This window comes from Triticum urartu, chromosome 1A, assembly GCF_056163025.1.
Source record: "Triticum urartu cultivar PI428250 chromosome 1A, HENAU_Tu73, whole genome shotgun sequence".
In the NCBI taxonomy this organism is placed as follows: domain Eukaryota; kingdom Viridiplantae; phylum Streptophyta; class Magnoliopsida; order Poales; family Poaceae; genus Triticum; species Triticum urartu.
This window is the reverse complement of record NC_141873.1, coordinates 245490289-245562377: the sequence shown is the minus strand read 5'-3', so window position 1 is coordinate 245562377 and position 72089 is coordinate 245490289. Positions and strand designations below refer to the sequence as shown.

The window sequence follows — 72089 nt, the reverse complement described above, 5'->3', positions numbered from 1 at the left end:
CCCGGATTTTGCGCTCCTTACGCGGTTGGGTTATAATGGGAACCCCTTGATAGTTCGTGAAAGTGCAACTATCCCTAGGTGGTTTTGGTAATTCATAACAACATATAGCTCATTGAGCTAATGCTATTCCAAGATGATTATTTCAGGAAAGCTCAATGATTGGCATGGCATGGATGTGAAAGTGGAACCCTCAAAATGCTAAGGACAAAGGATTGGCTCAAGCTCAAAAGCTCAAGACTCTTCATTTTATATTTTAGTGATCCAAGATCACATTGAGTCTTTAGGAAAAGCCAATACTATTAAGGAGGGATGAGGTGTTGCTTAATGAGCCTCTTGCTTCATGTGCTTAGTGATATGCTCCAAAACCCTCAACTACTTTCCCATATCCACATATGACCTAAACCCTAAGCCAAACTCGGTCCTACCGATTCTTCCTATCTGGCGCCACCGAGTTTCACTTGTCATTAGCCACTGCCAAACCCTAGCAATTCGGTCCTACCGATAGGGATCTCGGTCTCACGGAGATGGGGTTGCAAACTCTCTGTTTCCCTTTCGTAACTTTTCGGTCTTACCGAAAGAGCGAATCGGTCCCACCGAGATTGCAATGTAAACTCAGTGTTTCCCCTTTGTAAATTTTTGGTCTCACCGAGCTCCACTCGGTCTCACCGAAAGAGCAAATCGGTCCCACCGAGTTTGCCTGACCAACTCTCTGGTTAGCTAATTACCAAATTCGGTCTCACCGAGTTTGTGTAATCGGTCTCACCGAGATTACGTTATGCCCAAACCCTAACCATGTCGGTCCTACCAAGTTGCATGTCAGTCCCACCGAAAATCACTAACGGTCACTAGGTTTACATTTTCGGTCCGACCGAGCTTATTGATTCGGTCCCACCGAGATTGGAAAACTGTGTAACGGTTGGATTTTATGTGGAGGCTATATATACCCCTCCACCTCCTCCTCATTTGATGAGAGAGCCATCAGAACACACACACCATTCCAACTCATATGTTCTGAGAGAGAACCACCTACTCATGTGTTGAGACCAAGACATTCCATTCCTACCATATGAATCTTGATCTCTAGCCTTCCCAAGTTGCTTTCCACTCAAATCTTCTTTCCACCAAATCCAAATCCTATGAGAGAGAGTTGAGTGTTGGGGAGACTATCATTTGAAGCACAAGAGCAAGGAGTTCATTACCTACACACCATTTGTTACTTCTTGGAGAGTGGTGTCTCCTAGATTGGCTAGGTGTCACTTGGGAGCCTCCGACAAGATTGTGGAGTTGAACCAAGGAGTTTGTAAGGGCAAGGAGATCGCCTACTTCATGAAGATCTACCGCTAGTGAGGCAAGTCCTTCGTGGGCGATGGCCATGGTGGGATAGACAAGGTTGCTTCTTCGTGGACCCTTTGTGGGTGGTTGCTTCTTGAATTATGTGATGATTGCTTGACTTGTCCCAAAATAGCTAAAATCTGCCAAGAACTAAAATTGGGAAAAGGTTAAGTTTTTATTTGGTCAAGTAGTCTAATCACCCCCCTCTAGACATACTTTCGATCCTACAGTTCGCCTTGATTAAAGCTTTTCCAGCAATGCCCAACCTTGGTTTTACCATTTGCCACCTAGCCTATTTTACCCTGGGTTTCCGGAGCCCGAGGGTCATCTTATTTAAACCCCCCCCCCCCCGGGCCAGTGCTCCTCTGAGTGTTGGTCCAAACTAGAGTCCTGTGCAGTGCCCCCTCGGGGAAACTCGAGGTTTGGTTTTAGTTGTATGGAGCGCTCATCTGAGTGTGCCCTGAGAAAGAGATATGTGCAGCTCCTATCGGGATTTGTCGGCACATTCGGGCGGTGTTGCTGGTCTTGTTTTAACCTGTCGAAGTGTCTTGAATAACCGAGATACCGAGTCTGATCGGAACGTCTTGGGAGGAGGTCTATTCCTTCGTTGACCGTGAGAGCTTGTCATGGGCTAAGTTGGGACTCCCCTGCAGGGATTTGAACTTTCGAAAGCCGTGCCCGCGGTTATGGGTAGATGGGAATTTGTTAATGTCCGGTTGTAGATAACTTGAACCTTAAATTAATTAAAATGAATCAAATGAGTGTGTTACCGTGATGGCCTCTTCTCGGCGGAGTCCGGGAAGTGGACACAGTGTTGGAGTAATGTTTGCGCAGGTTGCTCTCTAGTTTCTCGCTCGCGCTTTGCCTCCTCTTCTCGCTCTCTTTTGTGAATAAGTTAGCCACCATATTCTGCTAGTCGCTTGCTGCAGCTCCTCCTATATTTACCCAGCCTTACCTATAAGCTTAAATAGTCTTGATCGCGAGGGTGCGAGATTGCTGAGTCCCTGTGGCTCACAGTTTACTATTACACCAGATGCAGGGCCTGATGATTCCGCTCCAGGAGACGCGTTTGAGCTCAAGTGGGAGTTCGACGAAGACTCTCAACGTTACTATGTTTCCTTCCCTGATGATCAGTAGTGGTGCCCAGTTGGGGTTGATTGGGACCGTGTCGCATGTTGGGTTCTCTTTTATTTTGGCGCCGTAGTCGGGCCATGAGTGTTTGGATGATGTAATGTTATTTATGTACTTGATTGACGTGGCGAGTGTAAGCCAACTATGTTATCTCCCCTTTTATTACATATATATTACATGGGATGTTGTGAAGATTGCCTAACTTGCAACATATGCCTTCAATGCGATTATGCCTCTAAGTCGTGCCTCGACACGTGGGAGATATAGTCGCATCGAGGGTGTTACACGGAGGTCCTCCAAGACGTCCCTAGGTGGCACCGGAGGGCTCCTGGGCACACGGTCGACGGCGGCACGACGGTGGCCGAGCTTGGTCATGGCGGATGCAGCTCGGGTGTGGCTGCGGAGTGGGGAACGAGAGAGAGAGGGGGGGGGATCTGGGTTTCTAGGGTTCGGGGAGGGCTTCGGGGCAGGACTTGTAGGCGAGGGGGAGCCGCGGGGATGGCTGCACGTGGCCGGGTGCGAGCATGGACGGGGCGCGTGCGGCCACGGTGCTCCTGGTGAGCAGTAGGAAGGAGGAGGTGGCAAGGTGGGCTGGGCTTCCACTGTTGACCTAGAGCCCAGTCCACCGGTAGTTTAGGTCCTTTCTTATTTTTTTTCTTTTATTTCTTTCCTACTTTGCATTTTAACGGAACTACTAAATGAGTTTTGTTTAATACAAAACTTGGCACAAAAATACACCGCAATATTCTCGGTTGCCACAAAAAGTTCCAAGGCATTTGGGAGTGTCCAACTTTTTTAGAAATAGAAAAGGCCAAATAAATGCCGCTGGACCACTAAATAAATTTCCAGGGGCACTTTGGAAATTCAAAAGAGGTTGGTTCTAACATGTCAAATATCCAGGGGTTATATGCCACACTTTGAATATTTTAGTTTTTATGTTTGAAAACTTTTAATTTTTGACTTTAATTTAAGGGATAATTAGATTTATGCCCCTAGTTGTGTCCCACTCGTCTGTTTTACCCCTAATTCCCAAAAGTCACTGGTTCTGTCCAAGTCACTTTGCTCCTATTATGCTTTTGCCCTTTGACCGTTTGACCATCAGTTTGAAAACTTCATAACTAATTCATACTAAATCAGAAAATTGCAAACAACATACCAAAATGTTCAGAAAAACATCACCTATATGTCAGTGTCATTTGAATTCATGAAAAAAGTGTTGGAAAGTGCCCATCCGAGTTTTAGCTCTTATGCTAACACCATGAATAGTAAAATCTAAAAAAATTCAAAAAAAATAAAAAAAAATTGGTGGCAAAGATGACAAATGTTTTAAGTGCCTGCCAAGTTTCATCAAGGAATAACATTCGTGGGTGCCGCGGCAAAAAAAACAATCAGCACTCCAAAATAGATTATTTTTTTGCCACAACTTCCATGAATGTCGTTCCCTAATGAAACTTGGCAAGCACTTAGAACATTTCTTGTTCTTCGCCACCATATTTTTTTGAATTTTTTTAGAGTTCACCATTCATGATGGTATCAAAAGAGCTAAAACTCGGATGTGCACTTTCCAACACTTTTTTCATGAATGCAAATGACACTGACATATAGGTGATGTTTTTCTGAACATTTTGGTATCTTATTTGCATTTTTCTAATTCAGTATGAATTAGTTATGAAGTTTTCAAACTGAAGGTCAAACGGTCAAAGGGCAAAAGCATAAGAGGAGCAAAGTGACTTGGACAGAACCGGTGACTTTTGGGAATTAGGGGTAAAACAGACGAGTGGGACACAACTAGGGGCACAAATCTAATTACCCCTTAATTTAAATTTGAATTTGGAGCGGATTAGAACCAACACGAGTTTAACAACAGTAATCATGATGACATGGCATCATTAGCAGAGAATTACTCTAGCTTAATTATCCGAACGTCACAAACTTGCTATGCTTATTGATCGTGGAGACTTGGACATATTACTTGTGATGCATGCTTGTTTGATTGAGCCTATTGTATTTGGTTGTTCTCGCATCATATGCCTCCATACCATGAACTACACCCTTGTACTTTCTTATGATTAGAATGATGAAAACACTTGTTGGGTACTTTACCACACAAATGATAGGTATTGCATTTGCACTAACCTCATTTGTTTTTCCGAGTGTTTATCATGTTCTTTCGTTTTGAAGGATTCACAAGATGGTACCATCACGAGACATATTGGTTATGTGAAGGCCTACAAGATGCGCAACTGCAACATCCTTGAGACATTTCTAAAGGTGAACTCCTTCCATTTGAGCCATCCTCAAATATGCATATCGGATGAGTCATTCTTTCATTGTTGTTTCCTTCTTGTTGTCTACATGATACATCTCGCGAACGGAGGACCGACATTGGAGATTGCCTCTATGGACCTTCACATTGAGGAGCGCTCGGACTTATTGGATGCACCTTCTAACCTCCACTCATGCCACGACATCGAGCATTGGTATACCAACACCTCCATATGTGTTGATTGTGCTCACACATGTCATGCTCGATGGACATATCATACACATGACAAATTTGCATCTTATGCATGGATTGACTCACATTATGATTGCCTTATTGCATCTTGTATTCCCATATCATCCATGATATATGAGCTTGTGCATTTCCTTAGCAAATTTGTTGTGATCTTCCTTGATGGCATATTCATACATCATGATCATATTGCCCACCATCAATTGCATGACAACATAATCACTTTGCACACCAATTACCATGTTCATGCTTTTGATAAACCGTCCCATTATGACATCATTTTGCACAATGGTTGCATTAGTCACATTCCTAATTCCTTTGTGCATACTACAAATGTTTTTGCTCCCATGAATGTTTTGCATATCATTTTACATCTTTTGGATAAGCATCATGTGTCTTGCCACACACAATCTTGTCAAACGGACTCATACTTACTTGATGGAAACTTTGTGTGCTTTAACCATTGTATTTCCGAGTGTCGCTTGTGTTTGCTCTTTTTGCATGTCTATCACTCCGGAGACACCTTGGAGTACTTGGATTGCGCCATGTCTTCAACTTTGTCCAACTACAAGTCCGTCGATGACAATCGTTTCCATGGTGATGAGGATCACGATCTGAGGTCGGATCTTTCCCAAGGGGGGATATGATGTGGAGCATCCTATGATCATCCCCATGCCCACTTCGACCACTCCCCATGACCCAAGGATACATAAGATGAGACCTCGATTATTCGCCATTGGACGCAAGGTGAACTCACTCCTCTTCGAACCACCACTTTCTATACATGAGACATGGCTACTACCTCAAACATATGTGTTGTGCATGACTAGGAACCAAGAGGGAGACCATGGACAAGACGGCGAGTACACCAAGTGTGCAGAGCAAGAGAGGGAGCTACTCGGAAGCTTCAGCCACCGGACGACCGGACGACGCCGGACGTCCGACGCCTGGACACTCAGCCGGCTAGAACAACTTCAGCCGAGGCAACCTACAGCGCTCGGACGACCAACCAAGACCGGACGTCCGATGACCATCAGTTGCCGGACTACCGACAGTCTCCAGAAATCTGACGATGGTTATCCCGAGCCAAAACACCGGACGTCTGACAAATACCGGACGACCGGACCCTCGCGAGCCACCGGACATCCGATACCCGTCGGACGGTCAACGCTTGTCTACGCACAGTGTATCAGGCCGAGCCCATGTACCCCTTCGCCCTCACTTACCCCTTCGTGGCCTTAGACTATATATACTCCTCCACCTCCACCTAGTTAGGGTTAGGATTGGTTTAGCTCATTTGAGATAGAGATTTGCTCATCCATACGGATCTACTCCTTGAGAGAGACCGCGGCCCCTGTTCGGAGAAGATCCACATTGGATTCAAGACCTCCTCGGGGAGAAGACCATCAAGACCTCCTCACTGAGAAGAACCAATTACCCTTTGTATCGTCCCGTGTTGACTTTGGATCATGTGATCTCTATGTGTACTTGGATCTAGCATATGTGTGATCATTCTTGTTGGTTTGCGTGATTGTCTCGTGTTTTCCCTCGTGTTTCCTCTCATGTTTCCCCTTGTGTTCTTCGTGTTCTTCGCGAGATCCGCTCCTTTCGTGAAAGATCGGCCGTATAGGGTTCCACCCTACATCACACCTCCTATAGCCATTAAAACCAAGACATGTGGCGCCACGTGGATGGTTAACAGAACGCACACGATTTGAATTATACAAATGTTTGAGATATTAAAGTGGCAGCTATTTTTTCAAAATGCCTTTGTTGGATGTTATTCGAGTGCACCTTCTCTCAAAATGGACACAAAAAATACCACAGCATGTCGGGTGCCATTCCATGATAGCATGCCAAGTTTCATGAATTTCAGACAAGTTTTGGATTTACTAGAATTTAAAAATAAAGTATCTCAATGTTTTGCCGGCAATCAACAGTGCCCTCATGTTTGAAATTCATTCCCATTTCTTGCATGGGACCTAAGCATGCACCCAAGGACACATATTTGATTTTTCAACCAATTTATATGCACTGGAGCATGTGCATGTAGTTCAAATTTGAATTATGCACATAAAATGCCTAAAAACCCAGTTAATGTATAAAAATATCCAAAGAACCCTGAAAAATTCCAAAATATAACACAACACTCATGTTGTTCTATGTTGACACTAGAAAACTTTTGAAAGCAATAAGAGACAACGGATATCGTTTCATCCCCAAAGGTGGCATGTTCCCTACCGAAACCATCAGGCTTGTTGTGAGAAGATCTAGTTTGTGAGAAGCTTATGCCCAAACCTGCCCCAAATGGTACAAAAAAATTACCACGACATGTTGATGCCGCTCCATGATAGCATGCCAAGTTTCATGAATTTCAGACGAGTTTTGGATTTACAAGAATTTAAAAACAAAGTATGTGAATGTTTGCAGCCGAGTGACGGTGGCAGGGTGTTTGACATTCATTCCCATTTCTTGCATGGGACCTAAGCATGCAACCAAGGACACATATTTGAATTTTCAACCAATTTATATGCATTAGCATGTGCATGTAGTTAAAATTTGAATTATGCACATAAATGCATAGAAAACTCAGTTTATGTATAAAAATGTCCAAACAAGCCTCGAAAAATTCCTAAAATTAACACAACACTCGTGTTGTTCTATGTTGACACTAGAAAAAAAATGAAATCAAGAAGAGGCAACAGATATTGTTTCGTCTAGAAAGGTGAAACGTTCCCTACTATAACCATGAGGCTTGTTGTGACAAGCTCTAGTTTGTGAGAAGCTTATATACCCCAACTTGCCCCAAAGGGGACAATATTGTTACCACTCCATGTTGGTGTTGTTCCATGCTAGCATGTCAAGTTTCATAAATTTCAGACGCGTTTTCGATTTACTAGAATTTCAAAACCATGTATCTCAATGTTAGCGGCCGAGCGACAGTGGCATGGTGCTTGACATTCATTCTCATTTCTTGCATGGGACTTAAGCATGTAACCAAGGACACACATTCCAATTTTGAACAAATATATATGCATTGGAGCATGTGCATGTAGTTCAAATTTGAATTATGCACATGAACGCATAGAAAAGTCTGTTAATGTATAAAAATGTCCAAACGATCATTGAAATTCATCCCCATTTCTTGCAGGGGACATAAGCATAAACCCATGGACACATATATGATTTTACAACCCATATTGTTGCACCAAAGCATGTGCATGTAGTTTAATTTTGAATTGTACACCTGAGATGGCTAGAAAACCAATTTAATGTATAAAATGTCCAAACGAACCCTGAATAATTCCAATTCTTTTACGACACACATATAGTTGCATGTTCACTACAGATAAAAGTTCTAGCAATTTAAACACTGTCCATTGCTGCTGTGACCCCATTATGTAATTCAAATCAAGATGAAAAATCATGTAGATTCCACACAGTTTATTATCACCAACCGTGTGAGATGCACTAAAAAATATCTTGGAGCACCGTCTAATGACACTTTGCGCACCAGTTTTTTCGCTGAAGCGATTCAAAATTTTCGGCTTCCGCAGAAATATCTACCTCCCCACCCCCTCCCCCTTACCAAAGGCCACATTTCCCCTGTTTCTACCTTCCTTTCCAAGTTGAAACCTTCACTCCTTGCTTGCAGCGCCGCCTCCTCGCAGTCGACCCTCCTTCACGCTGCTCGGCCTCGCCTATCCAGGTAAGTAATCCACACCTGACCCTCATCCTCCTCCTCCTTCCACATCCCACATGCCCCGACCGTCGGCGCGACACCTTCCACCCAAATCACTAACCCCTCCACCAAATAAGCGCCGCCCTAAGCCATGGTGCACACAGTATAGCCAGGATCTCAAGGAGCATTTGGCAGCGGAGAAGCAAATCACAGCCGCACGTGCGGATGAGGTCGTGATGGCCGCCATTCGTGCCGACCCCCAGATCTTGGAGGAGCACCTCGCCTCGAGGCCACTATCGACACCTCATGTGCCGACGCCGCGACGCGGTTGGATGCTTTAAACGATAGTTCATGGCGTTTTCTCAAGGCCACCCCCGGTGCCCTCGACAAAGACTATGAGGTGTTTTCTCAGCATGCACGTGCTTACCTCATCTCGAGAGCCAGCAGGTTGGTGCCTGGAGCGGCTCGGGAAACTCACCACTATGACGAGGGCACCCACGATGCGGAGGCCTTGCCCTCTTCCATGTCCAAGGAGCCAATCGTCATCGATATCTCCGACAATGAGGAGTAGCTTGTGTTATTAGCTCACTATAAGGACCCATGTTCAGTTTGCTAGCTACTGCCTTCCCTTAACAAATTCTAGTGAATTGTGCTATCTACTTTTACCATGCAATCTGTTGCTCTAGTGTATATGGTCTATATGCCGTGCAATGTGGTGCTCACTTATTAACTGTTGGTTAATTAGTTGTCGTGTTCAGTTAAATGTTTGGTTCAATTCTGCAAATGTGATGTTCAATTCTTCAGGGTGCAATTTTGTATTGTCTTCCATGTGAGAAATAAATCGATTTTTTCTTTACAAAATACATGAGAAACAAAAACAATTGTTATATTTCCAAGTTGTCAAGCATGCTTGATCTGGTTAACTGACTGATCTTCTAGTATGTTATACATTGTGCAATGTGGTGCTCAATTAACGTTTGGTTCATTTGTTGTGGTGTTTAGTTAACTGTTTGGTTCAATTCTGCAATGCGATGTTCAATTGTTGTGGGTGCATTCTGTTATGGTATACCATGTGAGAAATAAATCGAATTTGCATGTACTAAATACATGAGAAACAAATACAATTGCTATATTTCCAAGTTGTTAAGCATGCTTGGTTTGGTTAACTGTCTGATCTTCTATTAGGAGTATGTTATATTGTGCAATGAGGTGCTCACTTAACGTTTGGTTCATTTGTGTGGTGTTTAGTTAACTGCTTGGTTCAATTCTGCAATGCGATGTTCAATTTTTGTGGGTGCATTCTGTTATTGTATACCATGTGAGAGATAAATCAAATTTGGCTGTACTAAATACATGAGAAACAAATACAATTGCTATATTTCGAGTTGTTAAGCATGCTTGGTTTGGTTAACTGTCTGATCTTCTATTAGGAGTATGTTATATTGTGCAATGTGGTGCTCAGTTAATGTTTGGTTCATTTGTTGTGGTGTTTAGTTAACTGCTTGGTTCAATTCTGCAATGCGATGTCCAATTGTCATGGGTAGAATTTTGTTTTGTTGTGCATGTGAGGAATAAATCGAATTTGGCTGCACTTAATACATGAGAAACATATACAAGTGCTATATTTCCTAGTTCTTAATCATGCTTGGTTTGGATAAATGGTTTTTCCATGTGGCTTGAATTAATCTGATGAATCTGCAATGTGCTTATTTTTCATCAACATATTTTACTGATAGCATGCGAACCCTTACTTAACCTGATGACTAACTACCTTATATGTGTTGCAGGGAAACAATGAGAAGCACTGAGGTTTACAATTGGTGTTAGCACGTGCATGGTTCGTTGTCTAATAGCACATTATTGTGCCATTGCAGGAACCATTCTAATATTTAGGTTTTTAACAATTTGGTCTTGCACATGTAGGTCCTGCTATCAGAGGTTTTGACCCACTGTTCGACCCTTTTAGCATATGGGGAAATGACTTGTCCATGAATATCAATCAAATCAAGAAACTCAGAAAGATTGTTAGGATAAAGAAATTAGCGACAAAAAACAACAAGATCTTTGTCTGCACAGTGAAGAAGACATCAATTAACTACAAGATGGTACTAAATATTATACCTTGCCTTTTTCTATTCCTTTGCCCCATTTCCAATATGGAGAAGATATTTATGCACATCCTTGTTTTCAGGCCTTTCCAAAGCAGTTCACTGATGATTACCTCTCAAACCTCCTCTATGGTCAGGAGGCGAGGAAGCTTTTCATACAACACCCATGGTTCAATATTGAAATGTTCCTGAAGAGGACAAAGGATGGACGGTCAATCATCCATAGGCATTGGCCTAAAGTTGCAAAGACCTTCAACATGAATGAAGGCTCAATATTCGCCTTCCGCTTTAGTAGTTTTCCAGATGAGATGCATCTTTCTATGTACCTTCTATGATGCTAATTTAGAAAGGTTCTAGATGTTGCATGTCAAACTTGGTGTTGGTGCAGTTGTGTAATGGGTAGCTGAGTGTTGAAGCTATATCATGTTCTACTTTGATGTATTTCAATTATGAAATCCTGCTTCCTTAATATGGAAATGAAATATATTATGTGCTTAATATGAATGCAATTAGATTAATAAACGTATTATTAATAATAGGGAAATTAGCCTGCTAATTGGGTTTTTCTATTGCAAACGGTTATTCAGAAAACACCGTGGGCGACGACCTCAGGCAACACACACAGTTTCTAGGAATAAACCGTGTTGGATCAATGAACAACATTCTCTTGAAAACTGTTTGCGTTAGGCCACCTTGCGCAAAGGTTTACCACATAAAAACTATGTGTGATGGACAGCCTTTGCCACACAGTTTCTTCTATGTACCGTGTGTGATGCATTCCATAACACACATGATAAAATTGTTAATATCGTGTGCAATGGCAACGCTATCACAAATGATTTAACGGGGAAAATTGTGTGTGATGTACATGCGAAGGGAAACGTTTTCCTTGGAGCGACTGTGTGGGATGTTCATACGAATGAAAACGTTTAGTGTGGACTGACTATGTGAGATGTACTTATGACCGAAAACAATTTCGCATGTATAATTGTATTTTTTTAGCATTACTGTACGTATAACCATATTTGAGTGCTTGTCGGTCGCACACGACCTCATTTTGCCGAGCGTGTGTGCCAGGAGGGCATATCCCCGACAGTTTCTGGGTCATGTGGGAAGGACCCCCCCTATCGCCCACACTCACTTGGCGACGGTTGCAAATGCCGTCGCGGAAAGGGGTTAAAACCCATTTTGTATAGCACCTCGCTGTACCAGTGCAAGATCCAAGAACAACATTCTTTCTTGAGGAAATGTTGCTCGCGAAAATTTGATAAATATGAATTTGTTACCTCTTTTGGAGCTTCAGGAGGTATCATCATAATTTGGTGCAGTAGCCAATTCTCGGCTCAGGTTATTGATAAGTTACAATATGCTCTCACTATTAAAATGACCTCGGTTCACACTAACCAATCATGTAATCTTACAAATGTATATGGGCCATGTGATGGGCCAGAAAGGATAGAATTCACACAGTGGTTTGACTCCATAGACATAGAAGTGGAGGATCTCTGGCTTTTCATGGGGGATTTTAATTTCATGAGATCCCTGGATAATAGAAACCGAGGAGGAGGCAATATTGATGATATTATAAAATTCAATGAGATCATAAGTGCTTTAGCCTTGTTGGAAATCTTGATCAAGGACAGAAGATACACGTGGATCAACATGGAACAGACTCCATTACTGGAACAACTCAACTAGTTTTTCTCATCAACGGTGTGGATCTCGGTTATCCCAAATACTATGGTAAAACCTTTGTCAAGACAAATATCATATCATATACCATGTGTACTCTCAGTGGAAACATCAATCCCTAAAAGCAAATTGTTTCGCTTTGGATGTTTTTGGCCATCTCACCCAGGTTTTCTACAAGTAGTTCAAGATTCTTGGACTAAACCAATCAAAGCTACCTCAAGTGTAACAAGATTATTTGCAAAGCTTAAGAGATTAAGATACGCACTAAAGAGATGGAGTAAAAGTTTCTCTAAGTTAAGTTTGCTCATTGATAATAGTAATAAGATCTTGCTACAACTTGACATTCTGAAGGAGCTTAGGCACTTAACCACACCAGAAAATAACTTCAGGCCAATTCTCAAAAAGCATTTGCTTCGACTGCTCAAATACCAAAGTGATTATTGGAAAAAGAGGTGCACTTTCATATGGGCAGTACAAGGGGAAGAGAACACAAAGTACTTTCAGGCACGAGCGATGGAAAGGTACAGAAGAAACTCCATATCACCTATCATTTTACCTGACGATAGCTCAATTGAAAATCATGATGAAAAAGCTATTCCATTCCTGGACTGTTTCAAACAGAGGATGGGAATGTCTAAAGAAACACAGTTTGACTTTGACATCTCAAAATTAATACAACAATATCCAGATCTAGCTGAGGTATCACAACCTTTTTTGAAAGACGAAATTGACCATGTAATCAAGATCATCTCGATTGGTCGAGCTCCGGACCAGATGGATTTAATGTCCAACTTTTAAAAGTTTGTTGGGATATAATCAAGGAAGATTTCTACAAACTTTGTGAGGATTTTTTGGAAGGTAATATAAACCTCAGTTGCTTGAATACTTCCCTGATTAAGCTCATCCTTAAAAAGCTACAACCAAAGACTGTGAATGATTATCGACCAATTTCACTTTAAAACTGTGTACTCAAGGTTTTAAAAAAAATCCTTGCGGAAAGGTTACAAAAATGGATTTTGAAATAGTGCACCGAAACCAATATGGGTTTATTAAAACATGCACAATCTAGGACTTGTTAGGATTGGCATTTGAATACATACACCAATGCAAGTAGTCCAGAAGAGAAATAGTCATTTTGAAGTTGGATTTTGAGAAGGCGTTTGGCACCATGGAACATGATTTCATCTTGAAAGTTATGGAATGGATTAAAATGGAACATGGCTTTGATGAACGTTGGTGCCAATGGATTAAAATGATCCTTCATTCTAGAACATCATTAGTCATCCTTAATGGGGTCCCGGGGGTGGAGTTCAAATGCAAACGAGGAGTGCGCCAAGGTGACCCGATGTTGCCACTACTTTTTGTTATTGCAGCTGACCTGTTGCAGTCTCTAGTTAATAAAGCTTGGTCAGAAGGACATTTAAAACTTCCAATTAAACAGCCAGCATCGGAACAATACCCAGTCATCCAATACACTGACGATACAATAATTGTTCTGCCGGCAGAAAGTGAACAACTTCAAACAATAAAGGCCATTCTTGATTCCTATGCAAAGGCAACTGGATTGGAAATCAACTATGGCAAATCCCAATTAATGCCCATCAATGTAAGTGAAGACAAAGCGCAACAGCTTGCGTTGGAAATTGGCTGCCAGGTGGGCAATATGCCCTTCACATACTTAGGACTGACACTTGGCAACACTAGACATACGGTCAGAGATTTGATGTCGTTGGTTGACAGAATTGGACAAAGATTGGTTGGCACTGCAATCTGGTTATCCCATGGAGAACTGATGCAGCTAATTAACTCGACCCTATCATCATTGCTTTCTTTTGCTATGTGTGTACTCAAACTTCCATTGAAACTAATTGACATATTTGATTAGGTAAGAAGACACTGCCTCTGGAGGAAAATAATGGGCAGATATGCAAAAACTCACTCCCTAGCAGCTTGCGATTTGGTTTGTCGACTGAAGCAAAAAGGTGGTCTGGGTGTCATTGACCTCAAAGCACAAAACAAGGCATTGCTTCTGAAATACATACACAAATTCATACATAAGGTAGTACTCCTTGGGTAATGCTAATTTGGAATGCATATTATGATCAAGACCCACCCTATGCCAAGCAAAGTTGTGGTTCATTTTGGTGGACAGATGTTTTCTCTTTAATCGACATCTACACAGGTATTACTATGTGTGTGCCAAGAGCAGGGGATATGTTGTAGGGTGGAACCCTAAGTGGAGATCCTTCACGAATTGGAGGGGAAATCCCCAAGAACAAGATGAACACAAATGGGAATCACAAGAGAAACACTCAAGAACGAGCCCAAATCACACAGCCACTAGACTCACATCCACACAAGATCCACAAAGGTACAGGAACAACAAAAGGAAATATACAAGGTAGAGTTCATCTCAAATCCAAAGGAGGTGAGGTCTTGATGATCTAATAGATCCTTCCCACAAGGAGATCTTGAATCCCTAGGGATCTTCTCCAAAGGAAGCCTTGAACTCCGTTGGAGTGTCTCTCTCTAAAGAGGAGGAATCCCACTAGGGGAGGTACATGAGCTAAGCTCTAATGTCTAGATCTATTCTTAGCTTAGTCTAAATGGAGGAGGAGTATATATATAGGTCCAAGACATGAAGGGGTAAGTAGGGACTAAATGGGGATACATGGGTCAAAGCCCGTAGCTACACATAGGGGGGGCGTGTGCACGGGGTAAGTGGAGCCTGTGTGCACGGGGCCTCCAGAGACCTGATGCATTAGCCCATGCGCACGGGGTCCCATAGGCACGGTACAGCTCGGTGATGTCCCTCGAACTCTTGATCAAGTTGAGGCTGAGGGAGAGTTACGTAAGCACGACGGCGTGGCGACGGTGATGATGAAGTTTACCGGCACAGGGATTCGCCTAAGAACTACGACAATATGACCGAGGTGTGTAACTGTGGAGGGGGCACCACACACGGCTAAGAGAAACTTTGGTGTGTCTTTTGGGTGCCCCCCTCCCACGTATATAAAGGAGGGGGGAAGAGGAGGCCGGCCAAGGTGTGGCACGCCAAGGGGGGAGTCCTACTTGGACTCCCGGTCTAAGTAGGATTCGCCCCTCCCCCCCCTTTCCTATTCCAAGAAGGAGAAGGGGGAAAGAGAGGGAGGAGAAGAAGGAAAGGGGGCCGCCCCCAACCCTAGTCCAATTCGGATTGGGCTTGGGGGCGCGCCTCCACCTGGCTGCCGCCTCCTCTCTTCCACTAGGGCCCATGAAGGCCCTTTAATCCCCCGGGGGGTCCAATAACCCCCCGGTACTCCAGAAAATGCCTGAACCTATCCGAAACCATTTCGGTGTCCAAACATAACCTTCCAATATATCAATCTTTATGTCTCGACCATTTCGAGACTCCTCGTCATGTCCGTGATCTCACCCAGGACTCCGAACAAACTTCGGTACATCAAATCACATAACTCATAATACAAATCATCATCAAACGTTAAGCGTGGGGTCCCTACGAGTTCGAGAACTATGTAGACATGACTGAGACACATCTCTGGTCAATAACCAATAGCGGAACCTGGATGCTCATATTGGTCCCCACATATTCTACGAAAATATTTATCAGTCAAACCGCACAACAACATACGTTGTTCCCTTTGTCATCGGTATGTTACTTGCCCGAGATTCGATCATCGGTATCATCATACCTAGTTCAATCTCGTTAACAGCAAGTCTCTTTACTCGTTCCTTAATGCATCATCCCATGGCTAACTCATTATACACATTGCTTGCAAGGCTCATAGTGATGTGCATTACCGAGAGGGCCCAGAGATACCTCTCCGATACACGGAGTGACAAATCCTAATCTCGATCTATGCCAACTCAACAAACACCATCGGAGACACCTGTAGAGCATCTTTATAATCACCTAGTTACGTTGTGACGTTTGATAGCACACAAGGTGTTCCTCCGGTATTTGGGAGTTGCATAATCTCATAGTTTGAGGAACATGTATAAGTCATGAACAAAGCAATAGCAGAAAAACTAAACGATCATTATGCTAAGCTAACGAATGGGTCTTGTCCATATCCCGTTCATCAAATGACAACACATGTCTATGGCTAGGAAACTTAACCATCTTTGATTAACGAGCTAGTCAAGTAAAGAGGCATACTAGGGACACTCTGTTTGTCTATGTATCCACACATGTACTAAGTTTCCAGTTAATACAATTCTAGCATGAATAATAAACATTTATCATGATATAAGGAAATATAAATAACAACTTTATTATTGCCTCTAGGGCATATTTCCTTCACTATCTCTAACATGTGTGCAATCAAATAGTCCAAGATGACTAATAAGTCTCATGGTGGAAGCAACACAAGTAGTGTGATCCACAATATCCATGCTCATGGTTTTGTGTTTCTCGAAAGAGAAGGATATCACCACGAAAGCATGTGTGTGTGCGTCCTTCACAATGTCGAAGTACAAGGAAGTGCAATGTAGACTCGTCGTGGTAGAAGGTGGTTCACTTTCAAGAGCTCGAATTGTCAACTCACATGAAGTGGAAGTCGACAAGAAGTCCAAGTATCCTACACATGCACACAACAAAACAAAGAGCATATGCGCATGGTAGATAAACACATCATCCATCATGATGGTTCTCTTCTCTTGCACATAACCATTAGAAGCAAAAGTGCATGAATAATATGATGCAATGGCTATACTCATGGCAATAGGCATATGGTGCAAAGAAGTAAGACAAGCATGCTTTACAAGAAATATGTCAAAATCTCCAAATATATGTGAGAATGCTATGGGGGCAATCTCATTACGAAGACTAGAATAATTGTTGCACTCAATACATGGGAAATTATCTAGCATGAGAGAGGCAACACATGGAGATATATGACAAGAAGCAATAGCAATCATGTGCAAAGAATGGCAATAGTGGCTATCAACCGCATGACATGAGAAAGTGTGAATCATGGGTGATGCACTACATGAAGCAAGCATATTAATCATGCCGTGCAAACTAGTGGGGCGAAGATGCAACACACTAGAGGATATCATGGCAATCATGTCAAGTGAGCAAATAATAGGCATAGGCAATGCACATGACATACGGCAAGCACTAACACAAAGTGAGATCAAAGTATCATCATAGGTATTTGATACGTCCATTTTGCATCATGCTTTTATATCGATATTTATTGCATTATGGGCTGTTATTTCACTTTATGTCACAATACTTATGGCTATTCTCTCTTATTTTACAAGGTTTACATAAGGAGGGAGAATGCCGGTAGCTGGAATTCTGGGCTAGAAAAGGAGCAAATATTAGAGACCTATTCTGCGCAACTCCAAAAGTCCTGAAACTCCACGGAACATCTTAAAATAAATAAAGAAAAATCCTCGCCAAAGATGAAGGCCAGGGGGACCACACCCTGCTCACGAGGGTGGGGGCGCGTCCCCCTCCTAGGGCGCGCCCCCCTACCTCGTGTGCCCCCTGGTGGGTCTCCGACGTCCATCTTCTCCTATATGAAGTCTTTCGATGAGAAAAATATAAGAAGCAACCTTTCGGGATGAAACTCTGCCGCCACGAGGCGGAACCTTGGCGGAACCAATCTAGAGCTCCTGCAGAGCTGTTCTGCCGGGGATACTTCCCTCCGGGAGGGGGAAATCATCACCATCGTCATCACCAATGCTCCTCTCATCGGGAGAGGGCAATCTCCATCAACATCTTCACCAGCACCATCTCATCTCCAAACCCTAGTTCATCTCTTGTATCCAATTCTTGTCTCAAAGCCCGGGATTGGTGCCAGTAGGTTGCTAGTAGTGTTGATTACTCCTTGTAGTTGATGCTAGTTGGTTTATTTGGTGGAAGATCATATGCTCAGATCCTATATGCACATTATTACCCCTCTGATTATGAACATGAATATGCTTTGTGAGTAATTACGTTTGTTCCTGAGGACAAGGGAGAAGTCTTGCTATTAGTAGTCATGTGAATTTGGTATTCGTTTGATATTTTGATAAGATGTATGTTGTCTAGCCTCTAGTGGTGTTATGTGAACGTCGACTACATAACACTTCACCATTATTTGGTCCTAGAGGAAGGCATTGGGAAGTAATAAGTAGATGATGGGTTGCTAGAGTGACAGAAGCTTAAACCCTAGTTTATGCGTTGCTTCGTAAGGGGCTGATTTGGATCCATATGTTTCATGCTATGGTTAGGTTTACCTTAATACTTTTGTTGTAGTTGCGGATGCTTGCAATAGAGGTTAATCATAAGTGGGATGCTTGTTCAAGTAAGAACAGCACCCAAGCACCGGTCCACCCACATATCAAATTATCAAAGTACCAAACGCGAATCATATGAACGTGATGAAAACTAGCTTGACGATATTCCCATGTGTCCTCGGGAGCACTTTCCCTATTATAGAGTTTGTTCCAGCTTGTCCTTTGCTACAAAAGGATTGGGCCATCTTTCTGCACTTTATTTACTTTTGTTACTTGTTGCTCGTTACCATTTATATTGTCACAAAACTATCTGTTACCACTTATTTCAGTACTTGCAGAGAATACCTTGCTAAAAACCTCTTATCATTTCCTTCTGCTCCTCGTTGGGTTCGAGACTCTTACTTATCGAAAGGACTACGATAGATCCCCTATACTGGTGGGTCATCAAGACTCTTTCTAGCACCGTTGCCGGGGAGTGTAGCGCCTTTGGTAGGTGGAATTTGGTAAGGAAAATTTTATATAGTGTGCTGAAATTTACTGTCACTTGTTACTATGGAAAGTAATTCTCTGAGGGGCTTGTTCGGGGTATCTTCACCCCGTCCAGTAGAGCAAAGAGTTGCTCCTCAACCTACTGAACCTATTGAAAATGAAACTCCTTTTGAATTCCCTTCGGGTATGATGGAAAAACTGCTAGCTAACCCTTTTACAGGAGATGGAACAAAGCATCCTGATGAGCACTTAATATATGTGGATGAAGTTTGTGGATTATTTAAGCTTGCAGGTATACCCGATGATGTTGCTAAGAAGAAGGTCTTCCCTTTATCTTTGAAGGGAGACGCATTGATATGGTATAGGCTATGTGATGATATGAGATCATGGAACTATAAAAGATTGAAGTTGGAATTTCATCAAAAGTATTACCCTATGCATCTTGTTCATCGTGATCACATTTATATATATAATTTCTGGCCTCGCGAAGGAGAAAGCATCGCTCAAGCTTGGGGGAGGCTTAAATCAATGTTATATTCATGCCCCAATCATGAGCTCTCGAGAGAAATAATTATGCAAAGTTTTTATGCTCGGCTTTCTAAAAACAATCGCACCATGCTCGATACTTCTTGTGCTGGCTCTTTTATGATGAAGACTATTGAATTTAAATGGAATTTATTGGATAGAATTAAACGCAACTCTAAAGATTGGGACCTCGACGAAGGTAAGGAGTCAGGTATGACACCTAAGTTTGATTGTGTTAAATCTTTTATGGACACCGATATTTTCCGTAAGTTTAGCACTAAATATGGACTTGACTCTGAGATAGTAGCTTCTTTCTGTGAATCTTTTGCTGCTTATGTTGATCTCCCTAAGGAGAAGTGGTTTAAATATCATCCTCCCATAGAAGTAAAATTAGCTGCACCTATTAAAGTTGAAGAAAAGACTGTCACTTATAATGATCCTATTGTTCCTACTTCTTATGTTGATAAACCACCTTTCCCTGTTAGAGTAAAGGATCATGCTAAAGCTTCAACTGTTGTTCGTAAAAGCAATATTAGAACTTATACACCTCCTGAGAAAGTTAAAGTAGAACCTAATATTGCTATTGTTAAAGATCTCTTGTCTGATAATATTGATGGGCACGTTATTCAGTTCGATGGTGAAACTGCTAGAATTGTTAAGCCATGTGATAAAGATAAACATAGACATGTGGTAGGCGTGCCTGTTATTTCTGTTAAAATAGAAGATCATTGTTATCATGGCTTATGTGATATGGGTGCTAGTGCTAGTGTTATACCTTATGACTTGTATAAAGAAATCAAGCATGAAATTGCACCTGCTGAGTTAGAAGATATTGATGTCACAATTAAACTTGCCAATAGAGATACTATTTCAGCGATGGGAATTGTTAGATATGTTGAAGTCTTGTGTGGGAAAACTAAATATCCTGCTGATTTTCTTGTTCTTACTTCTCCGCAAGATAACTTTTGTCCCATTATATTTGGTAGACCCTTCTTGAACACTGTTAATGCTCAGATAGATTGCGAAAAGAATGTTGTTACTATTGGCTTGGATGATATGGTTCATGAGTTTAATTTCTCTAAATTTAGTAAACAACATCGTGAGGAAGAATGACCTAGTAAGGATGAAATTATTGGTCTTGCTTCTATTGCCGTACCTCCTAGTGATCCTTTAGAACACTATTTGCTAGACCATGAAAATGATATGTTCATGAATGAAAGAAGGGAAATAGATGAAGTATTCTTTAAACAGGAACCTATTCTGCAACACAATGTGCCTGTTGAAATTTTAGGGGATCCTCCTCCACCCAAGGGTGATCCCGTGTTTGAGCTTAAACCGTTGCCTGATAATCTTAAATATGCTTATCTTGATGAAAAGAAGATATATCCTGTTATTATTAGTGCTAACCTTTCAGAGCATGAAGAAGAAAGATTGTAGAAAACTCTGAAGAAGCACCGTGCTGCTATTGGATATACTCTTGATGATCTTAAGGGCATTAGTCCCACTCTATGTCAACATAAAATAAATTTGGAGGCGGACGCCAAACCAGTTCGTGATCCTCAACAACGTCTGAATCCTAAAATGAAAGAAGTGGTAAGAAAAGAAATACTCAAGCTTCTGGAGGTAGGTATAATCTATCTCGTTGCTGATAGTCAGTGGGTAAGTCATGTCCATTGTGTCCCTAAGAAGGGAGGTATCACTGTTGTTCCTAATGATAGAGATGAATTGATTCCACAAAGAATTATCACAGGTTATAGGATGGTAATTGATTTCCGCAAATTAAATAAGGCTACTAAGAAGGATCATTACCCCTTACCTTTTATTGATCAAATGCTAGAAAGATTATGCAAACATACACATTATTGCTTTCTAGATGGTTATTCTAGTTTCTCTCAAATACTTGTGTCGGCTAGAGATCAATCAAAGACTACTTTTACATGCCCTTTTGGTACTTTTGCTTATAGACGTATGCCTTTTGGTTTATGTAATGCACCTGCTACCTTTCAAAGATGCATGATGGCTATATTCTCTGACTTTTCTGAAAAGATTTGTGAGGTTTTCATGGACGACTTTTCCGTCTATGGTTCCTCTTTTGATGATTGCTTGAGCAATCTTGATCGAGTTTTGCAGAGATGTGAAGAAACTAATCTTGTCTTGAATTGGGAAAAGTGCCACTTTATGGTTAATGAAGGTATTGTCTTGGGGCACAAAGTTTCTGAAAGAGGTATTGAAGTTGATAAAGTCAAGGTTGATGCTATTGAAAAGATGCCATGTCCCAAGGACATCAAAGGTATAAGAAGTTTCCTTGGTCACGCTGGATTTTATAGGAGGTTCATTAAGGACTTCTCAAAAATTTCTCGGCCTCTAACTAATTTATTACAAAAAGATATACCATTTGTCTTTGATGATGATTGTGTAGAAGCATTTGAAATACTTAAGAAAGCATTAGTCTCTGCACCTGTTGTTCAGCCACCTGATTGGAACCTACCCTTTGAAATTATGTGTGATGCTAGTGATTATGTTGTAGGTGTTGTCCTAGGGCAAAGAGTTGATAAGAAATTAAATGTTATTCACTATGCTAGTAAGACTCTAGACAATGCTCAAAGCAATTATGCTACTACTGAAAAAGAACTCTTAGCAGTTGTATTCGCTTGTGATAAGTTCAGACCTTATATTGTTGATTCTAAAGTAACTATTCACACTGATCATGCTGTTATTAAATATCTTATGGAAAAGAAAGATGCTAAACCTAGACTCATCAGATGGGTTCTCCTGCTACAAGAATTTGATTTGCATATTGTTGATAGAAAGGGAGCTGAGAACCCCGTTGCAGACAACTTGTCTAGGTTAGAGAATGTTCTTGATGACCCACTACCTATTAATGATAGCTTTCCTGATGAACAATTAAATGTTATAAGTACTTCTCGTAGTACTCCATGGTATGCTGATTATGCTAATTATATTGTTGCTAAGTTTATACCACCTAGCTTCACATACCAGCAAAAGAAAAAGTTTTTCTATGATTTAAGACATTACTTTTCGGATGACCCGCATCTTTATAAAGAAGGAGTAGATGGTGTTATTAGACGTTGTGTACCTGAGCATGAATAGGAACAGACCCTACGCAAGTGTCACTCCGAGGCTTATGGAGGACACCACGCTGGAGATAGAACTGCACATAAGGTATTGCAATCTGGTTTTTATTGGCCTACTCTCTTCAAGGATGCCCGTAAGTTTGTCTTGTCTTGTGTTGAATGTCAAAGAATTGGTAATATTAGTAGACGTCAAGAAATGCCTATGAATTATTCACTTGTTATTGAACCATTTGATGTTTGGGGCTTTGATTATATGGGACCTTTTCCTGCCTCTAATGGATATACTCATATTTTAGTTGCTGTTGATTACGTTACTAAGTGGGTAGAAGCTATTCCAACTAGTAGTGTTGATCATAACACTTCTATTAAAATGCTTAAGGAAGTTATTTTCCCGATGTTTGGAGTCCCTAGATATTTAATGACTGATGGTGGTTCACACTTTATTCATGGTGCTTTCCGTAAAATGCTTGCTAAATATGATGTTAATCATAGAATTGCATCTACTTATCACCCTCAGTCTAGTGGTCAAGTAGAGTTGAGCAATAGAGAGCTCAAATTAATTTTGCAAAAGACTGTTAATAGGTCTAGAAAGAATTGGTCCAAGAAACTTGATGATGCATTATGGGCCTATAGAACTGCATATAAAAATCCTATGGGTATGTCTCCGTATAAAATGGTTTATGGAAAAGCATGTCACTTACCTCTCGAACTAGAACATAAGGCGTATTGGGCTATTAAAGAGCTCAAGTATGATTTTAAACTTGCCGGTGAGAAGAGGTTATTTGATATTAGCTCACTTGATGAATGGAGAACCCAAGCTTATGAAAATGCCAAGTTGTTTAAAGAAAAAGTTAAAAGATGGCATGACAAAAGGATACAAAAGCATGAGTTTAATGTAGGTGATTATGTATTCTATACAACTCTCGTTTAAGATTTTTGCAGGAAAACTTCTCTCTAAATGGGAAGGCCCCTACGTTATCGAGGAGGTCTATCGTTCTGGTGCCATAAAAATCAACAACTTTGAAGGCACAAATCCGAAGGTGGTAAACGGTCAAAGAATCAAACATTATATCTCAGGTAATCCCATAAATGTTGAAACCAATATTATTGAAACCGTAACCCCGGAGGAATACATAAGGGACACTTTCCGGAACGTTTCAGACTCCGGAAAGGAATAGGTATGTGGTACGGTAAGTAAACCGACTCCAAAACAATTTTTAAGGCAATATTTCTCCGTTTTGGAATGTTTAGAAAAATAGAAAAATAAGTAGCAGTCCGGGAAGGACACGAGGGCCCCATGAGGGTGGTGGGCGCGCCCTACCCCTCTGGGCGCGCCCCCTACCTCGTGTGCCCTCCGGACTCTGTTTTCTTGCACGATACGTATTTTGGTCGGTAAAAATTCATTATATAACCTCCCGAAGGTTTTGACTCCTATATCACGCAAATATCCTCTGTTTTCGTTTCAAGCTGTTGCTGCTGCAGATTAGAGCAAGATGTCTTCTCAAGAGTCAATCGGGGAGAGCCGGGTATCTAATCCGGCACCGGAACCAAGGGCAAACAGCGACGCTGACCACTTTGGGCCAGCAACGAAGGAGGAGATGGAGGCCGACTTGATGAGGGTAGATGCCATGGAGGATCAAGAAGTCACCTCTCGCTTCCGAGCTGGATTCACGATGGGGGAACTACAGAGCTCAGCCATTCCAAACCCGGTTATCCCTTCCAATGATAGATTTCTTTCTTATGAAAATATGAAGAGGAGTGTCACTTGTTCTCCCGCAGCTATGCAACACCCTTGGGTGCAAGGAGCTTTAGCTGTCATAGTAAAGCTTCGTAAGGAAATAATGGACCTCAAGCAGCAAGTCAATAAGCTCGAGGAGGAGAACCGCATCCTGAGGGGAATAATCGCCAAGAATATTACACCAACAACAAAGAAGGAGACATAATCACTTGGGTATGGGCACTCCCCTTGGCAACTGCCAAGCTTGGGGGAGGTGCCCCGGTATCGTATCACAATCACAACCCCTACCTTTACCGTTTTTCTTAGTTCGATCCTATTAGTAGTATCTTGATCTAGTAGAATAAAGTTTATGGCATGATCTAGTTTTGAGTTTTGCTTTTTGATCTCTCTATGTAATCGAGTCCGTGAGTTATGTATAATAAAGATTAGTGTTGAGTCAAGGGCTTGATTATTTTGCCATGATCTTGGGTGAATAAAAGAAAAGAGAAAAAGAATAAAAAGAAACAAAGAGTTCATATTGATCTTATTGAGAGTAATGACTTCACATAGAAAGAGTATGATGATTAAAAGTTGTTGGGAGTTGGTAGACATAGCCTTGATCATCGTTGCAATTAATAGGAAGTAATAAGGAAAGAGAGGTTTCACATATAGATATATTATCATTGACATCTTTTATGATTGGGAGCACTCATTAAAATATGACATGCTAAAGAGTTGATGTTGGACAAGGAAGATAACGTAATGAGTTATGTCTTTCTTATATCTGAGATAAAGTATGTTGTCATGGATCCTCTAACTTGTTGAGCTTGCCTTTCCCCCTCATGCTAGCCAAATTCTTAGCACCAAGTAGAAATACTACTTGTGCTTTCAAATACCCTTAAACCAGTTTTGCCATAGGAGTCCACCATATCTACATATGGATTGAGTAAGATCCTTCAAGTAAGTTGTCATCGGTGCAAAGCAATAAAAATTGCTCTAAATATGTATGATTGATTGGTGTGGGAGAAATAAGCTTTATACGATCTTGTGATGTGGAAGTAATAAAAGCGACGGACTGCATAATAAAGGTTCATATCACAAGGGGCAATATAAAGTGACGTTCTTTCGCATTGAGATTTTGTGCACCCAACCATAAAAGCGCATGGCAACCTCTGCTTCCCTCTCCGAAGGGCCTATCTTTTATTATTATATTCTACCTTATGCAACAGTCATGGTGATCTTCACCTTTTCTTTTTCATTTTATCCTTTGGCAAGCTCGGCATGTTGGAAAGAACATGATATATATATATATATATATCTAATTGGATGTAGGGGAGCATGAACCATTATTGTTGACATTACCCTTGAGGTAAAAGGTTGTGGGGCAAAACTATAAGCCCCTATCTTTCTCTGTGTCCGATTAAAACTCCGTAACCACAAGTATTGCGTGAGTGTTAGCAATTATGAAGGACTAAATGATAGTTGAGTATGTGGACTTGCTTTTAAGCTCTGACATAGACTCTTTTCGATGTTATGATAAATTGCAATTGCTTCAATGACTGAGATTATAGATTGTTGGAGCCCAATAAGGTTTATGATTTATACTCTTGCATTGTGAATAGATCATCACTTGAACATAAGTAATCGTATGACAAAATCTATATATGTTGCTGTTATGAGAACAATCATGATGCCTTCATGTCCGTATTTTATTTTTATCGACGCCTCTACCTCTAAATATGAGGACATATTTATTGTTATCGGCTTTTCGCTTGAGGACAAGCGAGGTCTAAGCTTGGGGGAGTTGATACGTCCATTTTGCATCATGCTTTTATATCGATATTTATTGCATTATGGGTTGTTATTTCACTTTATGTCACAATACTTATGGCTATTCTCTCTTATTTTACAAGGTTTACATAAGGAGGGAGAATGCCGGCAGCTGGAATTCTAGGCTGGAAAAGGAGCAAATATTAGAGACCTATTCTGCGCAACTCCAAAAGTCCTGAAACTCCACGGAACATCTTAAAATAAATAATGAAAAATCCTCGCCAAAGATGAAGGCCAGGGGCCCACACCCTGCTCACGAGGGTGGGGGGCGCGCCCCCCCTCCTAGGGCGCGCCCCCCTACCTCGTGGCCCCCCTGGTGGGTCTCCGACGTCCATATTCTCCTATATGAAGTCTTTCGATGAGAAAAAAATAAGAAGCAACCTTTCGGGACGAAACTCCGCCGCCACGAGGCGGAACCTTGGCGGAACCAATCTAGAGCTCCGGCAGAGCTGTTCTGCCGGGGATACTTCCCTTCGGGAGGGGGAAATCATCACCATTGTCATCACCAACGCTCCTCTCATCGGGAGAGGGCAATCTCCATCAACATCTTCACCATCACCATCTCATCTCCAAACCCTAGTTCATCTCTTGTATCCAATTCTTGTCTCAAAGCCCGGGATTGGTGCCAGTAGGTTGCCAGTAGTGTTGATTACTCCTTGTAGTTGATGCTAGTTGGTTTATTTGGTGGAAGATCATATGTTCAGATCCTATATGCATATTATTACCCCTCTGATTATGAACATGAATATGCTTTGTGAGTAATTACGTTTTTTCCTGAGGACAAGGGAGAAGTCTTGCTATTAGTAGTCATGTGAATTTGGTATTCGTTTGATATTTTGATAAGATGTATGTTGTCTAGCCTCTAGTGGTGTTATGTGAACATCGACTACATAACACTTCACCATTATTTGGTCCTAGAGAAAGGCATTGGGAAGTAATAAGTAGATGATGGGTTGCTAGAGTGACAGAAGCTTAAACCCTAGTTTATGCGTTGCTTCGTAAGGGGCTGATTTGGATCCATATGTTTCATGCTATGGTTAGGTTTACCTTAATACTTTTGTTGTAGTTGCGGATGCTTGCAATAGAGGTTAATCATAAGTGGGATGCTTGTTCAAGTAAGAACAACACCCAAGCACCGGTCCACCCACATATCAAATTATCAAAGTACCGAACGTGAATCATATGAACGTGATGAAAACTAGCTTGACGATATTCCCATGTGTCCTCGGGAGCGCTTTTCCTATTATAAGAGTTTGTTTCGGCTTGTCCTTTGCTACAAAAGGATTGGGCCATCTTGCTGCACTTTATTTACTTTTGTTACTTGTTGCTCGTTACCATTTATCTTGTCACAAAACTATCTATTACCACTTATTTCAGTACTTGCAGAGAATACCTTGCTGAAAACCGCTTATCATTTCCTTCTGCTCCTCGTTGGGTTCGACACTCTTACTTATCGAAAGGACTACGATAGATCCCCTATACTTGTGGGTCATCAGTATTGGGCACAAAGCAAACATGGCAATAAGAAGTAATATCTCTACCAAGCTTGCAAATACACATACACATACTAGAATCAATCACCGTGTGTAATGCAAAGCATGGGTCACAAGTGCATGGAAAAGGCATAGGAATGAGCATAGCATGCAAAGTGAATACGGTAATATGGGCAAATGATACATAATGGACAATAAGCCATAACCATGTGAGGGCCATGTAGAAGAGATATGCGAAGTCTTTGCGCGAAGGGAGTGGTGATAAGGACAATCCGCGGGATCCCAAATCATCATTGCTCTCTAGAGCTCATTTCGTCAACTCATGGGATTGCGAGGTTGACAAGTATGCATGGGTACCTACACAAAAAAGGCACAAACCAAAGAAAGTGTGTGCATGGTAAATGTACACATCATCTATCATGATGTGTATGTGCATGTGAGAGTTAGCACAAGATAAACTTCGCTCAAAGAAATTTGAGGCATGGTAGAGAAATATGTCATCCATCATGCAATGATAGTTATTGTGTTCAACATGATCGGGACATAAATTATAGCAAGTCTGTGGCACAACAATAGCATTTTTATTCATGAGATGCATATGGTGCACACAATCATGGGAATCATGCAATTCATAATATGGGTCAAAATATCCTAACATGTATGGGGAAACTATGGGGGTCTCCTCATGAGCAATAGTGGAAACATCATATGGAGAAAATTGACAGCATGGCAAACAATGCCTGTCCGAAGCTAGGTGGTCATGGCATGGCATATGAGATAAATGATGCAGAGGGAGCATATCAATATCATCAGAAGAAAAACAAATGCCAATAACCATGGGCTTGTCATCTATGCCATATGTGCAAATTGGTTTATTTTAATGGCATATGCATAGTCACTACGATGAGATTGCAAATATGACATATGGGTGATCTCATGCATAGCATATCACAAGTCAAGCGGATTATCAAACATGATGTGACCAAGAGAATTATCACAAGAAATCCTATGTAACGCGGTATCACAATTAATAGACTCCACATGGCAATCATCAAACTCATCATAAATGGGTAAATCATCGCATGGGGAAATCATACTAGCATGAAGCATGGTAATATGTGGATCAACATCATGTAAGCAATCAATGTTAAGAATGTCCACTAGGGGGACTAGAGCATCACCTTCGCTTATGTTACCTTTCTCATTCCACTCATGTAGTGTAGGTGAGGTGGTAAGGACCAAATCGTGGTCAACGTCGTCGTGATGGAACCATGTGGGGGGTGTATCATAGTACACCAGGGCCATCGTCTTGTCCAAAGGAAGGACGAAGTCGTCGTGGATCGGTGCATCATCATATATGGGACCTAGCACCAAATGAGAAGACACAATAGAGGTAGAGGTTAAGTTGTTAGAAATCGAAATGGTCTCACATGCCCTATCAACTACCTCACTCCCTCTATGTGGTGGTGGCTCACTCACTCCCTCAAGGTAGGTGCACTCAAACGCACATATGGTGGAGTCGCTCAAATCACTCAAGTGGTGGTGGTGGTGGCTCTCCTCACATGGGAATTGGGCCAGCTCATCATATATGGGGCTAGTGGTGAAGTCACTCTCACTCTCAATATGGTGGCAAAAGTCACTCAAGTCATCATACGTCACCGTGGTCGAAGGGAAAATCCCATGCTCAACCATCTCGTAGTCGTCACCGTGGAGGAAGGCCGAAGATGGCACATCATCACTCTCGTCGTGGATGAAGGCCGAAGATGGCACATCATCACTCTCATCGTGGATGAAGGCCGAAGATGGCACACCATCACTCTCGCCGTGGATGAAGGCCGAAGATGGCACATCATCGCCTCCAAAGATGGAAGCATCATCCTTGCTCATCACCGTGTCGCTCGCCTCCAAATCATGGTCCTTGAGTTGCTCCGTAGTCGTACTTGCCGCCGCACCGTCTTGAAAAAGAGTCATAGTAGACTCGGCATCATCAATGCCGCAAAGAGGGATGGCGGTGAAATTGAACTTGGGAACGTCATCTTGGAGCTCATCGGGCTTGGACATCTTGGTGGTACTAGCCTCATGCTCGCCGTCTTGGAGTGTGGTCGTCGCGAAGTGTGCTTGGGGTTGAGTAGACTTGGCCTTCTTGAGTTCTTGCTCCGCCTTGAGAGCACCAAAGTAGTTGTCGTCGAGGGACTTGTAGTTCTCAAGGAAGATAGTCTTGGAGATGTCGTTGTTCAATCCCATCATGAAGTAGAACTTCATCCAAATGGGGTCGTCCACACCGGCTCGTCGCAAGGCTTTCTTCATGTTCTTGAAGTACTCATCGAGGGACTTGGATCCTTGTATGGTGTTCTCCAATTGGCGTTGAAGATGTTCCGTGTAGGTGGAAGGCACAAATTCTCGCCTCGTCGCTTTCTTCATCGTGGGCCACGTCATGGTGAGGCTTGTCGAAGGTCTATGAAGCCACCATGTCAAAGCGTAGTCGTGGAAGGTACTTGTGGTGCACTTCACTTGATCTTCGGAGGGGACTTGGTGTAGCTTGAGGTAGTCGTCCATCTTGCGCTCCCACTCAAGGTACTCTTCGAGGTCATGAGTCCCAAAGAAAGTAATCTCAATGTCATCGTCGAAGTCGAAGTAGCTTGTGGAGGTAGTGGACTTGAGCTCGTGGAGTAGGCGAAGATGCTGTACATCCGAAGGCGAAGATGCCTTGAAGTCACTTGGCGAAGATGCCAATGTTGTTGAATAAGTCGTAGTCTTGGGGCAGATGGTGTTGTACAGTATGGCCCGTGCGCACGGGCTTTAGAAGGCCGTGTGCACGGGGTTGGCAAAGAAGCCAACTCTCGTCCAGTATGTCACTCTTCATGTCGATGTCGATGCTTGTGTGTACTTGCCGGAGATGGTAGCTCGACAGTCGTTGCACTTGAGCGTCTTCTCGAAGATGAGGAAGACCGCTTGCGGTTCTTGGTGAGGGCCTTGAGCTCCTCCATGTGCTTGTCCATCTTGGCGTCGATGAAGTTCTTCATGGCGTCGAACTCGTCACCGTGGTTGTAGACCGGAGATGATGTGCTTTTCCTATCCATCACAAGATCGAGCAAAGGTGAGTAGGGAATGAGATAAACAATACCAAGCTACCTTTTCCCAAAGTTGAGGATGTATCATGTGTCACTCAATGTGAAATGAAAGAATAGTGAAATTGGTACCGGACTTATTCACTCACACCTACAAAGTAAAGCTTATCGAGTGGCTTGGTTAGGACAAGTGGCACAAATTCATGCAATTTGAAGTCCAAGATATTGTAAATGTTGAGATAAATCCAAAAGGACTCAAAATACAAAACAAGTGATCACAAATATAGAGGAGGGCAATAAAGAAACACACACGGTGGGATAATGGGGCTTGTGCAACTATAGGGATGAGCAATACAAAATTGCCTAACGAAGACTAAGCTCGTGTTGCACAAACACTAGGAGAGCACTAGCTTGATTGCACACTTGGGCACGATTCACCACTTGGCACCAACCTATATGTATGCAACAAGAACGTGTCCTATTCCATGTATCCTCATGCACAAGTATCTCTTTTCATGCTCAACACTCTTTTTCTTATAAGCTTATGATCTTTCTTTTCTTGCTTCAAAGCTTGTTTTGTCTCTTTTTTTGCTCTTCTCTTCCTTCCCACTATGCTTATTGAGCCTCAACCATAAACATGAGACAAGTATAACAAGATATGCACGGGAGCAAGCAATTGCACTATATGATATATCCAAAGATGCAACGATATGATATCGTATCACTATGGTGCACAAGTTTTCGCGAAGCCTGGCAATACACGGATAGCTAGTCTCAATAGGTATGAAGGTATTCGCAAAGATGGTGGGGCTATCAAGATGTAATGGAAAGGAAGGAAAAGTTTATGACGGAATGGGTACCTTCGTCACACTTAACCTTTCACGAAGTCGGGGGTAACCGGCCTTGCTTCCGGTTGAAGATGGTCTCAAAGGATGGATGGTCGTCGTTGATGCGGAATGTCGTGGTGGATGAAGTCGATGGAACGATACAAGTGTCCGATGGTGGATGAAGATGTAACCATCCCTAACTAGCTGAAACACCTTAAGAGACTCAAATCACAACTCAACCAACCACAAATACCAAAGGAGCCAAAATGGGTTAGTTTGTTGAAGTTTTATGCGGTGATACGGAAGTTATGGCGGAGGGCCTATGCAAAAGATGCAAAAATGGATAAAATTTGATGGATTCAAATGGTGGCAAAACCAAGATGAGCAGCTTGGGCATGTCGCTAGCTTTTCAACGAGCCAAAAACACCCAAATCGGGGTTCGGGAGTGGAAGTTATGACCGAAAACATGAAGTGGACGCGGCTGATTCTAGGAGGGCCGTGCACACGGGGTCTAGGGGACGTGACACGTGGTCTTGTGCGCACGGTACAAGGCCGTGGACACAGGGTCTTCAGGGACTTCGCGGGGGGCCGTGCGCACGGGGTCTGGGGCCCGTGGGCACGAGGGTGGCGGAAATTTTGCGATTTCTAGGTCAAATTTGAGGGGAGGGGAGAAAAATTGGGGTATGGGGACGCAGTTGGAGGTGGATCTACTTGCTATACACCAGATCCATGGATTGAAATCAACAAAAACTCACAGGAAACATCAAATCACAAAAAAAATGGTATGGCTCTTTTTGTGGGGATTTTCGAAATTGGGCAAGAACAAGCAAAATTAGGCTAGAAAACTAGGAGGAGGGCTCCAATTTCGTGAGAAACCATGGCTCATGATACCAAGATGTTATAGGATGGAACCCTATATGGAGATCTTTCACGAATTGGAGAGGAAATACCAAAGAACAAGATGAACACAAAGGGGAATCACAAGAGAAACACTCAAGAACAAGCCCAAATCACACATCCACTAGACTCACATCCACACAAGATCCACAAAGGTACAAGAACAACAAAAGGAAAGATACAAGGTAGAGTTCATGTTAAATCCAAAGGAGGTGAGGTCTTGATGATCTAGATAGATTCTTCCCACAAGGAGGTCTGTAATCCCTAGGGATCTTCTCCAAAGGAGGCCTTAAACTCAAATGGAGTGTCTCTCTCTCAAGAGGAGGAATCCCACTAGGGGAGGTACATGAGCTAAGCTCTAATGTCTAGATATATTCTTATCTTAGTCTAAATGGAGGAGGAGGAGTATATATAGGTCCAAGACATGAAGGGATAAGTAGGAACATAATGGGCATACATGGGCCAAAGCCCGCAGCTACACAGGGCCTCGTGTGCACGGGGTAAGTGGAGCCCGTGCGCACGGGGTCTCCAGAGACCTAACGCATTAGCCCGTGCGCACAGAGTCCCATGGGCACGGTACACGCCCGTGCGCACGGGGTCTTCAGGACCGCGCAGGCTGGGAGGCCTGTGGGCACGGGGTTGGGGAGGCCCGTGCGCATGGGGTCGCCTGGGAACCTCTGCCTTCTTCTTCGACGGTTCCTTCTCCGCTTCCAGGCTTCCAACTTGGATGGTGTAGTTGTTCTCCTGTGCTTGGACTCCTCCTCGATGAATGTGTAGCTCCACTCACACCTATGTATGCACACGAGAGAGGGGTCAAGTAGTATACCATCCTCGAAGGGTACAAGTGGACACGTGTAAAGAAGATGATTCACCTTTGTATGCATGAAGTAGATGTCACATGTGTCACTTGCCAAACGGACTCTTGACATGGTGATGTCCATAGAATGCTCCGCATCAGGATACTATCCGATTCTGGAAGGATTCATAGCATGGGGACAGAGTACTCATGGAATCTCACAACCGGCTTTTCTCCTATGTACAAAATGAAGACCTGTCATTGGCTCAATTCCATTCGGACCCCAACCCAGCACCCTTTTCCAGCTGCCACTATCACTCGAGGCGAGAGAGGAAATGGAGGATATACTATCAGTAACCAATATCATGACGCTGGATCACATGGAGATAGATGAATGGATCTTGAGTTGGGGAGATGTGCAATACAAACCACGTAAGTTCTACAAATTCCTATTCAGAAATGTAAGTGTGACACGGTATATCACAGAATTATGGAAGTCAAAATGCATCATGAGACATAAGTTTTTTGCGTGGCTCATGCTTCTGGATCGTGTGAACACTCTGAGACATGCTACTTAGAAGACATTTTAACATAGGAGATGATCATGCATGTCTATTATGCAATTCCACTGAGCTGGAGACTAACAAACATCTCTTATATGAGTGCTCGTTTGCACGAAGATGCTAGGAAATTGTGGCTATCAATTGGAACACAACTCTTGATCTTCAAACAATGTTTGACTTGGGCAAAGCGGCGTGCAGAAATCTCTCTTCAAAGAGGTCATTATTATATCGGCGTGGAACATATAAAGAGAGGTTAGGGAACCCTCTAGGCCATCTAATCTCAGATAAACAAACTCTCGGTAGCAATCTCATACACCATCATAATCCTCTGCACGAGGTATCCCTCCATCATGAATAACAAGAAGTGGGATGTAGGGCATTACTCTTCGGAGGCCCGAACCTGGGTAACCTATGTGTGCAGACTCCATCCAGGTACTTCCAACCTCGTCATGAACCCTACGGAGGGATCTGACGGTATTTTACGCCGTCACTAAGTCACGACTTTATCCTCATGGTTTATATATACCTTTGTCAGTACCTAGTGTTTCGTGGGAGGACATATCCATAAACTTATTTTAGGATTACCTCGAACAAAGGAGAGGACATATTTTCTAAAATGGCACACTTTATACCATGTCATAAAAAGCGATGATGGTGCCAATGTTGCTAATTTGTTCTTTCATGAAATTATTCACTTGTCTGGTATGCCAAATACTATTGTTTCATATCGTGGTACTAAATTTCTTAGTCATTTTTAATATGCTTATGGGCTAAATTGGGAACTAAACTAGTTTTTAGTACCACCTGTCACCCTCAAACTGATGGACAAATTAAAATAGTCAATAGAACATTATCTATTATGCTTATGACAGTTTTAAAGAATAACCTGAAAATATGGGAAGAATGCTTGCCTCATATTGAATTTTCTTATAATCGTTCGATACATTCTACTATTAAGATATGCCTAACTAAGAAAACATTGAGCGCATGAATGCTACATACAAACTTGCTGGGATAAGGCTAGAAAACATATTGTGTTTGAACCAAGAGATCTTGCTTGGTTACATTTACTGAAAGATAGGACAAAAGATCTTGCTTGGTTACATTTACTGAAAGATAGGTTTGAAAGATAGGTTTCTTGATTTACGCAAATCTAAGCTTATGCCACGTGCTGATGGTCGTCGTTTTCAGGTGTTAGAGAAAATAAATGATAATGCATAAAAACATAAGCTGCCTGCAGATTTTAAGATTAGTCCCACATTTAACACTGCAGATTTGAAGCTTTATTGGGTAGATTTAAAGTCTTATTAGGGTGAGGGAGATGAGTTTTCATCGAGGACGACTTCAATTCAAAAGGGAGGATGAGGACATCCCTATCACAGTTAGGCTAGTTGTAATGGGGAGTATCATATAGTAATATCATGTATATGATACTAATATACTACCTCCCTAATGCATAGTATCATATATTAGTATCATGTAGTACTCTATTTATTGCCATGCATGACATAAAGTAGCATAACATTTATTATGATACGGTATCATGATATGATACTCCACCATCTCTTTTTCATTTAATACTATGACACCTCATCAAAATTGCTTAGTTGGCATGCATAATACTATCTATGATACTACCATTACGACCAACCTTACACACATAGCCCCTGCTACTACACATACTGAACCAATTACTAGAGCTCACACACGCACAAGTTGCACAATTGTCAGGTTAGCACGTTAAATAAAAATAATCATGGTTTGATGTCCTAAAATTAGAAAAGAAAAAGGCATACTATTATGTCATGGAAAGACCTAACGGTGGTTGAAAGGTACATACACAGCTTAAGGTTCCTCTCCTTAGCAGCAGACTTATTTTACTAATCTATTCAGTCGTCGGGTCCAAACATCGCCTTGTACACGCGAAACAATTAATCAAGACTCTGGATCTGATGATAATAGCTAGACACCCTTATATAGCAGGTACATACTCCTACCATCACATCTAGTTACTTTACAACTAAGCATCTATTGTACAGCTATGCACAACTGAGGTAAGCCATAACAAACATGTAAACAAAGGGGTTCCATGATACAGGTTTGTAGTATCATCATATTATAGCTCCCGCGGTACTAAGAATCCCTTCCTCGTCAAGGGTCCCAGATGGAGGAGGGGGCACATACGGCTCAAAGAGCTTCACACTTGGGTTTGGATCATACTGCAATATATTGGCGGCTCGCTCAAATTCCTCTCGGAGGATCTTGATACTGAACTTGTCGACGACACGGCCAAGATCATGGGAGGTCTCGAAAGGGTCCTCAATACAAATGAGATGCCTGTCATTTCCGACACGTCTTGTCCAGTCCTTCATGTGCTTACTGAAAGTGCCACATGTATGAAGATAAACAATTTCTCAAACTACTTCATGTTCCACTATGGAATAAGGAAAAACACAAGCTTCTTCGCTTCATTGATTGCATGTTCAACTCTTTCATGATTCACTAGTTGGTTTGACAAGAGAAGGTAATCCCTCTTTTGCAAGATGCAGGGCGCATTTTGATTGGTTAAAACAATGCTTTGACCAACAATTACTGTAGTACGTAATTTATTTCACATAGAATTGAAGCCATTAAATTTGCATTCAGAAGTACTTACGATGATTTTGTATCACATAACAACATATTAAATGTTTTTGGTCAAAGCCTTGTCCTAATCAACAATAATACGTCCTACCTGTACATTTTGCAACGAAGGGAATACCATACCAAATGTGAACAAAAATAAATGCTGCTGAACACAGTTCGGCATCATGAGATCCAGAAAGGGACCAGGGAGGGAACAAAAGCTCAGCACCGATAAATGTGGGAATGAAAGGGTGGTTGAGCAAGTATGCAACATTACCTAATGATCTTTCCCGTACGAATTGATATAACATCTTGTGTGTAATCATGCTGGTACGCCCAATAATGGAAGAAGGCCCAAAGCAGACTTGACAGAGTCTCATTGTTGTGAGCCCCATAGTAACTTAGCTTGTCCACTTGATCAAAATAAGCATAATGATTATCATCCACAGTGACATAACAAGTTGCCTCCATTTCCTGGTAGCATTGATAATGTAGTTGAGAAAAAAAAACATGTCACCATTGCAGAACAAACGGATAATGGTGCTACAACATAGTGCAAACAAAAAATACTACTCCATTCCATAATTCTTGTTGTGGTTTTAGTTTGAACTAAAACCACGACAAGAATTATGGAACAGAGGTAGTAGTTAACAAGGCTCAGTATCATAGTTCATGTGCTCAGGAAAGAACCCTTGAGCTATTTTGGTCGACAGATAAAGGAGTAATGATGGGAAGGGAAATGCAAATTTCTTTCCATCCTTTTTAAACTGGAGAGTTTCTTCTTGACCATTAACCATATGGAGATAATATCAATATTTTAAAATACTGCAGCTTAAGTTCACCTTCGAAATTTGGATAAATGAGACAATATCAACAACGCCAAACAACAAGAAAAATATCAACTTTCAGCAAGCAATTAAGCCAAAAGAACAATAATCCAGCAAGACAATTTCTTAGATCAAACAAAGTTAGCTTTTGAATGAATCAGTTATTAGCCCTTCACAAAGAGAATAGCATTAGCATGGAATGGCAGAACATATAACCTGTTGCATTAGGAATTAATATTGTAAAGAGAGCATCAGCAACCTAGGTAGCATCCACTTAACATAGCCGGAATTCATCCAGATCTTGGTACACGTCTTCCATTGATGTAATCTAACCCATGGCGCCCAATCTGAAAACGCTGGGGCCCAAACGAGTGTGAAATTCGTCACCTGGCTGGCATGCTAAGACTCATGCTGGACAGCCGACTGACTTGCTCGCTGTGGACCAAGCCATACAACCCACTGTATTTAGGGATTTTCGTCCGTCCTAACAGTAGTACAAGAGCTAGGACGTAGATTTGTAGTCGCTGGAATGTCATGTCAGGTTGCAAGGGGATGTAGAACACAGAAGAAAAAAAGTTCATGATAGACCCAAGTTCAAGCCTCCCAAGGTGGGTAAAAGTTTCATTTCCTGCCTTGTTCTTTTTTGTATATGTGGAGAAGTACAAAAGATCAATTAGAATATCAGGGGGTGGGGGGCGGTACTTAACGGGTTAGAAGAACTTGATGAGATCTAACAGACTTAGACGGGAAGCGTAGAAATCTCTATGTGGGCTAAAGATGGTGTGTTGCGTATTGCCAGTCAGACTGTCAGGGCACTTTCAGATTGGATTATCCAACTGCAGAATTTCTGCACAAACAGCTAGTTTCTCCATCCCCACTATATAAGCCACCTGCCCTTTTGGAAGAGGGTTGACCACTTCATTCCAAATATTCCAGATCTGAGAAGAACACTCCCCACTCTCTCCCAGCCCTAATTCTTAGAACCCTTGAGAGGTTTGTGAGGGATTTGAGTCAGGAGCTACAAACAGTCAAGATCTGTTTTTCCTCTTTTTCTTGACCAAATGGTTTCTTGATGAGCAAGTTCCGAGCGTTTCCCGTATTCTTCGAACCCTTGAGAGATTTGAGAGGAGCTAAAAATAGCCAAGATCTGTTTTTCCACTCTTTCTTGACCAACCAATTTCTTGATTTGAGCAAGTTCCAAACATTCCCCTTTGATCTTGTTACTCTTAAGAGGTTGGAGATTCCTAGGCGGTAGGAGCACCGGTGAGGTTGTGAATTACCCCATTGTTTGTAAAGGTTTGGAGGCCGTCTCAAGGTCTACCGCGAGTGGTTGGACATCGGCCTCGTGGTGTAGGAAGGTTTTGTGGTTTCCCACCTCTCCAACAGTGACTAGCTTCGCTCCAAGGAAGTAAATGGATACATATTCATCCCCGTGTCTTCGGTTATCTCCACCCAACACCCAACACTGATTTCATTTATCACTTCGGTCCCTTGACCTCGCAAGCATCAGAACATAGGTTGTTACTCACCGTTGCTACATTAGGCAGAACCCCCCCCCCCCCCCCCCCCCCCGCGCGCACACCTATAGTCTATCCCGATTCTCTCATCTGTAGCAACCAGGCTTGAGGCAATCCTGCAGGGTGTTCATAACTAGTGCCTTTTAACTATAACTGAGAGAGCTTTGCTCATCTTATCTCCCCTAGTGGGATCAAGGCCTCCTATCTAACTAGAAAGGTTGCTGGGCTACCCGCCATTCTGGAGGCCTTCACGCGATGGGATGAATTGAACCGTTCGGTATTTTCACTATTGAACGGTTTAAGTGCCTGACGATCCCTACGCCGTTAAAATTTCAAATCCTTCGACGATGCATGTGCAGCATCCAGGGGCTGATGACGGGTGGGCTCCTTATACGTGGTCTCCAGAAAATAAGATGGGTTTTTTCGGCTCTTGGTACGCGAAGAATGGGATGTGCGGGGTGGGTGGTAAAAACCTAGCGCAGCGCCTCTCCCCTCCCCCCTTTCCCATCCCTCCTCGCGTAGCAGCTGCCTCGTCTCCCTGCCACATCGCCACCGTCGTCATTGCCGCTCCACCTCCTTTCCTCCACGCCCTCCCCTGCGAGCCTGGTACGGAGGCCAGCCGCCGTCGCCGTCATCCACTCACCTCTCCGGTGTCTGTCCTCGTCTCCTCCCCTGCGACCGTGATAGGGCCTCGAGCCATGTGGCGTCGCCGGCGGTGGCGGCGAACGGAACAGAGCGGCGGCAGCTGGTGCTGCGCATCGTTATCTCTTCCTCAAATCAGCAGCACCAACAAGCACACCATAGACGACTACAGGATCACCCCTCGGCATCCACCGGGCCCAGATTAACGCCAGTGGTGTCGCCCTTTTGGTGTGGTGAGTTTTCTCGTGCATTCTTCTTGCCTCACTCATTTTGCAGCTGGTAGCCATCACTAAAAAAAGATGTCTATATTTAAGATCTTTGACTTGAGGTGGGGTTCTCTTATTGGTTCCAGTCAGAATGTTTTGGCTATTGTGGCATGTCAATTGTTACCTATGTTGAGAGCCTTAAGCCTTGGTTTCTTCATACTGAAATACTCCCTCCGTCCCAAAATGTTAGACGTTTTTTGGCACTATGATAGCATCAAAAAATGTCTTATATTTTGAGACGGAGGGAATAGATTACATTCCACTGTCTTGATTTTCAGAATGAGAGTAGGTAGCAAGACCAGATGCTCATGTTTCAGAATTTTCTCCATTGCACACCCCCCCATCTGAAATATTGGTCTTACCGATTTGATGTTGGCTCACATGCAGGTTCAGAGAGTAGTGCCATGTATGATAATATATATAGCATTTAAATGGCTCCAATTCAAATACTTTTGTGTTAATTCAAAAATCCAAAAATGACCTAGAAATATGTGCATCATTTTTGGCAGAGGTTTTCACCTTTATCAAAAATCATGAACTTTTCTGAAGGGCATTTTGTGTTCATTGAAATATTTTTATTTGAACCTATTAGATTTAATTTGATGCTAGGGTTTACTCAATCCCCATTTCAAGTTTAAAAGAAATTTAAACATGATACAACAAAGAATAACTAGCCTAGGTGATTACCAGACTAGGGATGTAACAGATGGCTTGCGGTGATCTTTTTATTGCCAGACAGCGCTTTCGAGTTTCATGAGGTATGGTCATTATCAAAAGGTAGTTATTGGCTCTGTTCATGAAGACTATGTTATACCACCTATTATTATTCAGATTGTTTCCTTTCTTGTCTAACAAAGATATGCCTCCTTTATATTTAGAAAACCATTTCTCAAACCACATGTTCAGTAGAATGGATATCTCAAAGGACCAAGATCTAGCTATGTTAAAAAGGTAGTCTGCCACTGCCTAGGTAACTGTGTTATTTGCTCTGAGATGGGAGGAGGTCAGCCATGAGGTGGGGAAGCATGTACGACGCCCAGATCACCAATTACTAGCCAGTCACGCCTTGTCCCATCGTCGCATAGTGTTGGTCATGAGTGTCGACGACTAGGCAAAGAGAGTTCTCTTTTTCCTGATTTTTCTTTCATGTGCAGACCATATGTCCAGGACACATATAGTCGTATTAAAATATATATATATATATATATATATATATGATAATGCTTGTGTACTCCTAGGAGTATATACTCCCGCTCTTCATATACCACATAGTTGATACCACTATACATCATTATTATTTTTAATATACCTTATTAATTATTACTAGATACCTAAAAGTGAGTTTTGTAAAAAAAATCCATTTGGGTGCATGTATTTTATTTTGTACGCACATAAATTGTTATTTTATACGTACAAATGGTATATTACGTAAACTATGAGCCTTGATGATATTCTTTCATAAAATTTGTATTGAGCTATCTTAGAATAAGTAATACGGTATATTGAGAATGAAAAAGAGGTACAAAACATTTGATTATGAGGTATATTGAACGTGGGAGTACATACTCCCAGGAGTACAGAAAATTTTATATATATATATATAGGGAAAATCCATCCTACCACCCGGTGGTAGTTACCCCACATATCTCATATACTACCATGTGGTACTATATATACAATTTTATTATTTTAAATATGTTCATATAATATATCTAAGATATTTCAAAGCAAGTTACATGAAAAAATTGCATATGAACCCATAGTTTTTGTTATATTTGTGAAATAGTGTTACTATTCATCACCCAGGGTGCAGAATAAGTTATTCTTCACCCGAGGTAATCTTACGATCGCTTCATAAATATATATATGTTAGAATCCTAAGCCCCATCAACCTATTTCTCTTGATATTATAATAAAGACATCACATGGTTTTAATTCCAGGATTATTTCTTATGATCCTATTTCTCTTGCTATTCTAAGTACTCGCTACTTCTAATCTGAAGCCTATTTATTTTATTCATTGTTTCAACTCAGGAAATAGTTGCAGCAGCATTTGTAATTTGTTGTTGTTGTTAGTGTTTATTTCAATGGACTTGTTTTCTATTTCTCTTCACTTTCTTATGCTATTTCCTACTCTCTATGTGGAATAAGCATTTCTTTTGAACGGTGACTGTCACTTGGCTGGGCTCTGGCCCATGCTGGTGAGTATTTTTTGTGTGCCACATGCCACAAATCTGCTACACCTGTTGGATCCCACTACCAATGCTCAGACCCCAAGTGCTCTTCTATGGAAGGAGATTTGCCAACGATCGAGCTTCAGGACAAACACCACAGAGAGTGAGTTCTGTATATGGCATAATCATAGGAAACCTCTCATATGATTTTTCATTGTAATCTCCTCTGCCTGTTTTTGCCCACGTTGATTGATGCTAATTATTCTGCCTATTTTCGTGTACCCAAGTGCTTATGAGAGCTGGATAGATAATCCATGCTGATTTATTTAGCTGTGGCATGTATGGCAGTTGCACCAGGCTGACAATTAGTTCTCGACAAGGTAATTTACCTCTCCCCCTTTACATATCACGGATATATGTGGTGGCGGTTCCCTACCATTACTAGAGCGAGGACTATATAGATGTATTTTTGTGTGCTTGCCAATCTCCCGTAATGAAAGTAATAACCAGATAGTTAGAGGAAGACCTTTGAATGTAGATAACGTAGTCATTGCATTGTGTTTCTTTGTAACCTATTTGCTACGGTATGTCTGGTAGCTGGGAGGCTCTATCTCCAGAGACCTCCTGATGTAGAAGACCCAATCATTGCATTCTGTTTCTTCGTAACCTATTTGCTACGGATTCTACCTCGACATTCTTACATGTCATTACCACCTTTAACTTCCAGCTTTCCCATTTTGTCAACTGAGTCGCATCGGTCGAGTAAATAGTATCCAATGCACCATAAATGTCATACTTCAGTGTGATTGTAACCTAACACATTGATGAGTAGTTGTTAGTAAGCTACAAGCTACCTTTGGTCTCACTTCTTTTTTCACTTATAGTTGGTCTGTTTCAGGTTTCTATTATTTCCTTTGTAACTTTGCTCGAATGATTATGAATCACACCATTTGGCTTGCATCCTTGGCGACAGTGACGAGATAGTTGAGCATGGGACTTTCCCTCAAACCATGGCAGCATATATGCCCCTTGGGCTGTGCAATAGAGATAAGTTGAAACCTTTCTTTCTCACACCTATAACAAGCATGATGTCGTTGGTTGTGCTCACTTCACATACTCTTATGCCATGAAACCTTTCTTTCTCACACCTTATGATAAGCATGATGACAACACTTGTTGGGTGAACCACCACATGCATGATGGACACCGTGTTCATGCTTACCACCTTTGTGTTTCCAAGTTTATGTTCTGTTTGCTCATTTCAAAGGAATCAGAATGTGGTGCCGTCATGAGACATCTTGCCCGCGAGAAGACATACACCCTGTGGCGCCGCTTGAGAGAAAGTTGTGTGCACATTTTCATTTAAAAAGATAGACGAAGTCCTCGCCTTCATCTAGAAAAACATTAAAAAAAAATCCTCGCCTCCATCTAGAAAAAGAAGTAAAAAATAAAAGAAAAAAAAATCATCAACGCAGCCTACAAACGAGCGCCACTGTGTAGCCCTCCATTGTAAAAAATGTATGGGGTCATCACCTACATCTAAAAAGAAAAAAACATTTAAAAAATTCCTCACCTCCATCTAAAAATAATATCCCCAAAGCTTTTTCACCGCGGCCAACTAACTTACGCCACGTGGCATAACTGGTTGGCCGCCCTTCACGCGACGCTTAATGGGTTTAGTACTTGCCAACAAGTGTTTTGGGAACCTTCCTAAGGTGAACTCATTCCCTTTGTACCATCTTGATATGAGCTTCATGAATGGGCTACACTTTCATGTTGTTTGCAAGATGCATCTCATGGATTTAGGAGCGACTTTGGAGAGTGGGCCATATAGAACATCAAGATGATGGTGAGTACATGGTGGTTGACAAGTTCCACTCTTGTGACGACTTCGATCTAGGATCTTTCAAGAGGGGGAGGGGGGGGGGGGCAGGAGATGGTGCAAAGCACCCTAGGGTTATCACCTTGGCTTTGGCTCTGTACCCAAGGGACAAGCGCATCACATATACTAAGGTGAATTCCATCCTTTATGTGTGTCTACTTCGTTCTCTCATGGATGGTATACTACTTGACCCTCCGACCCTTTACACATTTATGTTTGAGCTGAGCACCACACGTATCAGGGAGGATTGCAAGCACAATACCTCTCCTACCACATAGCCAAAATCTATGAGTGTTTGAGTGTTGACGAGACTATCTTTTGAAGATAAGAGCAAGGAGTTCATCATCAAAAACATCTATTACCTTTTGGAGAGTGGTGTCTCCTATATTGGTTAGGTGTCACTTGGGAGCCTCCAAGCTTGTGGAGTTGAACCAAGGAGTTTGTAAGAGCAAGGAGATCGCCTACTTTGTGAAGATCTACCCAAGTGAGGCTAGTCCTTTGTGGGCGTAAGCCATGATTGCATAGACAAGGATGCTTCTTCGTGGACCCTTGTGGGTGGAGCCCTTCGTGGACCCGCGCAGCCATTACCCTCCGTGAGTTCAAGTCTCCAACGTGGATGTACGACAACACCACCTACCGGAACCACGAGAAAAATCACCGTGTCTTCATTGCGTTTGATTATCTCCAAACCCCTCCTTTACGTTCATGTGCGAAGTCTTTACTTTTTGCTGCCACCATATTTAACTCATCGGTTGTCCTTAAGGCCCTTGGCTCGGATTTTGACAATTATGTGCACCTACCTGCGATAGGGACCCGTGGCGGTATTCTGTTGGCCTGGACGAGTACAGAGGTGACCATCACCGATCCTCTTTTCACCACCAACGCCTTGTCTGCTAAGGTCTCTACCCCATCCGGCGCCGGCACGCCGTGGTGGATCACCGTGGTCTATGGACCGCAGCATGACGACGCCAAGGTAGCCTTCTTGCAAGAGCTACACGACATCCGCGATGAATGCCCGGGCCGTAGATGCTTTGCGGCGACTTCAACCTTATATACCGCGGTCGACACGCTTGGCCGCCTTTTGTGCCGCGCCACCGAGCTGGGCATCCTGCAGCAGCTTCACCCCCAGCGACCGACCCTCGCCGTCTCGCTATATGCGGACGATGTGATCCTATTCTGCCACCCCTCGCGGAGCGCAATCCTGGCAGTGAAGGGTATCCTACAGCTCTTTGGGCGTGCCTCGGGCCTCCAGGCGAACTACCTAAAGAGCTCGGCCACCCTTATTCGCTACGATGCCAACGAAGCTGCGCTTGTCATCAACTTACTTGGCTGGGTTAAATTGTGATCCAAATTCTACCGTATTGGACTAGACGTAGTACATACGGTGTGGGCCTTTGCGTTGACATCGACGCGTATGAGTACAACTTGTTTACTTGTCCTCCAAGGACTCTTATGTATTGCCCTCATATAAACCCCATGTAGTCGCACCTAAGACGGCATGTCGTCTCATGCTTGTAATACTCCTCATAGTAATTGCGCCTTCGTGCATCCGTGGTTTTCTCCCGCAAGGGTTTCCACGTAAAAATTTGTGTGCTCTCGTGTCTCGTTTATTCTCGTTTTATCTAACAAGTGGTATCAGAGCCAAGTTGCAGATACGAGATTTGAGACGAGAGATTAGGGTTGTTGTTGTGTGCGTCGTCGTGTCCATGCGTTCCACCGAGTCCGAGACGAGGTCTGCTGCACGGGTGATTTATTAGCAGCATTGCTACCCAAGACCGACAGCAGTATCGTACGTACGCGTACAGATCGACCGAACGCTACAGCCTTCCGCCAAGTTGTCGTCGCTGCTCCACGTACAGGCTACAAGTCCCAAGGCTCAAGGACGATTTGATTGCTCCACCTTCACGTGGTCAAGCCAGTGCCTGATTGATCTACTACTTCCGCGCTACACGTCATCACACAAAGGGATCGGCTCAAGTACTAGTACTGATTGATTTTGGATTACTGTTCACCTTGAGGCTACTAGTATTGGTTCAGATCTTCAATTGCTACGGCCACCAGTGAACTAGCAGGTGCTATTTCTTCTGGTTCTTGGTCCGCATATTAAATCTGTCAAGAATTTTTCTATCGGCTTGTACTACTTTGTGAACACAGATTTAATCTACTCATGGCATCCATGAAGTACGATGTTCCGTTGTTGGATCGTGACACAAGGTTTACCCTATGGCAAGTCAAGATGCGGGCGTTGTTGGCACATGCCGACTATGATGAAGCAGTGGATAGTATTGGGAAGAATCAGATTCAGGACAGGACTGATGCGGAGAAAAGAATAGATCGTAAGGCTTTGTAACAAATTCAACTCCATTTGCATAATAATATTTTGCAAGAAGTTTTGAGCAAGAAAACTGCCGCCGCTCTATGGTTAAAGCTAGAAGGGATTTGCATGACAAAAGACCTCACCAGCAAGATGCATCTGAAGCAAAAATTATTCCTGCACAGGTTACCCGAGGGAGGTAATGTTTTGAATCATATTTTAGAATTTAAAGAGATCATATCTGATCTAGCTGCAACGGAGGTTAAGTATGAAGAGGAAGATACTGCTTTAATGTTACTTTGTTCACTGCCAAGTTCTTATACCAATTTTAGAGACACCATATTATGCAGTCGTGATACTCTCACACTTCATGAAGTTTATGAAGCTTTGAACTCTAAGGAGAAGATGAAACTAATGGTGCCTCATGATGGTTCAAGTTCATCCCAAGCTGAGGGATTATCTGTTCGTGGCAGGACAAAGGAAAAGAACTCACATAATGGAAACAAAGGCAAAAGTAAAAACGGCTAGAGGGGCCGGTCGCAATCCAGAGACAAGAAATATTGTAGATATTGCAAGAGAGACGGGCATGACATCTCAGTGTGTTTCAAGTTGCAGAACAAGGAAAAGAGGAAAGGTAACAAACAAGGTGAAAATTCTGCTAACGTTGCTCGTGATGATAGTTCCGATGATGCTCTTGTCGTTATTGCTGGATGTGCTGAGACCAATGATGAGTGGGTACTTGACACTGCATGCGCTTTTCATATGTGTCCACATAGGGATTGGTTTAATACTTTTGATTCCACTACTTCTGGTTCCATTTTGGGTTTTGATAATTCACCATGCAAGATTGAAGGCATATGTTCCATTCGAATCAAGATGTTTGATGGCACAATCAGAACTTTGACAGATGTTCAGTATATTCCGAAGATGAAGAGAAATCTTATTTCTATGAGTGCCCTTGATGCAAAGGGGTACAAATATTCAGGTGGAGATAGTGTTTTGAAGGTCACCAAAGGCTCCCTTGTTGTGATGAAAGATGACTTAAGTTCAACCAATGGTCTTTATTACCTTCGAGGTTCTACCGTTTCAGGTAACGCTACTCCAGTTGTTTCAAAGAGTTCTGATTGTGATGCTGCTAACCTTTGGCATATGCGTCTGGGACATGAGTGAACTTGGTTTAGCAGAGTTAAATAAGAAAGGTTTTCTTGATGGATATGAACTTGGTAAATTAAAATTTTGTGAGCATTGTATCTTCGGCAAACACAAGATGGTGAAGTTCAACACTTCGACTCATACAACTGAAGGTATTCTTGATTATGTTCATTTTGATTTATAGGGACCATCTCGCAGAAAGTCACTAGGTGGTGCTAGTTAAATGCTGACTATTATTGATGATTATTCAAGAAAAGTTTGGCCTTATTTCTTGAAGCATAAACATGAAGCAATCTCAGCTTTTAAGGAGTGAAAGATTATGATTGAGAGACAAACTGAAAAGAAGGTAAAAATACTTCACACTGATAATGGTATGGAATTCTGTTCTAAGCAATTTAAGAATTATTGCAAGTCTGAAGGCATTGTCAGACATTACACCGTTCCATATACTCCTCAACAAAATGGTGTTGCTAAGCGTATGAACAAGACCATTATTTCCAAAGCCCGTTGCATGTTGTCCAATGCAGGTTTGCATAGGCGTTTTTGGGTTAAGGCCGCTTCCACTGCTTGTTATCTCATTAACCGTTCACCATTTATTGCTCTTAATAAAAAAACTCCAATTGAGGTATGGTCTGGTTCACCTGCTGATTATTCACAGTTGAGAGTTGGTTGCACTGCTTATGCTCATGTTGATAATGGAAAATTGGAGCCTAGGGCTGTTAAGTGCATCTTTCTTGGTTATAATTCTGGTGTTAAAGGTTTTAAATTGTGGAATCCTGAAACCCAGAAGGTTGTTATTAGCAGAAATGTTATCTTCAATGAAACTGCTATGTTACATGATGTTCCATCTACTACTATTCTTCTTGAGAGTGAACAGCAGCCTACTGTTCAGGTGGAGCATGTTATTGATTCAGGTGATAGGTCTGGTACAGAAAATGTTGATGCACATGTTGATCCCTTCGTTGATGATGAGCATGTCACTCCCACTCCAAATCAGCCTATTGTTCCACTCAATTGGAATCTCGCACGTGACAGAGTTAGGCGGGGTACTAATAAACCTGACAGGTTACTTGAAGAGTGCAATATTGTTTCTTTTGCTTTATCTGTTGCAGAAGAAACTGAAGGTAATTCTAAACCTTCTTCATATTCCGAGGTTATTATTTCTGGTGATAGTAATAAGTGGATGACTGCTATGCATGATGAGATGAAATCACTTGAAAAGAATGGCACTTGGGATTTAGTAAGATTACCTAGAGAGAAGAAATCTATTCGTTGCAAGTGGGTTTTCAAGAGGAAAGAAGGTTTTCTCCTAATGATGAGACAAGATATAAAGCAAGGTTAGTTGCTAAAGGTTATAGTTAGATTCCAGGTATTGAGTATAATGAAGTCTTTTCTCCTGTTGTGAAGCATAGCTCTATTCACACTTTACTCAGTATTGTTGCCATGCATGATTTTGAGCTTGGATAATTGAATGTTAAAACTGCATTTTTACATGGAGAATTAGAAGAGGATATATGGAACAACCTGAAGGTTTTGTTATTCCTGGAAAAGAAAAGCTCGTCTGTAAGTTACATAAATCTCTGTATGGATTGAAGCAATCTCCTAGACAGTGGTACAAGAGATTTGACACCTTTATACTCTCTCAAGGTTTCAAAAGGTCTAATTATGATAGTTGTGTTTATTTGAAAACTGTTAGTGGTTCAGCTATTTATTTGCTCCTTTATGTTGATGATATGCTAATTGCTGCAAAGAGTATGTCAGATATTGATGAACTAAAGAAGCAATTGAGTAATAAATTTGAGATGAAGGATTTGGGTGCAGCAAAGAAAATACTTGGCATGGAAATATCCAGAGATAGACCGTCTGGAAAAGTGTATCTCAGTCAGAAGGGATATATTGATAAAGTTCTTCGTCGTTTTAATATGCACAATGCCAAGCCAGTAAGTACTCCATTAGCCGCACACTTCAAATTATCATCAGCTTATGTCCTAAGTCAGATGCAGATATTGAGTACATGTCTAGAGTTCCCTGTTCGAGTGCAGTTGGTTCGCTTATGCAGGCCATGGTTTGTTCTCGTCCGGATTTATCATATGCATTGAGTGTTGTCAGTATATACATGGCTAATCCTCGAAAAGAGCATTGAAAAGCAGTTCAGTGGATTTTTAGATACCTGCGAGGTACTTCTAATGCTTATTTACAGTTTGGGAAAACTGGAGATGGACTTGTTGGTTTTATTTATTCTGATTTTGCTGGTGATTTGGATAAGAGAAGATCACTCACAGGTTATGTTTTCACCATTGGTGGTTGTGCTGTGAGTTGGAGAGCAACTTCGCAGTCTATTGTGGCTTGTTCCACTACTGATGCCGAGTATATGGCAATTTCTAAGGCATGCAAAGAAGCTATCTGGTTGAGAGGTTTGTACACTGAGCTTTGTGGAGATTCATCTTGCCCTACCATATTTTCTGACAGTCAAAGTGCTATATATCTTATAAAGAATCCAATGTATCATGAGAGGACAAAGCACATTGATGTCAGATTTCACTATATTCGAGATGTTGTTGCTGAAGGCAATTTGAAGGTATGCAAGATAAGTACTCATGATAATCTTGCAGATATGATGACAAAGCCAGTTCCTACCAATAAGTTTGAGCTTTGCTCAGGCTTAGTTGGTACTTCTCACTAGTCCGATGGACTTTGACGCACAAGGTGTTTATGCTGATTTGGATGGAGTTATTTACTTTTTCGACTACTGGAGGGAATTTGGCTAAGGTGGAGATTGTTAAATTGTGATCCAAATTCTACCGAATTGAACTAGACGTAGTACATATGGTGTGGGCCTTTGCGTTGACGTCGACGCGTATGAGTACAACTCGTTTACTTGTCCTCCAAGGACTCTTATGTATTGCCCTCATATATACCCCATGTAGTCGCACCTAAGAAGGCATGTCGTCTCGTGCTTGTAATACTCCTCCTCATAGTAATTGCACCTTCGTGCGTCCGTGGTTTTCTCCCGCAAGGGTTTCCACGTAAAAATTTATGTGCTCTCGTGTCTCGTTTATTCACGTAACAGGCTGCCCCATTGTGGACTTGCCTATCACCTACCTTGGCATCACGTTGACGATCAGGCGCCCCTACGCAGCTCAGCTTCAGCCCGTGGTCAACAAAACCGCTAGCATGCTCCCTGGGTGGAAGGCACGGCTCATGAACAAGGCCAACCATCTCGCGTTCGTAAAGGTCGTGCTCAGCACAATCCCTCTCGTGCTAGTGCCTACGAAGAGGATCATCAAGGCACTTGAAAAAATCCAAAGAGGAATTCTCTAGGCTAGACGCGCAGAAGCCAATGGTGGCGACTGCCACATTAATTGGCGGCGCGTCTCACAATCGATCTCGCTTGGAGGACTCGGCGTCCACGACCTCGAGCGCACCGGCCTCGTGCTCCGCACGCGTTGGCTGTGGCTAAGCCGCACCGACAGCACCAAAGATTGGAGTGGTCTTAACCTGCAGTTTTCCGCCGACGAGCGCGCCTTCTTCTTTGCTTCCACCACCATGCAGATCGGCAACGGCCAGCAGGCCATGTTCTAAGAGGACAGCCGGATTCAAGGTCGTCCGGTCTGTGAGATCGCGCCACTGCTATACTCCTACATCCCCAAACGTCGCGGCAAGCTGCGGACGGCCTTCAGTCTAACCACTGGGCCTGGGCGCACGACATCAAGGGCACCATTGGCATCCAGGAAATCGGCAACCTGCAGCTATGGCACATGATCGAGCATATGACACTCTCCGTCGAGCCGGATTGCCTCCTCTGGAAGTGGAGCTCGAAGGGCACCTACACCGTGAAGTCTACCTACCTCGCCATGCTCCACGGCTCGACCACCTGCGACGCCTGGAAGCTTACATGGAAGTGTTGGGTACCGCCGCGTGTCCGGTTCTTCCACTGGCTCACCCATCTTGATCTATGTTGGACCACTGACCGCCTCGCCCGCCACGGCCTGCAGCACCCCGCGCGCTGCCCACTTGGCGACCAGGCGTCGGAGACCATCCAACATCTCCTCCTCGCCTGCCCCTTCTCTCGGCAAGTATGGTACGAGGCACTAAGCTGGTTGAGGATACCCTGCAACCCGCCTGACAGCGTGTCGTCGATCAACTCCTGGTAGCTCTCAGCGTGGCAACTCATGCCCAAGCCGATGCACAAAAGCTTCACCTCCTCGACCCTGCTCATACCATGGATGCTTTGGAAGCATCGTAGCGACTGTGTCTTCGACAGAGTCCACCCCTCAGTAGCTGCACTGATGACTAAGATCAAGGACAAGGGGGCCCTCTGGGCCAGAGACGGAGCGCTAGGGCTTAGAGCTCTCACCCCCCAGACCTGGGATGTTCACTTGATTTCGCACCTTCGCATTCTATATTTGCCTCCTATAGGAGGATTGTAACTCAAACCCTTTCCTTTTTCAATGAAATGAAACGCAAAGGTCTTTTGTGTTCTCTCGAAAAAAACAGTTCTTTCTAAAGTTATTTCGACTACTGGAAAGTGTCACAAATCTAGTTGTGCAATAACAATAAACACAATGGGGCCCTGGAAGTGCAAAGTACTTTTTGCAGATGTAGGTACACATATTAGTATGTAACCAAACGCAAGTATACAATAGTTGAATTAGACTCCATATACCTGTAGACACGGGAGTATTCTGCGCAGCTGTAGGAGGTGGATACACATTATTACATAGCTGAATATGAAGAAAAGAATTCAGATCATGATCATGTGAAGACAATGATAAAAAAAATTTAAATCATCAGAAATGGACAACTTACGAATAACTAGATAGTGTTCCTTGGTATGTTTCATTTACACGACGAGATTTAGCCCAATGCTTCACAATGAAAGCTAATTGCCGTAACCTTTGATCTATTTGTGCATAGTCTCTCAGAAGTTTTGTGTTAACAACTGCTAAAAGATTGTTGACACATATATCACAGGAAAGGCCTGTATCCGGATCCATAAGCTTCACTATTGGGACCCTTGCTCGAGTTAATGCCTGCAAAATTTGATTGAAGTAAATCAGAAGTTTGGCAAAAAATCAAATTATATACCCATACTGAAGAGGTCCTCGAAAATGAAAATTGACTGGATATAATGAATACAAATATATGACCAATAGCTAACATACAGAGACCATCCGTGAGATTGTTGTATGCATAGTTCATAATGGAATCAAATTACATGCTTAATGATACTGCAAGTTGATCAGAACATTATCCATATTTTCATCAACTCAAAATATCTCTGATCCATCATAATACAACATGAGGATATGCTTATCTCGCCTGAATATTCTGGAGATTGCCAGCTTGAAGGATGTCCGCCAGTTTCAGTATAATATCAACCTTGCTCATTTCCTTGTCATCAATAGAGAGGCAAAGATCAATATCACTATTTGAGAAACCAAACGAATTAGCACACGATCCATAGAGGTAAAGTTTTGAATTTGGCCATTCCTTGTTTATTAGTCTGCTCAGAGTTATTACCAACTGATTCTGCTTCGCAATTTCCTCTTCTGAGGGCACCAATGAGTCAAAGATTGACAAGAAATTAGGTGTAAATTGATCTATGTCATACCGACATGCCCTGACTCTCCTCTGAAATCTTACTCGTTGACTTGATACATGATGTCCTCTAGAAGAGTCTGATCTGAAGTCCTGCAAGATATAAAAGCATAACTCAAGGGTTTATCACAAACTTTGTAGAAAATCAATTCTGAATCCTTTGGCAACTGGCAAGTTCTTGACAACATAACTGGGAAAACGGCTACAAATAACAATTTGCTCATAATTGAAGTAAAAATAACAGAAGGACGATTGCTTGTCTGCTCTTCTGCACATTGTTCGCGCCCACGTACTAACTTCAAATAATAGGTTACAAAAAGTGGCTTTTGTGTTGTGCAAACTGACGTAAGTAGCTAGGCGCTCCTTTGTTTGTGTTGTAAGCATCGTTTTAGATCTTCGATCCTAGCACTGTGCCAAAATCTTGTAACAATTTGCCTCCTGGCATTAGTGTGATACTGGTATATTGTGTATCTTTCACCCACACATATGCAAATCAGATACATCTGAACAGTGTACATGTGCCATTCATTAGGGTTTGAGCATCACAGTATGAGTATGAACTTGATCTCAGCTCTACCAAAGCTCAAAAAGATAGACTAGAGCTCCACTTAATTGAACTCGTTAATAGGTCTATCTCTATGTACATTAACTAGTCTATTTGATGAGGACATCCCTACCACTGTTACACACATAGCCCCTACTGCTACACAAGGTAGACCAATTACTAGTGCCCGCGCATGATAATTAAATTATTAGGTACTTTTGTTTCTTGGAACTACTTCTAATGTTCATGAGAATATGATGCTGCCTAAATTAGATACTTTTGTTTTGCTTAAGAATGAAGGGCCTAGCATGGACAAGAAGGATGAACATTGGAGTATGATCAAGCATGGAGATGAAGGCGTGAGCAGGGAACAAGAATGGAGCTTCTAGTGGTGGTTACAAGACTTTGAAGCTTCCATGATGATATATAAGGACTTGGACGAAATAAACAAGATGTCACTTCGTCCAAGTCATCATATGTCACCATGGAAGCATGTAATTTAAAATACCATAATGTAGGCTGTTTTTAGAGTCTGTATGGGTAGGGGAAACGACTTAGGATGGAGTTTAGTCCCACCTTCCCAAGGGAGGATGAAATTCCCCCTCTGTCCCCCTATAAATACAGCCCTTAAGGCATCGTTTAGACTGGGGTTTTGTTTAGTTAAAAGTTAGCCATAGTTACAGCGTTGCGTACTTCTCTCATGTCCAACGACCAGACCAAAACCGCTTACGGAACGCCAACTTTCATCAATAAAATTTCATCTTTATTTGCAATGTCCATATTGCACATCTTAGTTCTTGCTTGTTCTTTGATTGCTTGCAAGGATTAAAGCCAGGCTGATCGTGCTCCGATGTGGTCAATAACCTCTTGAAGTTGGTTTAGCGATTGCTAAGGAGCAACGTCGTCGCACGTTGTAGTTGGATCGTCAAAGTCGGCTCCACCAAAATCAATAGCTACCATCTCATCGAAAGATTAGAACACCCTTGCGCCTATTAGGTGGTATCACTATTAAATACATGGGCTTGGTTCAACTGAGCTTTGGAACCGATAGTGGTATACTCGTATTTGTTCATCCATGATCCTATATGATACACAGTTAAGTTCGATCACGCTCAATCTCAGTCCCAACTCGTGAAGTTTTAACCATGCGCCCTCATAGTTTGTCAACCAAGCTTCCTTTGTATCATAAAACTTGATATTTGGTTTTCTTAAACAATACAGGCATATATAAAAGCAGATGAATAAACAAATCGAATAGAAATTATTATTTATTAGTTAACTATCTTCCCCATTATAACCTGGTAGTTAGTTTTCTTAGATAACATTCAGTTATTAAGGAAAGATTAATCTTGTTAATCCTATTGAAAAAAACGGAGAGACAAACAATTGTAGTCAATTAATCTACTCCCTCCATCACATAATATAACGGTGTTTTTCAATAGGGGAAGCATATTTGGGTAGACAAGACTTGGCGTACAAGGAAGGAAATAGACTAATATGGACTCCTAGACCAATACTATACTCCTTAACACCTCCCACATGTCTTGTCTACCCAAATATGCTTCGCCTATGAAGCACGTAACACACCGTACAATGACCTAAACCCAAACCCATGTTCAGTTTGATATACTCACGCGCTTCCCCTAGCCCAGCCCCCACCAGCCCCGCCAACGGCGAATCCCCGCCGGTAGCCCTCCTCCTCAGCCCCTCCCCCACACCACCCATGGCGTCCCCTCGCGGCAGCTCCGACGACCTCGACCTCGGTTCCGCCGGCTCGCGGCGCTGGCTGGAGTCTGACAGCGAGTCTTCCTCGCGGTCCTACAGAGTCGCCAGGAACCCCCCCCCCCCCCCGAGCCCGGCCCCGGCGACGCGCGCCCCTGCGGCCACTCACCTCGTCTCCCGCAGCGAAGTCCACGCCAACGGCGGCATGGAAATCGACGCCAACGGATTTCGGACCCCCTGCCGCAGGAACCGCTGTCGTGGAGCGCCTTGCTCGCCGCGGGCTGCAACACCCTGCACGATACCCCCTCTGCGACCAGGCACCTGAAACCATGCACCATCTCATCATCGCCCGACAGGCCTGGCACGAGGCACTATGCTGGCTGCGGATCCCGCGTGCCCCAATCGGCACAACAATCCGCCCCAACGCCCATGCGCAAGGGCCTAGGTATCATGACCCTCCTCGTCCCCTGGATGATATGGAAGCACCGCAACGACTGCGTCTTCAACAGAGCGCGCCCATCAGTGAACGCCCTGCTAACGAAGATCAAGGAAGAGGCCTCCCTTTGGGCAAGCGCGGGCGCGCTAGGGCTCAGAGCCATTACCCCCCAGACATGGGATGTCCATTAATTCGAAAACTGTATCCGCCTCCTAGGAGGAATGTAACTACAACTCTCTCTTTACAATGAAATGAAACGCACGCTCTCATGCATTCAAAAAAAAGACCATGTTCCTGGCTTCCCTAACCCGACTTGATTTGAATATAATATCAATCTATGGAAGGACCTAAGTTTATTTTTGTGGATACAAGCCGATTTAGTGTAGTAATCAAGAAACGGTTTTAGAATGTGAAGAACAGCTTTCGAGTGTGAAGTGCACAAAACTTCACATTTACATAAGCCTTTCTGTATGGTACGCGTGCAATAGTTTCTTCACTACATGTCATTCCTTCGTTTATTTAAAAATGTAGTCAGCTAGGTGTATCAATAACCATGGTATTCACCATGAAGGCCCTTCAATCTCCACAGCTGAATGATGAAATTACAACCCAAAAAGAGTTGGACAGTGGTATTAACTTGTGACCTAACTTGTGATCTATGACAAGATGGTCCATAGTGGGTTTATATCTATTATTAAAGCTCAACCTGTACGTCGTTTCGTCCCCTCATCCCACCCCCATCACACAACATCCTGCTCCCACCGATTTTTTTTAAACCAATACTCCTCCCCACCCATTTCCTGTTTCTTTTTCTTTTACTCGATCCCAGTTTTATCTTTTTCATCACGTCGTGCCCTAAGCACCCTGCCTCTCTCACTCAAACTAATCTAACCCCCGAACTCCACTCATTCCCCATCTCTCTGCCATGGCGGCTTGTGCAGGTTAAGTTGTTCTGTTCTTCGGCTTGAGAAATGCCATAGCGTAACCAAAGTCTTTCACCTTTTGTGGCAGACTACAAAGGGTTAATTCGGCAAGTAGAATGCAGAACGTGGCATATGATCAAGTGCCTAACTTACAATGTTCGTACGCATCGCAGTTTAGACTGTTCATAACTCGAACTAGAACTGATGTTCGCACTTTGATTGTTCTGGTGGTGAATTGTGGCTGGCATCCTACTGTTCTAAAGGATATCCTACGGTGCCGGGGCAGCGGCAATACCGGCTGGACCATGCAGCCAATGGTATTATTTCATATTTCAATGGTATCGAATCAAATACATGGCTCGACTTCCCGACATTCCAATGGTATCGTTTCATATTTCGAATCAGTTCTTATTTGTGATCTGTTACTTCTAATTAGTACCATCTGTTTTTGGATTACAACAACCGATCTACTCCCTCTGTCCCATAATATAAGAACGTTTTTGGCACTACACTAGTGTCAAAAACGTTCTTATATTATGGGACGGAGGGAGTATGTCATAGCCCTTGTGATATTTTCTCAGGAAAATGGACGTACTGTTTTCAAGTCAAGTTACATGATTCAGTTTAATCATCTTTGAATATTTGATGATTTTCTGAACCTCTTTGAAGTTAGCATGGCTTCTGTGTTCACACCTTCTGAACTGTTGTATTGTTTGCATATAGCCAAACACTGACAAGCATTTGTATTTGTACCAGATAATTTGCACTGAATTTGTTCCACCCTAATGACAAACGGAGTTACATGTGCCCAAAAGAAAGCATACAATGTTGAATATTTACTTGTGTGGTTTGGAGCATGAGAAGATAAAACCAAACATACTTGTTATGTCGTTGTGTCCTTATTTTCTTGACTCCATAATATGAGTTACTGGATTATGATGTCCACATATACTCTGCATCTTAATGATCTAACCACCCATTACTTATTGTAGACCAGGTAAGAAATTACTTATAAGTCGTGGGCTTGGTCTGTTTCATGAATTCAACTTTACAAATTTCTGGAGATTATTTCAGTCCCTGTTTATCAAAAAGTCCTACACTTTGTTATTTGAAATCTATCATAAGGTGATGATAATCATTTTGATTGAAGACATTTATGCATTTCATAATTTTGATTCAAACATCTACTGAGCATGTAAACATTTTGAGTTTTCTGATTCTATAGTAAGAGATAGTCGACGAGACCGATGAATATGCTGACGTTCATAAAAAATATGCCCCACCTTTGTAGTAACTACATGCTACGAGATGCATTCTTCAACTTCAGGTGTGTATATTATATTTATGTAACAATTTTGAGTTTTCTGAGTCTATAGGAAGAGATAGTGGATGAGACGATGAATATGTTGATGTTCATAAAAAGTATGCCTCATCTTTATAGTAACTACTTGCTACGAGCTGCATTCTTCAACTTGAGCTGAGTATATTATATGCACAAAAATGGACCATGTTCCTTGGAGAATCCAGGTAGCTGTTGCTGCTACGTCATCAGTAATAGCAAGGCCATTGCCACCTACGAATATATATGAAACAAAATGGTGGTACAGTCCTTAGTTTGCTGCATTCCTCCTGTGAAATTCTTTTCTATACACCAAAGTTTGTGTAACTTTTGAAGACATATTTTTCATGTGTACTTTCCCTAAACATAAAAGGCTAGCATGTGTATTTGTAAGGGACACAAAATCTGATACCTTAAGTCATGTGATCAAAGTACCTTATGCCCAAATCATTATACATTTGAAAACTATCTGCTGTTTCAAAATTGATAACGGTGTCAATCTTGGATAGGGGAGGCCGGGGTAGTGGTTGAAGGAGGTAGAGGAAAAGCGATTTAACAGTGAAAACAAGTCAGACAATGATGCCTTGTGCGCATGAGAACGATGTATGTTTGAAATCATTGCTACGGAATCAATTGGAATTTATGCCCCCGTTGCAATCCATGGGCAGTTAACTAGTACTAGGTACTAAACATCCAATTGCATCCAATTTAAACAGCAGGTATACCAAGATGGCGCATCAATTGAATGAAGGTGTAAGGGCCAGTTCTTTTGCTGACTTCGAGAATAAGATGCCCCCTACACAGCTTATTCTAGAAGCCCAACTAAATTTATTTATTTAGAAATCTAGTAGTTAAGACTTGATTAGTAGGCTTTTAAAAAGAAATTTTTGGTTGGGTAGGGGGCTGCTTATTCTTCTGGAAACCCAAAAAAAACAGCAAAAGAACTGACCCTAAAATGCATTCACCATGCTTCATCCTGCTTGTGCCTCTCCATCTTTTTGCCCTCCTTTTACATCCGTGTGCAAAATAACAACAAGCACTTGCAGAATTTCAAAGCATGCCTACTTTTATATAAGATGAGGAACACTAGATGAGAAGAAAGAAAAACACATGCCAGATCTGTTTGGCTACTTCTAGATGCTTCCACTCTAGTGTAGTATTTCTTTTGTTTTCTTTACCCTACCCGCTGTTTCTAGAGTTCTCTAGTTATAAGTAGTTGTGAGTAGAGAGATGAATCCTAAATAATGTTTTCTAGAGTGTTCCAGCTATAAGTAGAAGTATGTGAAGGCTTCCCAAAGCCCTATAAATAGAGGTCTTCACCTCTACTTTGTAAACCAGACGATGTACCCACTACCTATAATAGAACTTGTTGTTCTTATCTAAGATCTTGGAGTAGATCTTGGATTCTAGGAGTTCTGGATTGAACTCTTGCTGCCATATCGGCCTACATTCGCCTCTAGAGCGATATCTAGCGCAGCACGTTGAAGTTGTTCCTTCAACACTTGTGCTGTACACATTGTAGCAGCAAAGTGGAGTTGCTCCTCCACAACCTTTGTGCTGCTTCAGGTGGTATCAGAGCCTCGTTGACCCATACTAGTTCTTGCTGTCCTCTTCGAGAGCAAGCTGCAGCAAGCAATGGAGCAATTGGAGAAAAGGATGGATGCTGCAGAACAACAAATCAAAGAGCTGCGTGAAGATCTTAATCGGAGATTTGATCAGCTAGTTGAGATGATAAGAAAGGGCGTTCCTCCTGCTACCAATAAAGGAGATTCATCTAAAGAAGAAGAAGATGTTCATCAAAGGAGAGGTAATCTTGGAGCAAGACCGCCACAACAACGTGCTGTTCAACGTGCTTCAAGAAGGCCAATTTATGTTGAAACTTCTGAAGGTGAAGAATATGATGAAGCCCTTGAAGAAGTTGATCTCTATGCATATCGGAGAGTACCCAACCCTACATATGCAAGGGATGCATACAAGGTGAAAGCTGAGATCCCAACTTTTAATGGAAATGTTGATATTGAAGGGTGCCTAGATTGGTTATATGAAGTGGAGACTTTCTTTGAGGTCATCGAGGTTCCGGAAGATCGTAGAGTTCCTTTGGTCCCATACAAGCTGAAAGGAGGAGCCAGTGCATGGTGGCATCGCGTTCAAGAAGAGCGCAGGCTGAGAGGAGAACCTCGTGTGAGAACTTGGCGGCAAATGAAAAGTCTCTTGAAAGGGAGATTTTTGCCTGCTGATTATGAGCAGATCCTATTTATCCAATTTCAAAATTGTGCTCAAGGAAATAGGACTGTTTCAAATTACACGGAGGAGTTTCTAAGGCTACAAGTGAGGTGCAACCTTGCTGAAACTGAAGATCAACAAGTTGCAAGGTACATCAATGGTCTCAATGATGCTATTCAAGATCGATTGATGATGCAACAAATCTGGCCCGTTGATCAAGCACAAGCTCTAAAGGCCGAGAGGTTTGTGAGGACAAGAAAGGCAACTAAAGCTCCATATCCTCCATATCCTCATACTGAAGGCTCGTCTAGGAGTCAGCCTAATAGAGTGGAAGAAAAGACGGCTCCACCAAAGGCAAAACGACCCATCCAGAAGCAAACTAGAGGCAAGGGCAAGTCCAATGAAGGCCCAAAATGCTATAAATGTGGTGAAGAGGGACACATATCCAGCGGCTGCCCACTAAGGAAATTTGTGTTATAACACAACTATCCATGATGGTGAAGGCGATGAGGAGGAATACGAATCTGAAGATGTAGAGGGACAAGAGGTTTGTCAAGAAGAAGGTGAAGAGGTGGTGTGTGTGATTCAGCGTCTCCTATGTTCCACACCACAACCTGACGACACACAAAGGAAGAAAATATTTGAGAGCAAATGCACAGTGAATGGCAAGGTATGCAAGTTAGTGATTGATAGTTGCAGCTGCGAGAATCTTATCTCCCAGAAGTTGGTGAGCCATTTAAAGCTTGATACTCATGATCATCCAAACCCCTACACTATTGGGTGGATCAAGAAAGGAGTGAATATGAGGATCACCAAACAATGCAACCTGCCACTTTCTTTGGGCAAGCATTATCGCTCAAATGTGTTGTGTGACGTAGTTGATATGGACGCTAGCCATGTTCTTCTTGGGAGACCTTGGCAATTTGATGTGGATACTACACACAAGGGCAAGGAACTCTTACTCTTTCATTTGGAACAAGAGAAAGATCATTATCTTACCAAACAAAACCGAAGGTAATACCTCTAAGGAGGAGGGGAAACCTATGTTAACTATCTCCCATACCTCTCATGAGTTCATGGAAGACTTGAAGGAGGCAGATTTGTGTGCTGCACTTGTTGTAAAGGGAGAAGAGCACCTGACTGTTGAAATTCCAGCAAAGGTATGTGGTTTATTGGCAGAATTTCAGAACATACTTGGAGAGCCACAAGGCTTGCCACCCATGAGAGGAATTCAACATAGAATTGACTTAATTCCGGGAGCAAGTCTTCCTAATCTTCCACACTATCGAATGAGCCCAAAAGAGCATGATATATTGAAGGAGAAAGTGGAGGAATTGCTGCAAAAGGGGCACATTCGAGAAAGCATTAGCCCATGTGTTGTACCAGCCCTGCTCGCGCCAAAGAAAGATGGATCTTGGCGCATGTGTACAGACAGTAGAGCCATTAACAAGATCACCATAAGGTATAGATTCCCGATTCCCCGTCTGGATGATATGTTGGATCAACTTAGTGGAGCAAGAGTGTCACAAAGCTAGATTTAAGAAGCGGATATCATCAAATCCGTATCAGACCCGGGGATGAATGGAAAACCGCCTTCAAGACAAAGGAAGGGTTGTTTGAATGGCTAGTCATGCCATTTGGACTCTCAAATGCACCAAGTACCTTTATGTGCTTAATGAATCAAGTCCTTCGACCCTTCTTGTCCCACTTTGTTATGGTCTATTTCGATGACATCTTGATCTATAGCAAGGATCAGGACGAACACTTTGATCACATTCGGAAGGTGCTAGAAGTACCAAGGGAAAATGAGCTCTACGTCAACTTGAAGAAATGTGTTTTCCTGCAAACACAACTCCTTTTCCTAGGATTCGTCATAACATGTGATGGTATTCGTGTTGATGATTCTAAGGTTGAAGCAATCCGAGAATGGCCAACTCCGAAGACCATTTCTGAGGTAAGAAGTTTCCATGGCCTTGCAACTTTCTATAGGCGATTTGTGAAGAATTTCGGCACTATCATGGCACCTATTACCGAGTGTTTGAAGAAAGGAAAGTTCCAATGGACAGAAGCAGCTGAAACTAGTTTCAATAAGATTAAACAAAAGCTATCACAAGCTCCTGTCTTGGTGCTACCTGATTTCAACAAGACTTTTCAGTTGGAGTGTGATGCAAGTGGAGTAGGCATTGGAGCTGTCCTATCTCAAGAAAGGAAGCCCATTGCTTTCTTTAGTGAGAAGTGAAGCTAGACGGAAATGGAGTACCTATCAGCAAGAATTATATGTCGTTTTCAGAGCGTTGAGAACTTGGGAAGTCTATTTGCTGCCTAAAGAGTTCATTGTTTATAGCGACCATCAATCCTTGAAGCATTTTAGAAATCAAAAGCATGTTGACCGCATGCTAGCAAGATGGGCAGCATACCTGGAGAGGTTTAACTATCTCATCGTGCATAAATCTAGAATAACTAACAGAGTGGCTGATGCTTTGAGTCATCGTGCATGCCTCTTGACTTCTTTTGAAGCTGAACTTCCGGGCATGGATCAAATAAAGGAGTTGTATGAGGGTGATGAAGACTTTGGCCATGTTTGGGTAAAGCACACAAGGGGCCAACCATTAGGTGATGACTATTTGGTGCAGGATGGCTATCTCTTCCAAAATGATCGTTTGTGCATCCCAAGGAGTTCTCTGCGTGACAAACTAATTAGAGAACTCCATTCAAGTGATCTTAGTGGCCATGTTGGACGGGACAAGACTATCGCTAACCTAGAAGCTCGCTACTTTTGGCCACAACTAAAGAGAGATGCTGGAAAGTTTGTTCAACAGTGCCCAATATGTCAAGCCTGCAAAGGCCAAGTCCAGAACACAGGGTTATACATGCCTTTGCCTGTTCCTGTTGCTCCATGGGAGGACATCTCTATGGACTTCGTCTTGGGCTTGCCAAGAACAAGACGAGGAAGTGATGTTGTATTTGTGGTCGTGGATAGATTCTCTAAGATAGCTCATTTCATCCCATGCCGCAAGACAACAGATGCTCATCATGTGGCAAACTTATTCTTTCGAGAAGTGATCAGACTTCATGGAGTTCCAAGGTCCATCATCTCAGACCGTGATAGCAAGTTTCTTGCTGCATTTTGGCTCACTTTGTGGAAGCAATTCAACACTGAATTGAAATTTTCTAGCACTACTCATCCACAAACAGATGGACAAACGGAAGTGGTGAACAAGTTTTTGGGTAATCTGATCTGTTGCATTTGTGGAGAAAGAAAGGGGCAATGGGATTTGGCTTTATCTCTTGCAAAGTTCTCCTACAATAACTCCAAGCATAGATCCACAGGAAGGAGCCCTTTTTCCATTGTTTACACTAAAGTTCCAACACATGTGGTGGACCTGGTGAAGCTACCATCAAGGGGAAACTCAAAATCAGCATTGTCCTTTGCTGATAATTACACCGAGTTATCTGATAAATGATAATGCTTATGTGATAGATCTTCCAAGTGACATGGGTATCTCCAACACTTTCAATGTTGCGGACTTGACTCTCTACCATCCAGAAGAAGCACTCTATGAAGATAACTCGAGGGCGAGTTCCAAACAACCAGGGGAGAATGATTAGGAACACTAGATGAGAAAAAAGAAAAACACATGCCAAATCTGTTTGGCTACTTCTAGATGCTTCCACTCTAGTATAGTATTTTTGTTTTCTTTACCCTACCCGCTGTTTCTAGAGTTCTCTAGTTATAGTAGTTGTGAGTAGAGAGATGAATCCTAAATAATGTTTTCTAGAGTGTTCCAGCTATAAGTAGAAGTATGTGAAGGCTTCCCAAAGCCCTATAAATAGAGGTCCTCACCTCTACTTTGTAAACGAGACGATGTACCCACTACCTATAATAGAACTTTATCTAAGATCTTGGAGTAGATCTTGTGCTCTAGGAGTTCTAGATTGAACTCTTGCTGCCATATCGGCCTACATTCGCCTCTAGAGCGATATCTAGCGCAGCACGTTGAAGTTGTTCCTTCAGCACTTGTGTTGTACACATTGTAGCAGCAAAGTGGAGTTGCTCCTCCACAACCTTTGTGCTGCTTCAATATAGAGCAATGACCAGTACTTGATCGGTAATCTCACCTTTTAGAGTTTGTTGTTTACAGTTCGTTGGTTATGGGATAGGCCCCTCTAAACCGGAAGCGAGGGAGTACTTGCTCTAATTAACAGCTACATCTGTTGGCTATGGGAGAATCGACTTAATCAGGCATTAAATGCAACACAATGAAATAGCTGCACTTAGTATTAACAAAAGCTACTCCCTCCGTTCCAAAATTATTGCTGTGGTTTTAGTTCAATTTGAACTAATACACCACGACAATAATTTTGGAAGGGAGGGAGTACACCTTACGCTGCCTGGAAATATTCAATTTACCTTACTCCTTGAGCCACTGTTCCGCATCACCATGCCCTTGGCCTCATCATTTCCCTCAATCACCATGGTATCCATGAACTGCTCAATTATAGCATCTTCCTCCTTGCTGTCAGCATCCTCTTCCTCTTTCTTTGCAGCAAATCTAACCTCACTGTTCTGGCACGATACCTTGAAATTCCTTGCATCCACTACAACCCGCCCGTGCACTCCATGTTCAAAACCTACTTCCCCAACTCCAACCTCCAAGCCAGTTGCTTCTGCCAGAAATTTCTTACCTCTATCCCCCCTGACATCCATGTCAACTGAACTGCTAGAAGGTGCTGTCACCTGGTGTTTTTCCTTCATTGGCATCTTACCTAACATCTCAAGCACCCCAGCAGAAAGATTCCGCGAGGCATGGCCCTGCCACCTCTGATCACCTTGTGAAATGTCTGCCAAGCAGGTCTCTTGCTGCCGCTGACCTTTGTGTGGTATTCTGGCACCTGTGGATGGATGGATATGATGTTCTCCAATGAGTGTCCTGCCACCTGCAAATTGAAGTATATGCTGATCCCCATGCGGTATCCTTCCAGTAATTCCATGGGCATTTGCACTTGCATTTGCATCAGGTGGCGTCCTTGATAATATGTGATCATGTTGTTGCTGCTGCTGCTCCCTGTACATCATTACAGCAGCTGGACCACGGCTACCTATGATCAATGATGTGCTGCGCTCTTCATGGGGCAGTCTGCCGAGTACTCCCTGGCCACCTGTGAAAGTTGGCATCTCCTGATTTTCACTATTATGTGTTCTACCGAAGCCCTTTGGGTGGTGATAGTTTGGCTCACTTTGCCGCTCCCTGTTCTGCTGCATTGCACCAAAAACATCATGCACCTCACGACCGGTAGCGGAATGCCACGCCGTGGCAAACTTAGGAGGCGACGGTTTGCCAAATCCAGGAGGCGGCGCCCCTGACCTTGGCTTCTCCGGCCTGTTCCTCGAGACAACATCCACGGATCGGAATCCGCCTCCTACCCGTTCCGCGTAAGGATCCAATGGCTGCGCGATGCGAGGATCGGAGGACCGGAGCTGCGGTTGAGGGGAGGAGGAGGAGGGCCACGCAAAGCCCCCCACGTGCACATACGGTGGAGAGGAAAACATGGGGCCGACGGCGGCGACGGCGGGGTCGACGAAGAAGTTGTTCGGCTCGGCGAGGGGCTGCACGGGGTTTTGCTGCTGTTGCGGGCGTGGAGAAGGGTTTTGGAGGAGACGGAGGAGGAGGCCACCGTCGAGGGATGCCGACGCCGAGGGCTCAAGCTTAGCGTCGGACGGGGAGGTTGACGGACGGGGCGCGCGGCCGCCACCGCCCGAAGAGGCGTCGGCCATTGGGAAAGGTGGGGAGGGGTTGGTGCGCCCCGGTGTCTTTCCTGGGTTGTTGTTAGGGCATCTTCAAGTTGGTAGGGGTCATAGTGCGGAGTAACTTATGTGTTGTATGATGCACCATTTCATTTATTAGGTTATAAATTTATTTATTTTTAATATTAGAAGAACACTCGTGCATTGCAACGAGGTCACATTAACTTTAAAAATTTAATATCAATTATGTTAATATTACATTTAATATTATCATACATATTAAGTGACATTGATGATCTTTTTTACCATCAAATTCTCACACACACACCCTCTCCCTCCCTCTTCCTCACTCTCTCTCCCTTTCCCCCTTACTCGGAAGGTGGGACGAAAATAAATCTGAAACGGAGACTACCAACTGAGACATTAGGAGTAGAGATTATTTAGTTGATAAGAATAAATAGAAAACGGTGTTAAAAAGAAGAAACATATTAGAATACATTGAAGAATCAAAATGACGATGTAAAAGGGATTCGCCCTGCCTCCCGGGCCTTGCCACCAAACCGCTCAGCGGTCCAGTCCCCGCACGGTCGTCTTCTCCTGTTCCCCGAGCCGCGTCGCTACAGAGCCGGTCTTCCGCCCGCCCACCTCGCTGGCATCGAAGGGGAATGGATAAGGATGACGCCCTTCCTTCCATGCCCCCATGGCCTCACTCCTCCTCAACGCCCCCTCCCAAATCCACTTCTCCTCCTCGCTCGCTCGATCCCGTCGATCTGGACGAAGTCAGACGCCACGGCCACCATGACCGACCCCGTCCACATGGCCATTGCCCTCCCTGCGGGCTAGGAGCTTGTCGAGGAGCTCCGAACGCCTTCGCTACTTCGTCTGCGCCAACGAGATCAAGTCCAGCACCCCTGCATCGACGTCGCTGCCGTCTTCCTGAACCTTGGGCCACCATGACATTGTCGTTCGATCTGCGCCGCCCCGAGCTCCCATGTCTTTCCCTAGGGCGCCATTGACACCGCCATGATCTCCTCTTGCCTTTCCCCAGTTTCCCCTCTCGTTTGCTCTCGTTGGGTATTTCACCGTGGCCGAGAAACGCCGTCCGCCATGGCCATTGCAGGGGTAGCCACCGAGCTCCTCGGATTGACCCCGTGGCACATGCCCGCTCCTATGCACGCTCATGCCCGAGCCTGTCGCTCGTCTTCCGTGCCCGCGGGGCCACTCCCTCTCCACGCCCACGCCCATGCTACACCACGTTGGTCGCGCCCGCCGCTGCCGTCGTGCTCACCGCAGCCACCGCACCATTGTGCCGCACGCGACACACACCCTAGCCGCGCGCCACACTCTTATTGGCTGCGCTCGCCCCGTCTGCTGCCACCTATCCCTTCGCTCGCCCCGCTGTCGCGCCCCTGCCTCGCGCCGCCTCCAGTCGTGGACATCTTCTGCCGGCCGCCCCCTCAGCCACGCCGACCGCATCTCTGCCCTCCACCGTTGGCCGCTCGCCTCGCCTGCTGCGTGTTGCTTCCTGCTACTATGCGCTGCTCTTCCGCCGGTACGCTGCTGCGCCATGCCCTTGACACCGTCGTGGACAAATGTGGCGGAGGGATTGTTAATGGAGTACGAGAAGGAGGTGGCGGAGAAGGTGTGGAGAGGCAGGAGGTCTGGGGCGGTGTCACCTGGCTGTGGTGGAGGTGTTTATGCGAGAAGAAGCCAGAGTGGAAGGAGAGGTCACAATTGAAAAGAATCACACAAAAAAATCATAACCCGGAGGTCTCAGTTCAAGAAAATGCTAATATCGATGGAGGGGTGATTTCCTTCAATAGGTGGAAAACATACGAAATATTGGTTGTTATCAAGGAAAGGTAAAAATTTAGTAAGGGTAGGATTTTTGAACTGATTTCTATGCAAATGGGGTTTTATTGTTTGGTAACGTGGTATCAGTACCTGCCCGTTTGTAACGTGTCTGATTAGGAAAGTTTGCAAATGTTAAGAAACTATTTATTGGAGGAAAGTTGTGACGTGTCTGTTATTTGTTTCCTAAAACAAATTTCACTAATAAGAGAAATCGATTGATTTAGATAAGTTAGGAAAGTTAGATTAAAATGTATTATTTGTTTTCTGAAAATTTGTTATTTGTTTCCTAAGACAAATTGAACCAATAAAAGGAATCGATTGATTTGCATAATTTAAGAAAGTTAGATTAAAATGTATTATTTGTTTTCTGAAAATCTATTATTTGTTTCCTAAGACAAATTGAACCAATAAAAGGAATCGATTGATTTACATAATTTAAGGAAGTTAGATCCGTGATTTGTTATACGTTAGGAAAGTTCTGATTATAATAAAGAGTGGAGAGAAAAATAAACCGATGGACCAGGGTGGGAGGGGTGGTGGGAGGAGAGACGGAAAAAACCAGCGAAAATAAACCATGGACTAGGGTGAGAGGGGGTGGTGGGAGGAGAGACAAAAAAAACCGCGAAAATAAACCGCGGAGACGATTCACCAACTCGTCTATTAGGAGTAGAGATGTGTGATGTTATAGTAACTAGCTATGTTACCACATGACTCTTTTTCTTCATTAATTACATGCCACATCATCCATTTTGCCTAGATAAGTGTGATGTTACCATCTATGTTACTCCCACTGTGGATAGTCTCATACTAGTCTCATGCATATGACACTAGTCTAACTTACTACTTTCATAGTGCAAAGTAACATAGTAGTAGTGTCATAGATTGCTTCATTTATTAGTTCATAGACTCATTTTGCCTCGGGAAGCGCTATATTATAGTAACATATTATGTTATCACAAGCACCTCTTTCCTCATTAAATACTTACCACATAAGCAAAATTGTCTTGGGATGTGTTAAGTTACTACCTATGTTACCACCACTATGGCTAGGTTTAGACTAGCCACAATGAAGAGTAACATACACTGGTAACATACACATATCCCTAGACTATGTTACTACCTTCATAGTGGGTAGTAACATAAGTGTGATAACATGCAAAACTTTATTTATTAGGTTTATAGACTCATATTGCATTGGGACATGCGATGTTACAGTAACTAGTTAAGTTACTCAAACTACCTCTCTTCTCATTAACTCATTGCCACATAAGCAAATTTGCTGAGTTGGACTCGATGTTACTACTGAAGTTACTCCCATTGTGGCTAGTTTTAAAACGTTGTCGAGACACTTTACGCCCTCCATCACCGTTCACTAAATGTTCATGAATCGGTCTATATATCCGAATTTCGTCAAACTAGAAATAAAGTTGTTGGAGGTTTCGATCACATGACATACGTGGTAAGCAATACAAACAATTTAAAAGGTTAATGGAGGTTTCAGGGAGCTTGCACTCCAACACCAGCCATCACCGTTCATTAAATGTTTGTGGATCGATCCACACATTCGAATTGCGTCAAATTGGAACCAAAGCTGATGGAGGTTTGGAGGAGTTTAGACAGTCGCCATGTTGGACTCCGACACACCCTGCCATAAAAAACCCTCTCTTTGAAGCTCTTTTCCCCTACTTTTATCCCTCCCCCTTGCTCTGTATCCACCAAGACCATCGTCGCCTCTACACCACTTCGCCCGTCACATAGTTCTTGCCGGACCACCAGTGCTCCACCCAGACGCATTGTACTTCCCCGCCGTTGCACCCCCCATGATCCATTCACAACCACCCAGACGCATCGTACTTCCCCGCCGTTGCACCCCCATGGTCCATTCACAAACCAGGTATCGTCCATCCCCTTCCGACATCATCCATGGTGGACACCACACCCGGCAAGTGTTCTGACAAATGTCAGTAAGGTTTATTTTATTTTTTGACTTTCTCCTTACTTAACATGAACTAAGCATGATGGTGGTGTACTCCGCGAGGGAGGATGATGTAGGGTATGGACCCTATGTGGCCCAATCTTCATGAACTGAAGGTGGATTTGAGAAAGAACACGGGGAAAACATGGAGAAATCAAAGGGAAATACTCTATTGGACAAGATCCACACCAAGTACTCCTCAAATCACAAGCAATACATGAAATGCATCAAGATCCAAGAACAACAAGGGAAATAAAGATACAAGGGTGGGAACCACATCACATTCCAAGTTGTCTTCGTATGCGCCAATCTTGAAGGAGACTTGAACGGTGTGCTCCACTTGTATGGCGCCGGAGTCGGTAAGCCATTGGACCTTGTACGAATGAGGGTGCTTCATCTTGAACAATTGTAGTTTGGAACATAGATCTTCACTTGCCAAATTGTGGCAACTTCCTCCGTCGATGATGACTAAGGGAGTCATGGACTAAGGGGTCCTCGGGGCGACGGCCCATTATACCTGGGCCGGACTGGTGGAGCCGTATGGTGACCGGAAACCTGTGAAGCTGTGGTGTGTCCTTCAAGTCAAGGGTAGATGAGATCTCTTTCCCTTTGGTTGCAATCTATCCTCGGTAACCCTAACCCTATCAGTGTCTATATAAACCGAGGGTTGTACTCATTAGGGCCAGATCTATATTCATCACCCCATAGCCTTAGGGTTTAGCTCATGCTGATCTCAAGGTAGATCCACTCTCTAAACTCCATCATATATTCAATACAATCAAGCAGGACGTAGGGTTTTACCTCTTCGAGAGGGCCCAAACCTGGGTAAACACCGTGTCCATCATCCCTTGTTACCCACTGATCTTAGATCCACAGCTCGGGACCCCCTACCCCGAGGTCTGCCGTTTTTGACACCGACATTGGTGCTTTCATTGAGAGTTCCATTGTTAGATCGCTAATGGGATCGATGGCTCGCCTAGTCCTCGGAAAGGACATCAGTTCCATGGATCTCTTCGTCCTTAGACAACTCTTCGCCTTTGGCAGCATCGTGCTGCATGCTGATTCGACCGATCGTCTCGACCAGCGACGGATTCAATTCCGCCATCTGGAATACGTTGCTGACGCGCGGGGGGGTTGGTTTTTACCGGATCCACCACCCCCATAGGCCTTCCGCGCCTGCCCTGACACACCTCTGATCCGATCTGTGGATTGTCCCCGATCCACCTAACGGCTTTAGGCTAGGAAGGACTCCCTGAGAGAGGGAACCTCACCCCACCATCAACCGAACTCACATCGGCGGAAGATTTATCCTCGGCCCTTGAGGCAGAACTAGAGGTCAGAAGCCAAGATTCGACCTTGGCCGAGCTCCTCCACCACAACACCCTGCTGGCCTCGAGCCCGCACCTTGAGTCGGCGAATAGCGGCCAGGGGTTACCCGCGGCCCAAAACGACCCAACCTCAAACATTGGCGTGGAAGGTGCACGAGAGAGTCAAAGCACACCCTTAGTTTCCGAGGACAATCCGGTGCCCCTCGAGGTCTCGGCCCTGGACCCTGAAGATAGGTCCGCCTAGGGCCGAGGATCGGTTGAGTCACCCACCACCCATTTGGTAGCAACTATCGATGATTTAACCGATATGTTAGACTATAATTTGGAGAATGCCGAACACATGGGCGGGGAGGACGTAGCCATGGCTAACGCCGAGGCCGGTTTGTAACGACCAAACCTCGAAGGATTTGAGTCTCTGTGCTTACCGTGCTATTCCCTGGATCAAACTCGCTAGCACACACAGTATAGATGAATACCAGAATAGCAAGTGCATCATTTATTACATCGTATGATCCAGAATATATAAAATAAAACAATATGCATAGCACTTGGCTAGCTTTATTCAATCAAACAGCGGAAAATAGCAGAAAATAACGATGAGTCCCATCATAGCCCACTGGCGATGCTGAGTGCAGACTCGCGACCCTAACGGTACCCTACTCTTCGTCTGAATATCCTGCAACATGAGACGTTGCAGCCATATAGGTCAATACTTGGAATGTATTAGCAAGTTACACATGAGTAATAATAAAGCAGACCTACATGTATATGCATAGTACAACAAAGGAAGGCTTGAGGATTTATTTTTGCAGAAAGTTGATTTTATCCTAATAACTACCTAATAGTCAAATTTTAATTTAGTTCTTTTATTACTACAATTATATACACAAGGTTGAGTTGGCAAAATCAACTCCAACCTACCCTTTATTAAGTTTTCCCACAAATATTATTAAGTGTCACATCTGTCAAGATCATCCAACAACTGTAATGGCATAGTGGCTCAAAGTT

General features: G+C 43.0%; 1 protein-coding gene across 2 annotated transcripts; it reads right to left on the bottom strand.

The window, feature by feature from the left end:
* Positions 1-35766: 35766 nt before the first annotated feature.
* Positions 35767-66020, bottom strand: LOC125552249 (uncharacterized). Of its 2 annotated transcripts, XM_048715748.2 has the most exons (7): positions 64590-66020; positions 52914-53084; positions 52713-52784; positions 52200-52423; positions 52057-52114; positions 36894-37090; positions 35767-36370 (listed from the first exon to the last, which is right to left on the bottom strand). In XM_048715748.2, exons 1-7 carry the CDS (start codon positions 65952-65954, stop codon positions 36103-36105), a joined length of 2355 nt encoding a protein of 784 aa, XP_048571705.1. In that variant the 5' UTR covers positions 65955-66020; the 3' UTR covers positions 35767-36102. The 2 variants fall into 2 exon arrangements, with proteins under 2 accessions (XP_048571705.1, XP_048571702.1); XM_048715745.2 differs by having other exon boundaries at positions 52713-53084.
* Positions 66021-72089: the final 6069 nt, after the last annotated feature.

What these genes read in the sequence shown, in the direction of transcription:
- LOC125552249 (XM_048715745.2), bottom strand. Translation starts at nt 65,954, where the DNA reads ATGGCCGACGCCTCTTCGGGCGGTGGCGGCCGCGCGCCCCGTCCGTCA. An exon ending in GGAACACTATCTAGTTATTC is followed by an intron (nt 52,115 to 52,199) that starts GTAAGTTGTCCA and finishes CTTCATATTCAG; the next exon opens with CTATGTAATAATGTGTATCC. An exon ending in CGTACGGGAAAGATCATTAG is followed by an intron (nt 36,371 to 36,893) that starts GTAATGTTGCAT and finishes TGGCACTTTCAG; the next exon opens with TAAGCACATGAAGGACTGGA.